Source organism: Trichosurus vulpecula, chromosome 4 (assembly GCF_011100635.1).
Source record: "Trichosurus vulpecula isolate mTriVul1 chromosome 4, mTriVul1.pri, whole genome shotgun sequence".
Lineage (NCBI taxonomy): Eukaryota > Metazoa > Chordata > Mammalia > Diprotodontia > Phalangeridae > Trichosurus > Trichosurus vulpecula.
Genome location: NC_050576.1, coordinates 299,517,399 through 299,587,539, shown reverse-complemented (window position 1 = coordinate 299,587,539; position 70,141 = coordinate 299,517,399). Strand labels below are relative to the sequence as shown.

At 37.3% G+C, this 70,141-nt stretch overlaps 3 protein-coding genes across 4 annotated transcripts in view; 2 read left to right on the top strand and 1 right to left on the bottom strand.

Annotated features, from left to right (window-relative positions):
- WDR12 (WD repeat domain 12) overlaps window positions 1–386 on the bottom strand; it is a 23,800-nt gene extending 23,414 nt beyond the window's left edge. For both annotated transcript variants that reach the window (XM_036753177.1, XM_036753178.1), the window contains exon 1: window positions 150–386. In XM_036753177.1, the coding sequence (XP_036609072.1) occupies window positions 150–190 (41 nt within the window). In that variant the 5' untranslated portion in view covers window positions 191–386. The remainder of the gene's footprint in view (window positions 1–149) is intronic.
- A 9,718-nt stretch (window positions 387–10,104) lies between these two features.
- Window positions 10,105–55,819, top strand: CARF (calcium responsive transcription factor). The gene is made up of 14 exons (XM_036758087.1): window positions 10,105–10,215; window positions 11,266–11,493; window positions 17,976–18,096; window positions 19,188–19,317; window positions 20,109–20,193; window positions 36,173–36,362; window positions 42,806–42,929; window positions 44,366–44,509; window positions 45,808–46,041; window positions 48,693–48,855; window positions 50,731–50,806; window positions 51,496–51,626; window positions 52,034–52,400; window positions 55,293–55,819. The coding sequence occupies exons 1-14, from the start codon at window positions 10,105–10,107 to the stop codon at window positions 55,409–55,411; spliced, it is 2,223 nt and encodes a 740-aa protein (XP_036613982.1). The 3' UTR covers window positions 55,412–55,819.
- Window positions 55,820–60,636: 4,817 nt separating this feature from the next.
- Window positions 60,637–61,148, top strand: LOC118849233 (60S ribosomal protein L12-like). The gene has a single exon (XM_036758315.1). The coding sequence runs from the start codon at window positions 60,637–60,639 to the stop codon at window positions 61,132–61,134; it is 498 nt and encodes a 165-aa protein (XP_036614210.1). The 3' UTR covers window positions 61,135–61,148.
- The last annotated feature ends 8,993 nt before the right edge of the window (window positions 61,149–70,141 follow it).

Below are 70,141 nucleotides of genomic sequence, written 5' to 3'. Positions count from 1 at the left end.
ACGCGTCACCCCCCCAACCCCAAATAAAAAGTTAAAGCAAGTTTAACAACCCAAAACAGGCACCCACTCCTCTAGCCGTCACTCCGGACTCCTCCAGAGTGGGGCGGGGGGCGCCGGCAGAGAAGAAAGTGGGGTAGCCCGATACTTACTTTTTGTTGTCGGTGAAGAAGCGCGTCTGGAGCTGCGCCATGGCTGGGATGTAGGGACCCGACCCGCGGTAATAAACGAGGAGGGATGGGCGCTGCTGCGTGGGGTGAGGGGTTGGGTCTGTGCGGGATCGACCCGAGCCCTCTCCTAAACTTCGCGAGCAAGCAGGGGAGGCCGGAAGAAAGTGGGTCTGCTCGCCACCTCCGACCTTGGTACCAGCAGAACGAGCAGCAGCAGCCAGGGGCGGGGACAGGCACCAAGCACGTGGCTGCAGCCGGGCGCTACCGGGGATGCTACGAGACCCAGACCAGAGAGTTCGACTGACGATCCCACGAGGCCACGATCTACTAGTTAGGTCTCTTCTTAAAAGGCGCCGCCGTCTTGTCCCCACGCTGTCAACATTTTTTGTTTTTATTAGCTGGTTTCTTCCATTAGCTCCAGGCAGAGATATTATATCCCTCAACTTATTTGTCTTTAAAAAATTTGTGTATATTTTTTAAATCACCGGGGGGTGGGGGAGGAGGGATCGTAGATACTACAACTCCCAGAAGGAAGCTCTTCCAATTTCTAACCATAGACTCGCCGCAGTGCACACTGGGAGTTGTAGTCCGTTTTAGCTTTACATAGAGCTGATCAGCAAACGGCATATTAGGTTATTAAGCTTCCCAATCACATTTCACTCACATTTCCAGCCTAGGAATTATTACAGAGGGGCAGGGAGAGGCGAGGGGAACGGGACATGACTTTTCTGCGCTACAGCTTCCTCTTCACAAACCCAAATTGAGAAAAGTCAAGATAGATGCCGAAGAGAATCTCATGACGGTGGCCAAGGAGGGCCACCCTACTCAGGAGCACCTTGGATCGGCGTGCCCGTGCAGGGCGGGGCGCGCCGCGCCGCGCCTGCGCAGTACGCTGGTCTCCATGGCGGTGCCGCGGAGCCAAGACGAGGTTGAGTAGACTCGTTTTGAATTTTCTCCCCCTCGGCTGCGGCGGTTCGCGGACTTCCCTGCTTGCCCTGCAGGGCTCCCGGCAGCCACAGGGCTGAGGGAGCCGGGGGGCGGCGGGGATGATCGCGCCCGGAAAGGCGGCCTCTGTCGCCTCCCCCGCCCCCCATCCTCCTGCCCTTTCCCCGTCACCCACCCCGGCCCCCCGCCGGGGCTCTGTGGAGGCTTCGGGATCCTCCTCCTCGTTCGGGGCGGCGTCCCCGGGCCCGCGGCTCGTCCGCTTCCCCTTTGATGCGGCGTCTCGGGGTACAGCATAATGGAACCCGCCGGTTCTCCAGACCCCTTCCCCGGGGAGGGACCCCCGACCCTGCGGGCACCGACTCAGGGAGGTTAGGTAGCCCGGCCGAAGGAAAAGCCTCCCCGGCGCGGCCGGGTGCAGAGTCCCAGAGGATGCCCCTCGGTCCCAGGCCTTGCTCTCCCGCGGCCCGAGCTCCCAGCTCCGCCCCACTCTCTCTTTGTCACGAGAAACGGAGACAGTTTGAGGAAAGTGCCAGGATCCCCGTCCCCTCTGCCCCCAAGCACGCGCCTCGAGGTGGCGTTTGCAAGAGCCAGGGACAGAAAAGCCACGCAACCCAAGGACCCAGGATTCTCTGGGTGTCTGTGGGGGCGATTCAGAGACCGCGGTCTTCCCTGCCCCTCTGTAGGGAGAGGCGATAGTTGGCAGAAACCACCTGTGTATGTCATTGGCCATGGGAGCGGTCGGGGTGGGGATTGTCCAGCCGGTGGTGTAGCTGAAGGGCCGCCCCGGCTAATTCTTGCAATGCCTGAGTTGTGGTCAGTGGATGCACAAAGGTGTTAGCTATAGAAAACTGGAAAGGGGTCAGCATTTCACAGACTTCCCCAGACCAGGCGAATGAGAGGAAGATAACGTTCACGGCACTTCTTTAAGACGAAGTGTGAAAAGATGTGTGTCAGAAGAAGGCACAAGTGTGTCTTCTTTTGATGTGAAAGTGATAGTCCCTCTATTGTGCTCTTTCTACCAAATTCCCTTTGTCCCAGGCATATATTTATTATACCCCCAGACTCTCAGGGCTAGCATTAATGGCTAGCTTTTGGAATTTTCAAATCCAGAGGTGTTCCATGGTCCAATTAGTTTGGAAAATACTGTTCTAGGCAGTTCTTAGAGAAGAGTTCTCTTTGCTAAGGAGTGCTGAGGAGAAGAGACTGCTGTAATAGTTAAGCGTTAACTTTCGAGTGGAAAAATAGGTAACAGGGTAGTAAAGAAAGAAAGATGTTGCCAGTGGCATATAGACTTAACCATGATTTTCATGCACAACTTTAGGTATTGTTTGGATTGGAAACAAATCAGTTGAGAGATACTGTATTGGATAAAGAGAGAAGAAACCTTGACGTTGATTAATGTTATCTAATATATACATTTAGTAGTCCTGCAAATCGTTTTAACCTTTTTAATTACCATGTTACTTGGATGTTTAAAGATCTTGAGGGAGAAGGCACATAGCTTGGTATCATATCATATCCCTAGCAAAGTAAAAAAGGAAACAATACCCCACTATTGGAAATAATTTAATAATTTAAGTCTTTTTCCGATTATTCGTTAAGTTTATGATGTTTTGTACAGTGCCCTTGTAACTTCTCCTGTTTTGGATTCCTTCAATTAATTGAATTATTGAATAATTGAATTATTTAAGTTACTTCAATAAGACCTGAAAACAACTGAATTCTGATTTTCAGTTAATTTTTTAAATAAGGGAAAATTAGGCATTTAATGAAGCATAATGAAGCTTTTACTTTGAAATGGATAGTTTTTTTTCCCCTAATAAATGGGTATTAGATAAATTAAGTCTTATTGTTAGTTTGCAGTTAGCTGGGGTGAAAAATGTCTAATATTTCAATTAATGTGAAGGTAGATTTTTAAGATTAAAACATGTTAAGTATGATCAGTAAATAAAATAAGATCAGGATGTATTCTTAGTTGTTAATTTTCCACATTGCTGTTTTTAAAGAAAACAAATTGTTCTGTGATACAAAAGTCTTGGATGAAGACAAGAATCAGAACCTAAAAGTACCACAAACAAGCTGGAATGGTGGTCCATGTCTAATGACATGAAATTTCATAAGAATGAATGTAAAATCTTGCAATCAAGTTCTTTGAAACAGTGTGTAAGTACAGGGTTCACGCATTCATGTGAAAACAGCCAGTGATTTTGGCAGTCTTGGCAGATTGCAAACTGATTATGAAGTGTGTGTCGAGTAGCTAATGAGGTAAGGTACATTTAATAAAAGGATAGCGTCTGGAATCTTGTGGGCATGATAATTTACAAATAGCATCAAGAAGCTAGAGTGGGTCTAGAGGAAGACAACCCAGGATATTGAAGGTCAAAATCATGCTAAATGAAGATGAGCTGAAGGAATAAAGGACATTTAGGATAGAGGAGAAAAGAGGATGTAAATGGTTGCCATCTAAGGATATTGAAGTGTTGTTGGGTTTGAGAGGTATTCAGCTTAAAAATTAGCTTGACCCAAAAGGACAGACAGAACTAGCGTCAATGCATGGAAGTTGCAGAGGGGAAGATCTCAACTAATTTTATAACAGAGTTGTTAAAAAATGAAGTATGCTGTTTAAGAAATAATATATGCTGCCTTTCCCTGGAGATTAAGGATGGAATAGTTGGATAAGTACTTCTCAGGGATATTGTGGAAGAGCTTCATATACTAGGGACTGAACTAGATTACCTCTGAATTTTGTTCTGCTTCTAGGATTCCATGAACTGAATCTGAATCTATGTAATACACATTTTTACCAATCAATAACAAAAATGCTTTTCCAGTTGCTATGTTTTGGGGACATTCCAGACCTTTAACTTCATTTGCATAGAAACTACTTCCACAAATGAAGACTGGCAATTTCTGTGTAATTTAATAGTCTGAGAGAGTTGCCTGGGGCACTGAAAGTTTTAAGTAGCTTGCTTGTGGTTATACAGTTACTGTGTGTTGAAGTTTGGTCTTTCTGATTCCATATCCATTACAGGAAACTGCTCCTTCATTGCTGGATTGACCTTTGTTTAGAGTTCAGCTGAGTCCCATCATTGCTGCTTAGAGAAGAAAATTAGTGTTGATATTGTTCAGTATCCATAAATATGAAATATGCAGCATATTCTGTCAAGTTGAGACAAACAGGCACAACTGGTTACCTCATATATTGTGTTCTTCCTTTTTAACCATTATCAAGCATGAAAAACCATGCATTTATTGTAGTGCTTGTGCCTTAAAGACATTGAACATCACATCCTTTTTTTTATTGGTTTTGTTTAAAATGGGAACTAACACAATGCATCAAAACCGTGATTGATTTCATATCCTCCTAACTTATAATAGTAGCACTCATTTAGGAAATTGCAGAGGGTCAGGTGGTTTAAAGTGATTAAAAGGATTATAAAACAGGTTTCATAGTTTATTATAAATCATTAGAGTTGGAAGGGACCTTAGAAGTTATCTGATCTGTTGTTTCTTGGTAATATGATAACCCATCCTTTCCCCTACATCTTCTGCACTGAAGGGATATGAGAGCATAGGACTATGTATATACGCATACTCAAAGGGAAGGGAGAGAATGGAAAATTAGGACTGCAGGGCAATGAAGGAGATGGGCAGGCCAACACTTCTGTGATCAAAATTTAGATATGATAAAGTTTTGAGGAAAACCATTTATTCTTACCTGGTTATTACTATTCAGATACAACTGTGTAATAGAAAGTTGTAATTCAGGAACCAATTTATAAATATTTTAATATTTATATGAATATTATGCTAATTGGCTTTTCTCAGTAATTTTTGATAAATTTTGTAGCTTTCCACAGCCCATGCTTTTAACAAGGGGAAAAAATAAACCTTTCCACTAAAATATGCCAAATCCATCAGCCTATTATCTGGACATAGGAGTCTTGGATATTTGTTTTTGGATATCACTGGTTCTTGAGGTAGTTCTGAACAAATCATTCAGGACTATAGTCTGCCTACTTCTGACTGTTACGTACTTTAACAGAGTTCTTGTACAGAGTTACTTAAAAAATACTTTTTAGAAATGTGCTAGAAAGATGCTATAATTACTAGGATCTGTTCCCATCCTTTCTCACTTCCTTCCAAAATGGAGACTAACAAAATAATTTCAAGTTATTTTCACCTTTTATATATTCCTGGTTTTGTTGTATCCCTAAAAGCTAAGCTTGTACCAAATTTTTAAAATGAGTAAAGTCATTGCCTTGGGAAGTTTCATCTGCTAGTGTTAGACTAGTCTTTTAAAACCTCATAGAAATATATTTTGTTGTTTTCTACCATTTGAGTACTAGAAGAAAAAGCATCTTAAATTGCTCATTTTGTTGTGCATAAATTTTTTCCAAAGGCATAAATATAACCGTGGCATAAATGTAGGTGTAGCACCTAGTGAGCTTTAGTAACCCAGGGCTATCGTACTTAAGCTTTCCCACAGTTCTTGACAAGTACATTTCTGGATGCTTAATGGTCTACAATTTAACTTATTCACTGCATGGAGATAATTTTTGTATTTACGTTTTGGAAATGTGGTAGCAGATAGTAATAGAGCCTGTGAATAATAATTTTTACCATTTCACATGCTTGGAAAGTCAAAACTATACCTTTTCTTAGAATATTGTTCTGTTTATGGCAACCAGTTGGGGAAGAAGATTTCATTTATGGATGGACATGATACCTAACATGCTGGTCCTTAAGTAACTATGCCTTGACATGGAACTGTTGTGTGTGGTAAGTAATATTTTATAATATTTAAATAACTTGGCATGATAAAATGAGGTGTTTAAGATTACCCAGAAGTCATACTATATAAATTAAAGTTAGTAGTGCAGTAACTTCCTCACCAGGAACTTCCTAGCCCGACGAAATCACAGATCCAGTAAAAAAAAAAATGCAGGTTGTATTTAAGAGGAGAAAGGAAAGTTTTTATTTTGCATGCAAAATTATCTAGCAGAATAGTGTTATCAAAGAATCTTTTCATGTCACTTAAAAACATTCAGTCAGTCCTCAACTTACATGGAATAAGAGAAAGAATGTTGAAACTGAGGTCAGTAAGACCTGGGTTTGAATGTCACTTTCAGGATGTACTAGCTTGTGACCTCTGTGAGAGATTATAATATAGTGAAAAGAAAATCACACTTGGAGTCAGAGAACTTAGGTTCAAGTTCTGTTTCTTCTGTTTGCTATTTGTGTGACCCAGGGTAAATAATTTCTAAGCCCACATTTGTTCATCTATAAAATGAGAAGGATAAACTCTTTGAGCTTGTATCCTCATCTGTAAAATGAGATAGTGGTGAGAATCTCGCAGGGATGTTGTGAGACTCAAATGAAATCATGTAAGAAATCCCTTTGCAAACTTAAAGCACTGTATAAGTGTCAGTTTTTATGAGTATTATGTAGAAGAATTGTAATATCTCACATTTCTATTGTTATTGTTCAGTTGTATTTGACTCTTTATGACCCCATTTTTGAGATTTTCTTGGCGAAGATATTGGGGTGGTTTACCATTTCCTTCTCTAGCTCATCTTAGAGATCAGGAAACTCAGGCAAACAGGGTGAAGTGACTTGCCCAGGGTTACACAACCATTAAGAGTCTGAGGTCATATTTGAACTCAGGTCTTCCTGACTCCAGGCCCAGTGCATTTATCCACTGCGCCCACCTAGCAGTCCTCACAATTCTGTATCCTTTTGCAGTTTACAAAGTGTTTTGTTTACAGCCACCCCAATAGGTAGGTGAAAGTTTTATCACTTTAAAGGTGAGAAAACTGAGACTGAGAGGTTAAGGTATTTCCTCAAGATTACAGAGCTAATTACATGACAGAGAATCACAGAATTTTAGAGTTGAAAGGAAACTCAGAAGACATAGATGCCTGACAAATGACTATCCAACCTTTATTGACAGATCTTCTATAAGGAGTAATATCCTATTTCCTTTGACCACCTATTCCACTTTTAGTAGTTATTGGGAAGTTTGGTTTTGCACCACTTCATTAATTTGCCTCTCCAAGTACTACCTGTTACTCTAGATTCTACCCTGTGGGGCCAAACAGAATGTCTAATTCAGGGCTGGGGAACCTGTGGCCTCAAGGCCACGTGTGGCCCTCTAGGTCCTCAAGTGTGGCCCTTTCACTGACTCCAAACTTCGCAGAACAAATCCCTTTAGTAAAAGGATTTATTCTGTAAAACTTGGATTCAGTCAAAAAGCCAGGCAAGTGACTCAAAAAGTGAGGCAAGGACTTTCACCTGAAAAGGACCCAGGAGCTCATCTAATCCAACTTGAAGAACAATATCTCAATTGATAGATGGTCTTCCAATCTTTGCTTGAAGACCCATTACTTCCTAACACTGCCCGAGGCTCCCAGGTGTAGTGTCTTTTCCTAAGACTGCTTTCAGTTTCTATTCCTACAATATTGCTAATACCAGCTAAATGTAGAAAGAAATATCAGTCTTATCAAAGTATGAATGATTGATGAATTTAACCTTACCAGAATTTCATTTCAAAAGTATATTTGTTGACATAAATCTATAAATGAATAGTAAAAAAGTTCTAGCTGGGTGATTTTGGGGTGTGGGGGGAAGCACACCTAGTAATCTAGATGTGCTCACCTTGAGAGTCTGCTCTGCTGGGATCAGCTGCTGTAAGCTGCAACTGCTTTTCAAAGAGGTTTTCCCTCTTGAACATACCAATTCTCCAAAATCTATGAAGAAATATTTTCACAATCACTGGATTAGCATCAGTGTGTTGAGAAAGGGGACCTATGCAATTTATAAAAACCATCTATCCTAAAACTTCAGTTTAAAAGAGTCCTAAGACTTAAAGAACCAGCAAGGCCTCTAGTTTACTTGCTTAAAGATGAATTTCCTTTTTTGCCCCAAACAATCTTTGTATTTCTGCCTATCTAAAGAAGACTACTTTGATTAAAGCCTTAATGTTTCTAGTGATCAATACTAACCTTTATTTCTAAATATTTCAGTTGAAAGAAAACTTTATAAAACTACTTGTTAGATAGCTAAAGAAGTTTAGTTTTAAGTAGTGAAGGAACGCTAATATTTGTAAAAATTCCTTTTCCTCTATCTTTTGAAACCTTTTTGGCTCGAGGTTTTTGAATTTTCTTTTCTAATTATGTTTAAGGAAAAGGAATTTCAAAATCATATTGTAATGAAAATATTTGGATAATATTGTTCAAATGAAATCCGATAGAATTGTGTCATGTAATAATAATAATTCATTTATTAGATTATTATGGTCTGTATAGGAATTTTCCCAAGAAAGATCATTCTATTCTTTTTTTGAGAAAGTTCCGGTTATTGTAGATGAAGGGGAAAAAGTAATATTCTCTTTGTGTAACAAACTCTTACAATTCATGTTGCTGCACCAATAAAATATAAAATCTTAGTTCATATTTCATAGTGCACACATTTTTGAAAAACAAAATAAAATGTTCTTAGTAATAGTTTCTTGTCTTGACCTCATGTATTTTTATATGAAAATTTCCAATTTATCTTTATTCTTCAGAATAAAATTTGTTTTAAAATTGCTGAATTTGTGATGATAATGGTTTCGTTTTAGCAAATGGCTTAACTAAAAGTTTTGCACTTAGTCTTTTTACAGTGAAACTTGATTATTCCAAATGCAGTTCTCCATATTGAAACGAATTTAAGCAAGCAGAATTAATGGTCCTCTTTCATCAAAGTTGATTTCCCTTTGGAAATTCATCATGTTGGAATCTCTTTCTTCCTCTTTCATCTTACTTCTGTTCTTTACTGAGCTCCAAGGAACACTTTAGTTCTATCAATTTTGCAAGACATAAAAAAAAATAAGGATCTGTATGGAGCTCTGTGTAAATAATTTTATAGGTTTATCTTAGAAATTTTTTTTAGTCCTTTGTCTGTGTAGTTTTTGTTTGTTCATGAAATATGTAGGAGTTAGGATATACCGACTATGTAAAGTTTAAGATCAAGGGAAATAGAAATAGGTACCATCATAAATTCTGCTTTATGTGGTATTTGATAGATTTTTATTAATTGAACAAAAATTATGCATCTACCGTGATGTGTAGTAAAACCTGGTGTGCTTTTCAGAGTAGATATTTATAGAAAAGACAAAGGTAAATCTGACGCATTTTACAAGGTACATAATTTCTAGTCCTAGGGTTTTAATTTTACCTGATAGAATTAAAAGTTTATATATAGATGCTGAAAACAGCATTGTCTTAATTTTCCACGTGACATCTTAGATATTTTTGTTTTGGGATACGTTTTCTTGGCAAAGGGCCGAAGAGTTGCTATTTGACTGCTACTTTTAAAGACTTCTTATCTGAGGAAACATTTCAGTAGTTGTTTTAAGAATGGACTTCTACCAGTTATTGTTTGATATAGTCTAAATTTAAAGACGTGAAATTTGTTCTTTAAGGTCTAGAATGCCAGATGTCATATTAGCACATAAGATCACTGAGTGACGAGTTGATTGTCCTGATAGCAATTATTTGTCTGTTATTTGGCTTCTTTGTGTATACTTTTATTCAATGGTATGCGTTTTCTGATAATGCTCTATTCTATATGGTAAACTATTCACAATTTGTATTAATGAGATGTTGAGGTCAGGCCTTGCCTAATTGCAGAGTAAAACCACCAAGAATCTGTAAAATGAGAAAGAGAAAAAAATGGTTTGAAAAAATAATATATTATACATTTCTTTCCTTAGCATCCTTGAAAGCCAGAGCAAATGTGACCTAAGGATGTGGGGATTACATAGCACTAACATTTGCCCTTGAGTTTTCAGTAGGTGTAGACTAATTATTCAATCAAATCTTAAATTTCCTATGAAATGGAAACAGTTTGCTAATATAATGTTGTGGGAGTTGGGAAGTTAAGCATTTTTTAAAAAAATCATTAAAGTGCTTTAATTGACTTTGATTTGGATTCTTTCAGCTATCTTTTAATGGAAGAAAATGGAACTGGCCATGATGCCAGGATGGAACAATCTCATGATTTATTAGTAGTCAACTGTAATAACACCGAAGAGACAGAAAGAGATGCTCAGGTGTTTCAGGTGGGAGTTAGACTGAAAAATCACTCTTTGTTGCTAATTTTCATTCTGAGGGAAAAATAGCCCGCTATGTAGTGACTCTACTTGCCTAAGAAATAAGTTATATTTCATTCATTCAACAATAACAGCATAAAAATGTTATATACCTTCACAAAGTATTTTCTGGGAAACTCATTGAATTTCATTATTAAAGTTAAAGAGATGATATTAAGGGAGGCAGTGAAAAGAATGTTTAATTTGGAGTCAGAGGGCCTGGGTTGGAATCCTGGGTCTGCTGCTTGGTTACTCTGTGATCTTGGGCAAATTAGCCTCTGTGGACCTCAGTTTATCACCTGTAAAAGTAAGAGGGCTGGACCAGATGAAACTTAAGGTATCCTTATAGTGCTGAATTATGATCAAAAGCAATAAAAATTCCATAAAATGATGCACTAAAATTTTTAAATTGCACGGAGAAATAGTGACAATCTTTTGATCAAATTATTTATAGACTGTGAACGTCAGCTAGCTAGGGTTATTTTTATGTTTCGTGCCGTACCTGACGTGTGTAAAGGAACAATAACAGTGATCGCTAACCACCGAGGGTGTGTAGGACAGAACAATCTGTAGCAGTACAACATGTGGCTTTCTGATCACTCACACTCTCTTTTAGCACTTCGGAGAAGGCGATACCTTTAAAAATGAGCCTGTTGTTCTAAACTGAATAGAAGAAGATATATAAAATTACTGAGGAGACAGGCGTTCACAAGTGTATTAAATGAGGTAGTTATGTTATCTGATGAATGGGGTATAAGATGGTAAACTCACGACTATACCCCCATCTCCTTTCTGGTAAACTAAGGAGCCTGTCTTTCACAGCACAACACAAGAAAATCATTTACTTCATGTCAGTGTACCTTCTGAGAAAGAGTTATTTATCTGGATAAAGTGACAACTGCGTAATAAAATACAATGTGTTTGAAATGGATTTTTTTGTTGTTGGGTTATGTGGGGATTTTTGTGAAACAGTATATTTCAGGAGGATTGAAGTGGTATTTTGTTTCTCCTATACAAAAGCATCTAACCTGCATGGATTCCAGGGATCCTTCCTTTGGACAAAATGATTCTTCTGCAGTTTTGCCCATCACAGTTGGTGTAGCAGATAATTCACCCCCATCACAGCATGTACCAGTCCAGCTGTCACAGCCACAGTCCCTTTCCACAGAGCAGTTCCATCTAGTAGATCAAAATGGGCATCCTCTTCAGTATGAGCTTCAGTCAGTAGGGGATTATAATACACAGATGGTGAGTATATCTGAAAACGATCCAGTGCTCATGATATTTCACAAAGTGTAATAAATTGTAAGGTAAACAGCCTTGCCTTTCAGATCTTACCTTTCCAACAAAGGATAATAGGGATGAGGTTAAATAGTAATCACCATAAATGACAACATGAAACTAATATTACATACATTTTTCCATTAAATTTCAATTTTTTAGGACCACAGGATTTAAAGCTCAGAGGGACATTGGAGATCATTTAGCCCCACACCCTTGTTTTACGGATGATGAAATGGACCTAGGGGAGGGAGTTACTTGCCCAGGGAGTTCTGTTACTAAATATTGCATTATGTCACACTTTTTATCACTTGATATTTGTTCAAAGCTAGGTTGTACCAGAACCTATTTCTGTTAGTAAGGCAAGCTTCATTAACTATAAAATAAAAATAATAGTGACAGACTGTCATTGAAAGGAGAATTCTTCATTAGTTTTCCATGGAATAAGTAGTTATCCCTCCCAGCTCAATAATTCTGATTAGAATTCCTATAGCAAATGGGTTTAGACATGAATTGTGTGTGGCAGCTAATAAGATGATGAGCTGATAAACATGGGGGAAAGACTTTATTGATTCCAAAAACATTTCTTAAGTGCCTTCTGTGTGCATTGCATTGTAGCAAGTGCTGAGAAAGCTAGAAAGTTGAAGAAAACAGTCCCTCTTTCATAGAGCTTATGATCCAGTGGCTTGAAGAATTGTTTCATGAGGAATATGGAAAAAGGCTGGAAATAAGTAGGAGAAAGAATAAAATGTTCAGAGTCAGAGGATCTGGGTTTGAATCCTGTTTTTCTTTACTCCCTGTACAGATCTGGGCAAGTAACTTAACCTCTCTAAGCCTCAGTTCCTCATTTATAAAATGCGGAGGTTGGACTAGACATCTGTCATCCCTTCGAGCTCTAAATCTATAATTCTAAAGAGGCAATGCTCATGGGAGGAAAAAAATGAAAAACTTTAAAAGGAATATAAAATTTGTATGTGTGTATGTGTGTATGTATGTATGTATATGCCTACAGGAAATTATTGGAGGATTTTGATATGGGTGAATAAATGATAGGAAAAGCTTTAGCTTGGGTCTATATTAACTAGACATAATAGTGCCATCATGGTGTGGAGGTAAGCCATGTGATGTGGAGCTGAGTTCACAAAGGCTACCCCAGCAGAATGCAGGCTTTGGGAGGTTCTGTCATGGTAGAAAGACTTAGAGTGTTAACCTGGCAACACACTTCATCAGTTTTCCAAGGCTTAGCTAAGTACAGAGAGGCTTGCTGTTAGTAGACTGGCCACTTGGTGATGGATTCCTTGACCACAGGAAACCAAGAAACAAAGAAAAATACCAAATGGTTCTCAGTTGTCTTGACTCCCTTTCCAATTCTGTAGTGGCAGAGTGGCGGAAAAGAAAGGAGATGGTAAGAATCATAATTTTTAGGCAATTTATAAACATTAATTTAGACGTTTGAACTCTAAATGTAAGATCCTTTTCTAATAACCAACAACTATGTATGTTACCGGAAGCATTAAATTATAATGGTCAACATTCTCACTTTAAACCAAACAAGAAGAAAGAAGGAAATTGTAGTTAAATAAAAAGACAGCTTATAGGTTCTTCTTAAAGAGGCATGTAAACAATTTGCTAAAGCTTTTATCTTGTGCCCAGAGGCATTAAGAAACATTTCATGGACTGTGTCATTTCAAATTGTAGGACTCATGATAAGTATTTTCAGAAAGACCACCATGAAAATTGCAGCTTTTGCACCAATATCTGTTGTAGAGAATGAGGAAGTAGAGAAGTTTTACAAAGAAATAAGCATGTGCTTACATCTGACTTTAGTACAAACATTGGAATAGATGATGTCATCAAAAATTGTTGGAAAATATGGTTTAGGAGGAAGGATGAGAAGCCAAAGACTTATAGATTACACAGAAGTATAATGCCTTTATATCATCAGTGCTCTCAAAAAGAATTGAGGACATGGCAAATGGTGACTTTTTAGCACCAAAAAAGGAAATGAAGAGGAGGGAAGACATCTATACTTATAATAATTTTATACAGAAATTTAACAAATGTAAACTAGCTACCAAACTAGCTACCAAAGCAAGGAGACAGCCTAAAAACTGCCTTAGTCAACAAACACTTGACCTACTGATCAATCAGAGTTAGCTAAGGCAAACACTTGTTTATAATATAAACTTATTTAGAAAAATCTACAAAGGATGGGTTGGAGATTATGAACAATATTGCCTCATTAGAAGAGAAGCAATAGAAAAAAAAACATTCTAAAGAAAGCCTGGCAAGGTACTCAACTAAACAAAGGTATTGTGAGGGCATTTAAGAATGAAATTAGAAGGAGAGTAACAAATGAAAGGATAAAAAGATAAGTAAAGATTTTTATAGCAACTCCTTTTGCTCTCAGATGGTAATTTAATTTGGCTATTTAACATCACAGTCCTAGATGAAGTTGAAATAACATTAAAGAAAGGGGATATGCAGAGGAGATCTATACTGAAGGAGACAGAATTTTGAAGGCATTACAGGATCGTTTCACAAGGCACTTGAAGATACAAAAAGCATAGGAAAAAATCCAACTTTATTGCCTCCCCACCCCAAAGGTACCTTGAGAACATTATTGACCCAGATGCTTCCCTATATCATTGAATGAAACATGTAGAAATACACAGTCCCAATATTGGGAAAGAAAATACATGGTCCCATTGTCCTTATGACTTCTTAAAATGGAGAGGCACAGTATGAACAGGGAATTAGGAAGAATTATATAAAGGATGTCACCAAAGAAATACGTTTTCAAAAAAGATGAACCAGTCATGTAATAAAAGTGAGGGATAATTAATAGTTCATTTTTGACTGAAAGGCAATATGAGGAAGGCCCCCAGCACATTAGTAGTCACCCTATGGCAAACCTATAAGAGGATTTGGGTAGAAGTCTGAGAGAGTGAGCACGCATGGATAGGTTAAGCTCTCCATAGCTAAAGGGAATACATATATCAATAAGGCCTTAGGTTGGAATAGGACAAGACCACTAAATTAAAGACTACAGATTAGCTCATGCTTTAGTTCCTTGGTTTGTCCCAAGTAGAATGATACATAGGATCATCGATTTAGAGCTGGAAGAGACATTAGACTCAGTCATCTAGTTCAGCGCCCTCACTTTATACTTTAGGAAACCAGCACAGAGAGAGTGAGCAACTTGCCCAGAATTACTGGGCCAAGGAGTTGACCAACTTGAACTTGTAACAGAAGTAATACTTTGCCTTCTGTGTAGATTTTCCAGGAAAAGAGGGGAGGTCTCAGAGGATAATGAAAAGCAGAAAGCCAAGACCAACCATCCCAAATGGCATGGGTTAGCCATTAAGCTTCCTCCAAAAACCCAAAACACAGGTAGTAAGTGGCATTGGCCTTTCCTCTGATTTGAAATCCAGTACTCATCTCAGTATCATTGTCTCTAAGTAACAAGGGCATGAATTGTATTGACTTTCATAGTAAAATAATTATGCTAGCCAGCTAAATTTGTAGAAATATATTGCCATAATCAAAAGTATTTCTTGAATGCCCACTGAGTTTATGGTATAGGTTTTGTTGTTTAGGGTCATAGGATTTAGAATGAAGTATCATAGTGTCCTAGATTTAGATCTGGAAGAAAACTTAGAAAACATCTAGGCAACCTTCTCATTTTACAGAGGAAGAAAAGAATGCTCAGAGAGATTACATTTCCAAGATTAGACAGGTAGTAAATAAAAGTAAAGGCAATAAATGCAAAGGAAACTCCTTTTTCTATTGGGGCAGTGCTTCCTAGCATGAGAAAGATCAGGCTCTTAAATCATTAGCTATAACCTCTCATATGATCTTTCATTATCAGATTTAAGAGAAGTCTCAGCAGTCTTATTGTCTAACACAGAAGAAGTCATGTTATTTTATATTTGCAAAATATCACTAAGAAGGAGTAAAAGAGTCATTAATGCTAGCTAACATTCAGGCAGTGTTTACAGGTTTGCAAAACCTGTTTAAGGATAGCCCATTTTGTCTTCACAACAGCCATGGAAGGGTAGGTACAGTTATTTCTCTCATTTTACAGAGGAGAAAACTGAAGCAGACAGTGATTTGCCTAGGGTTACACAGATAATAAGTATCTGAGATCAGGTTTCAACTCAGATTTTTCTGACTTCAGATGAAGATGGAAATGCCATTCTTTGTTCTTTGTCAGTGACTAGCAGTGTTTATTTTACCTAAGTGACAGCATCAAAATCGGCCATACTGGCTGTATTATAATAGTAAGGGTAATAGACTAGTAGTAGTAGTAGCAACACTCATAATAGCTCACATTGATATTTTGGATTGTCACCACAACCCTGACGTATAACATACAAATATTATCTTCATTTCGTATACGAGGAAATAGAGGTTCAGAGAAATTAAGACAACTTGCTTAAAATCACAGTGACAGAACTCAAACTTGAACCCAGGTCCACTAATTGCAAATAAAGGACTTTATCATTATCCCATGCTGTCCAGGTTTATCTAAGAAACTTATTAGGCTTAAGATGGAAAATACTGGCCAGATTCTGCCTGTGAAGTGTTTATAACTGCATTATTCCATTTCCTGGTATGGCTTTTTCCCCCAAGTCAGAAAAATCAGTATTAGAACTTTGCAAAGTATGACGTGTCTGCAATGTTCACGTGCCCTGCTGTGCAAAGGGAAGTCTAGGAGAACAAGTAGGAGGAATAACTATTTGCAATTTACATGGTATCTCCTGCCACCTAGAGGCAGAGATGCATAAAAGAGACCTAATATGATAGTAGCAACTCTTGGGTAATAGCAATTAAGCCATATTAGGAATGTCAGACAAGTAGCTACATAACCCTGCTTGTCAGATAGGGCAAAAGTGTGTCATAACTCAAGTAGCATTAAAAATTTTATTTCTGGCCAAATAATCTGTTTAGATTTTTTAAAATAATTAGGTTTCACGATTATGCAGATTAACCATCTACAATTTCATTGGTGTATATGTTCCCTTTTCCAATGCAGATTGCAACCCTACTATAACTTAGTAAATGGTCTTAGAGAATTTCTGTGGCTAAAAAATTTGCCATCCTGTGGCCAGTCTGTCGATGAGCCTCTCCAGAGTTTGCTAAACTCATCCTTAGACAACAGATATGCAGTTGAGCAGTAGACCTATACTCAGAGCCTTTCCTGCTTGGTAGGACCTGTCAAAACTTGAATTTTTCTGGTATAACCCTTAAAAAAATAGTTCACCTTCATACCATAATTAGGTGGTGGGTTAAGATTTTAGTGGAGGAAATTTCATCCATAATAAATACGTTAAAGAGAGTCAACTAAACTTAGCAAGTACCTTCGATGTACAAACTGTTGTGCTAGGTAGCCAAAGATGACAGTCTCTTTTCTCAAACATCTTATGCTCTAATATGAAGTATATGACTTAGACAAACAAGTGTGCCATAAGGTAGGATATGAATCTAGAGACAAAGTGCTGTAAAAATGGGAGGGTGAGTTAAATTGCATCAAAAAATCAGAGATGGAGGCAGCTAGGTGGCACAGTGAGTAGAGCATCATTCCTGAAGTCAGGAGGACCAGAGTTCAAATCCAACTTCAGACCCTTGACACACTTACTAGCTGGGTGACCTCGGGCAAGTCACTTAACCCCAATTGCCCTGCCTTCCCCCCTCCAAAAATTTTTTTTTAAAATCAGAGATGGTTTTATGGAGGTGTTACTGGGCCTTGAGGGAGGAATTTAAACAAGCAGACATGAAGTGGGAATGTGCTCTAGGAATAGAGTATGTGTACCAAGATGAAAGAGAGCAGGGGGAAACTGAGTAGCAGGTAGTAGTCCAGTTTGGCTGGGGCATCGAAGTGTAATAAAGTGAAGTAAATCTGGAAAGGTAGTAGAAGTGCCGTATCAGGCTGTGAAGTTTGTTTTGTTCTCTAGACTGAGAATTCTTAACCTGGATTATGCGAAATATTTTAATATTTTGACAACTTTTATATAATTGGTTTACTTTGTAATCCTATGTGTTTTATGCATTTAAAACCATTATTTTAAGAAGGGGTGCACAGATACCACAAGACTGCCCGAGGTCTGTGACACACCCAGGAAGGTTAAGAACCTTTGCTTTAAACAGTGGGGAGCCCTGGGAGGTTTTGAGCAGGGGAGGGGTATAATCAGATTTTGGCTTAGGAAGACTTCTAGCTGTATTTTGAAGGAAGGATTGGAGGAGGGGACCTTGGATGCTTTTATAATAGTGCACTTGAGATTAGAGTTATCGGCCCCCAGAACTAAGGTAGTAGGTAGTATGCATGATGAAAAGGGGGCACATGAAAGATACCGTATAGGTAGAATACAAGTGACTGACAAAAAGATGATTTTATTAAACAAGTATAGGACTATACATTGATTTTTTTTTCCTTTCATATTTTCAAGATGATTGTTACTAGTCCGTCAGAAAATGGACAGGTGCTTCATGTAATTCCATCCAGTCAGACAGGAATGGCACAAGTTATTATTCCTCAGGGGCAGCTCCTCGATGTGACCAGTCCTCAGGGTGAGTAATATGAATACTGTTTGGGGGAGTTGAGGGTGATGATCAAGAATTTCAGAAAATCATCTCAGTGAAGTCAATGTTAAAATTGATTTCTTCAGGTAGGATTGTGAATATTGATTAACTAGATAAAGATGCTTGGCCCAAATAAATTTCAAGTTCATTTTCCAACCCCTGTCTAGGTTAGCTGTCTATTTCAGTTTGGAATTCTGTGAAGCTGGTTGATTCCTGCTTCCTCCCCAAAGGACCAGTGAGCATAAAATAAGTTCTTTTTTATAATAACAGTAGTAATATTAATAATAATGCTGATAACAAGACATAGAGCTAACAGCTACTGGAGGAGTGTTGTATATGTTTCTGGGTGGATATTTGTATATGAGCGTGTTACTCATACCTTTTTTCCCCCACTGTTCTTGTTTTCTCTCTGTGCCTTGTACTTTCTACTCTCCTTTATCTTCTAGTTGCTGAAAGGGGCTTTATGCTTTTCCTCTTTTTATTCTGCATCTTCTCAGTTCTCCCTTATAGATCACTCTCATTGATCTTTCCTGTTTTCACTAATGTTTTTAATTAAACTTTTTTCAATTAATAAGCATTTTTTTCTTTCCCTCCCAACTTCATGTTTTTCCACTTCTTTATCTCCTTCTCTTGTAACATTGTAGCTCTACTTCTTTGCTACTTTAAGAATGTTTCATGGTAGCGTGGCATTATGATGACATTACTATTAATTTATCATCTAGGTTAGTTGTCGCAATACACTTTCTGAAGGGAACTTGTTTAAACTAAGACATTATGAACACGTGCAAAAAATGTGCACTTTATTATGATACTGTGAAATGATAGTTGTGACAACTATTTCTGTTTTTTCTTTGTTCATTTCTTAGCTTCTCAATTTAAACCCTAAAACATAAATATAAAATGATAGTATTATAAATTTTAAAACAAATTATTTTAAAATATTCTCAATGAAGTACTTTTAGTTTTGCCACCTTTATCTTACCTACAATTCTTGCTTTTCCAAAAGAGAGAAAAATTACAAGTTACCTACATTCTTTTGATGTTATTAAACAAGATTATTTTGTGTTGTTGTTATTAAGATATTTCAGAAGAGAATACCACTGATGGACACTTACAGACTGTAGCAGTGGCTGCTATAGCAGATAATACCAGTAGTTATATTCTTCATCCACAAGCATCCCTCTCCTTGCCTAAAAAGACAGCAACTAGGTAGGTCAGTAGGGAAAGAAGAACTTGTCTAGCGTCATGGACATGTTTTCCAAATTATTTGTGTTCTAACATGACCTAATATAGAAAAGTTTAGTAATTCATCTGTTATTAAATATATAAGTCTTGATTTATTTTAAAGGTATGTTGGAAACAATAAGATTGTTTCAGAAGGTGCAGATACCCAAAGCTTCATTTTTCATTATTGACATCTAGCTATTTTCTGTTGAGGAAATATAAAAAGAATTTATTACTAATAAACTTTTAGAAAGAAAATTGACCGATTTCTTACCTTGTGTTACTCTATCATACAACTTTTATAGTTTGTATCCTTTTGTTTTTGTCTTCTCAAACAGTTTTTTGGTTAAGAAAATCATACTTGTTTCTACCCCTATCACCAAAATATAATACTGATTTGAAGAATTAGATTGCATTCCCTCAATACTCATGAAATCAAATAAAAATATTTCATTAACTGATTTGCAATAAATAATAAGTGAAGGAACCAAATATGTAACATAGCTGATTTTGTAATGACTGTTGTTTGTATTAAAGAAGAATATTCTGCCAAACTCAATATTTAGGGAGACAAAGATATTAGCAATCTTAAAGTATGTAACTTTTCATCAGTTATGTATGATTACTCAAAAAAACCTTTCTACAAAGTATTTTTTACAATGATTTGTAAAACTTCATCTGTTGTCTTAGTGTTTGGGATTCTGACTCTAGCAAAGCAATGCCAGGTATTTTAAATAGTTTTCTCCTTGCCATTGATATGTTTGTTGTCTTTTCAGAATAGCTGATGACCCTTTTCCCGTCCCTCTGCAACCACTTCTTCCACACACTCCTACATGGGCTCATCGTCTACGGAACTGTCAGGTAGGTTAAAAGCCTTCCTAACCTAAATCCAGGGAGAATCCTGAGGACATCACTGTCAAAATGCACTTTTTCTCTATGCCTATAGATTCTGTGTGAAATATTTTGTTAATAAACAAAGTAAACTCGATCTTTTCTATCTTTTCTTCAAAAGGGATTTTAAGTTCCCTCAGGGCAAGTTCAGTTTAGGTTCCAAGTAACCTACTTCATTGTTGTAAATCACCTCTTCCTTTTTTAATGTCTTTCCTCTCGTGGTGTCTATGATTCTGTAATCTACTGATTTTCACAGAGTTTCAGAATTAAAAGAAACCATCAAGTCTAACCCATACCTGAAAAGGGACCTCCTTTTTCATTCATTTTACATTACACCTTACAAGTGGACATACAACCTTTGCTGGACAATCTCTATTGAAAGGGAACCTACAGCCTCCTGAAGCAAGTCATCCTACTTTTGAATGTCTTTAACGATTGGGCATTTTAGTCTTACATCAAATTTAAATTTCCTTCTTTGCAGCTTTTTACCATTAATCCTAGTTCTGTCTTCTGGGTCCAAATAGAACAAATTTGATCATTCTTCCATATGATTATCTTTTAGGTACTTGAAGAAAGCTGTCATATTCCCCACTATGCCTTCTCTTCTCCCATCTAAACATCCCAGTTACTTACCCGATCCTCATGTGACAGGGACTCAAAGCCCTTTACCATTCTCCTGTGAATGCCTTTCAGCCTATCAATGCCTCTCTTAAAATGTGGGGCTCAGAACACAATCTTCTGGATGTTGTCAAGCTAAAGCACAGTACCCATCTTCTTGTTTTTGGAAGCTTTGGCTCTCAGTGCAGAATGTTTTCATTTTTATGACTGCCATTTTCACTGCTGAGTCTGCTGAGCTTGAAGTTCACTCAGATTTCCTGATACTTTTCAGACAAATTGCTGGCTAATCACACCTCCCCTATCTTATACTTGTGAAATTGATTTCTGAAGCCCAGGGATAAAACGTTACATTTATCTTTATACAACTTTACCTCACTAGATGCAGCACAGTATTCTAGCCTGTTCAGATACTTTTTGATCCTGACCAGGTCATCCAGTACGTTGACTACCCATCCTGACTTTATATTGTCTGCAGGTTTGATAAAGATGCTGTCATTGATTAAAATGTTAAACAACTTAGAGCCAGTAGAGGTCTCTGGGGAACTTCACCAGAGATCTCTTTCCAAGTGAAATGGAAATATTAATGCCTGCGTTTTTGAGTCCATCCATTCAACCAATTCTGAACCCATCCTACTACTTGTAATATCATATAACCCTCACTTCTTCATCTTTTCCACAAGAATAACTTGAGATGCTTGACCAAGTAACTTCACTAAAATTTTGGTAAACTAAATCTATAGTATTCCCTTGAGCTACCAAGTTTGTAACCTGTCAAAAAGTAAATAAGATTAATGTTATATGACCTTTTCCTTAGGAATGCATGCTGGTTTTTATGAGTCCTTTTCTTCCTTTTCTGGATGTTCACTAATCCTATTAATATATGCAAGAATTTTCCCAGGGATGAAATCACTGCCCCATAATTCTCATCTCTTTTATGAAAATAAGAACACTATTTGCCTTTCTTTAACCCCGTGGTACCTTGCCTGTTTGCCATAATCTTTCAAATATCACTGAAAATTCAGTAATCACATCTACCAGTTCTTTCATTCTCTGAGGATATCATTCATCTGGGGAAAGATTACTAGAATTCATCAAAGGCAGCTATCTTTATTATCATGAGGATCATCTCCGTATTAGCTGTTTTTAACCTCTTTATTTCTCATCTAGGAGTTACCTTCTTACGAATAAAAAAATAGATGCGACATGAAAATTAAGTAGCTATGCCTGTTTTCAGTTGTCAGTTACACTTGTCCTGTCTACCCCAACAGCCACCAAACCCAGTTCCTTCTTGAATGCATTTTATTATTACAGCTAAAAAAAAAGCAAAACCAAAACCATTTGGTTGTCCTTAAGTTTCCTCACCAGTCTCAGCTTAGTCTGAGCTTTAGCTCTCATGATATGATTTTTATAAGATTATGCCATGCTTTAGTATTTATCATGGCTTCATCTTCCATGTATATCATTTTAAAATGTAAATTGAGAATGTCTCAAGAGGTGGAGTCAAAGCAATGGAGTAGAAGTACAGCCCATCTTCTCCACTATACCTTCTCTATAGCCATCTAGAAAATATACCAAACTGAATTCTGATCAGCAGATGCCAGAAGAAAATCAACGAGTCATTTTTCCAGCCCAGGTCAGTTTAGATAGAGAAGTCTGCAGATACCAGTGATGGACTCTGGTTAGTAACACACTGTGTAGAGGATCAGAGCACCCAGGGGACTCATCCAGAGAGCCAAGACTTGACCCTGCAGCAAGAAAAGATCCCAGGAATCTCTGAAGTAGCACAGGTTTCAGGAATTGGTGCCATCTGGCAGCTCTGTCACTTACTACCTAGTTCTGGGTCACAGATCCAGGGTGGAATAAGGGAGGGTCCTGTGCCTAGGAGTGGCAGAGAATAATGGTCACAGTCATGGGCCCTAGAGGAGTACCAAACAAAAAGCAAGTTTAGAAGTAAAGAGTAGCTGTGTGGCTTTAGTCAAGAAAAGCAGAGCAAGGCCTCGGTTCTATCTTCTAGCCAAGGCTAAAGCTTGCAGTAGAATAATGAGGGCAGGAATACTAGACCCAAGGGGAGGCTACAGTTCAGTTACAATCTGCAGAGCTATCCGGTGAGCTAATAGTGACTGAGTCTAGCAGCAGTCTACTGAAACTTCCAAACTTAGAACTTTAGGACAAGCCAACGGAAGTCTTGCTCAGACCCAAACCTGAGTTAGGAACTTGAAACACAGACCAGCAGGGCAATGAGCAGATTTTGCCCTAGAATGGATCATATCATATTTTGGGAGTCCTGAAAATTTGGAGGTCCCTTGCCTAAGCTATCCCTCAGGTCCTGGAATAATGCAGTAATCCATACTCCAAGAACACAACAGAAGGACTCAAGAGGACAGAAGATCAGCCCATATATTCTCTCCAGACATGCATAGAACCTAGCCCTAAGATAAAATAAACAAGTAGGCTGGACAAATGAACAAATTAAAAAAGAATCCTACCATAACAAGCTATTATGGCAATGAGTAAATGCAAGACAGAAGCCCAAAAAAAGAGAATAATGTGAAAACATGTATAATAAGCAAAGGCTCAAACAGAAATGAAGTTTGAGTACAAGTCCAACTGCAATTCCTGGAAGTGATAAAATGAGAGTTTTTTAAAAAGGGATAAATTATTTTAACAACAAAATGAGAGTGGTAGAGAAAAGAATGAGAAAAGCAGTGAGAACTCCAGAAGAAAGTTACAGAAAGAGAATCAATAACTTGGAATGAGATATAAAATAGGTCCTTGAATATTCAAGTGGACCAAATAGGAACTAAAGGTGCCACAAGACATGAAGAAATATTAAAATAAGGTCAAAAGACTGAAAAAAAAACAGAAAAAAATAAGGTATCTCATGGCAAAATAAATGAATAAACCAGAAAAGAGATTGAGGAGAGATAATTTAAGAATCAAATCACTGGACTTCCTGAAAGCCGTGACTGAAAAAACAGGGCCTAGACAGCACGTTTCATGAAATCAGAAAAGAAAACTGCCAGATCCCTTGGAACATGAGGGCAAAGTAAAAATTGAAAGAATTTACTAGTAATCTCTTGAAAGAAACCCCCAAATCCAGAACTTCTGGATCAGAGAAAATACTACAAGGAGCCAGAAGGAAAGATTTAAAGTACCAAGGTGCCATGCCACAATCAAGATCACAACAGTTTAGCATCCACCACTTTAAAAGAGTGGAGAGCTTAGAAAATGATATTCCAGAGGGAAGGAAGAAGCAAACATTTTTTAAAAATGTGAATAGTTTTTTATTTTTTTCCAGTTACATGTAAAGACAATTTTCAACATTCATTTTTTAAAAGATTTTGAGTTCCAAATTTTTTTTCCTCTCTTCTCCCCTTCCCAAGATGACAAGCAATCTGATATAGGTTATATATGTGCAGTCATAAACATATTTCCGTATTAATCATGCTGTAAAAGAAGAAAGAGAACAAATGTTTTTAAAAAGCACAATAAAAACAAAGTGACAATAGTATGCTTCGATCTGTATTCAGACTCCATCATTTCTTTCTCTAGAGGTGAATTGCATTTTCCATCATGAGACTTTTTTTATTGTCTTGGTCATTGTATTGCTGAGAGGAGCTAAGTCAGTCATAGTTGATTATCGCATAATGTTACTGTTACCATGTATAATGTTCTCCTGGTTCTGCTTACTTCACTAAGTATCAATTCATATAAGTCTTCCCAGGTTTTTTCTGAAATCCACCTGCCCATCATTTCTTATTGCACAATAGTATTCTATTACATTCATATGCCACAACTTGTTAAGCCATTGCCTAATTGATGGGCATACCCTCAATGTCCAGTTCTTGCCACCATAAAAAGAGCTACTATAAATATTTTTTTACGGATAAGTCAGTTTCCCTTTTTTTATGATTTCTTTGGTATTGCTGGATCAAAGGATATGTACAGTTTGATTACCCTTTGGGCATAGTTCCAAATCAAGCAAGCTTTTATAAAGTACCCTCTAGGTGCTAGGCACTGTGCTGAGTGCTTCACAGACATCTCAGTTGATCCTCACTACAACTCTGGAAGTAGGTGATATTATTGTCCTCATTTTATAGTTGAGGAAACTGAGGTAAACATATATTAAGGGACTTGCCCAGGGTCATACAGCTAGTAAAAATCTGAGGCCACATTTGAATTCAGGTCTTCCTGACCCAAGGCCCTGTACTTTATCCACTGTGCCAAAGATCTAATCTTATAACCAAGAATAATTTACCTAGAAAAAAATAAATATAATCCTATGGGGGCAGGGGGAATAGACCTTTAATGTAGAACTTTCCACAATTCCTGCTTTGAAAAGACCAGAACTGAATAGGAAATCTGACATACAAACAAGTCAAGAGAAGCCTAAAAAAGGTAAATAAGAATGAGCAATTGTAAAGGACAAAACAAGGTTAAACTGTTTACATTCTCACATAGAGAGATGATACATGTATCCCATCCAGAATCATTGGGGGTCATAAAGGGAGTCTAATTAGACACATGGCCTTAGAGTGATTCTGTTGTCTTGATCTTAAAAGAAGAATGGAAGGAAAGAGGAAGAAAATTATACTCAGACGGGGAGGGACAGAGAAGGGAAAGAAAAAATGGCAAAAATTATCTTATATAATTGGGGTAGATTAGTGAAAGTGTATTAAAAAATGGAGAGGGGTGTTGAGGGCAACAAGTAAGTTATGAACTTTACTGTCATCAGAACTCGTCAGGGTCAGAGGAGGGACGAACACAGATGACGCACACACACGTGCGCGCGCACACACACACACACACACACACACACACACACACACACAGCGCTGGGTACAGAAATACATTTTGCCAGCAGGGAAACAGCAAAGAAATAATTTAAGGAGAGGCAGGGGGCAGGGAATGAGAGGGTGGATGAATTAAGAAAGGGATTACTCAGAAGCGAATAGACTCTTGGAGAAGGAGTAAGAAACAAAGAGAGGGAAAACGGAACAGGATAGAAGGACATACAGAATTGGTGAACAGAACTGTGAGGGATAAACTTACCCATAAAATGGCAAAGGATAGCAGAAGAGATTAAAAGCTAAATTCTACAAGTATACTATTTAAAAGAAACAGACTTGAAACACTAAAATACTGAGTTAAAATAAAGAAATGGTGCAGAATCTAATACGATTCAACTGAAGTAAAAAAGGTAGGGTTAGCAATCATGACCTCAAACAAAGCAGCAGGAAAAATAGACCCAGTTAAAAGAGATAAAAAAGAAAAATAGACCTTGCTAAAAAGTACCAGAGACAATTAATTAATATCAGTACTAATCATATGTATGCCGAATGGCATAATATCCAAAGTTTAATACATTGGGGAGAACGAAAACTGCAGACTAAAATTCTTTTTTTTTCCATTTTATTTTAATTTTACTAGAACACAAATACAAAATAGAGAAAAGAAACAAAAACATATCATAAACTTAAATATTGAAACTTAAAAAGTAAGAAAGAAAAAACGGCGTGTCATGTGCATAGCAGAACATAGGAGAGGATTCAAAATATGTAACAAATTTTCATTTCAAAAAAGCCTGTATGATAAATAATACACCTTGCGTTGAGAATTGTCCATCTTTTCTTTGCTTTCTTGTATTTTCTTTTGTTCTCTGCTGTGTACTTTTTAGCTTTGTCTTTTTTTCCCCTCCCTGCATCCCCCCAGAAGGCTACAATATAATTTAGATATTTCTTGATATATACATACACGTACATATATACATGTATATATAGACATACTTTCCCAAACATAATCTGCTCCTGATCTTTGTTTTTTTTTATGTTTGTAGATATCTTTTGTTTCCTATCCTTCCTGCCTCCTCCACTTCTACACTCTACATCGCCTTTCTATTACTTGCCTATGCCTCTCCTCCACCAACCACCCTGCCCTCCTATTACTTGCCTTCCCCCTCTAAGGATCCCTCCCCTATCCCCCCATTCCCATTAATCTAAACTCCCTTTACCTATTCCCTCATTCTGCCCTCTAAAAATCCCTCCCTTGTCCTCTCCCCCCACACTAAACCCCTACCATTTTATTTCTTCTAAATTTAGAAGACTTTTATACTCTTCTAAATATATATGTATTGTTCCCTCTTTAAAACCCATTCCCGATGAAAGTAGGTTATCAAAACTACCAGCCCCCCGCCCCACCCCCACCTCACCCCTGTCTAAATCCTCTGTATCCTTTCTTCTTCTTGCACATCTCTTGTATAAAATAGTTACTCTTTTTAGCTGTTTCTAAATGGTTTTACTATTTAAATTCATATCACAGTCAGGTTTAGCCCCCTCTTTCTTATAAGCTCAACAATTATTAATAAGAATGTTAGACATACATTTTATGTTATATAAAAGGTAAGCGGTCTGTTCTTATAAATCCCTTATAGTCAGTCTTTGGTATGTACCTTATGTGTCACTTAGTTCTTGTATGTGGAATCTTCTATTAAGTTGAGGAATTTTTTAAACAAAGTCTTGAAAGTCTGGGGTTTGTCAAATGTCCATTTTTTTTTCATTCAATGTTAATAATACTGAAATTTGAAGGGTATGATGTTTTCAACCGGAGCCCCAAATCTTTTACTCTTTGATATATTGTGTTCCAAGACCTTCGGTTCTTTAATGTCTCTGCTGCTGGGTCTTGTATAATTCTAACTGTGGCACCATCATATTTAAATTGTTTTAATCTTGATGCTTTTAATATTTTATCCCTGATCTGGGGATTTTGGAATTTGATTGTGATATTCCTATGAGTTTTTCTCATAGGACCTCTTTTAAGTGGTGTTCAATGGATTTTTTTCTATTTCTACTTTCCTGCCTTGTTCTAATGCTTCAGGACAATTTTCTTTAATTATTTCTTGTATTATTGTATCAAGATTCTTTTTTTGATCATAACTTTCAGTTACTCTGATTATTTTTATATTTTCTCTTCTTGATTTATTCTCCAAATCTGTTGTTTTTCTTATATTTCACTTTCTCTTCTGTTTTTTCATTATTCATGTTTTGTTTAATTATTTCTTGATCTCTTATAATTTCAGTGGCTTCACTTTGCCCGATTCTAATTTTGAAAGTGTCATTTTCCTCCTTGAGATTCTGGATCTCCTTTTCTAATTGGTTGATGTTAAACCTGAAAATTTGGTTGAAGGAAACAACAGAGCTAGATGATAGGAAAATCCATGTTGTTTATTATTTTCCCTTAAAGAAAGCATAGCTAAGCTAGCTTACTTGTACGTACAAGGAGTCAGAGCATAGGCTCTGGCTGCCTGAACAAAGCAATGAGAAAACTTATATACGTTATTTTAACAGACCTAGCAAGCCTGTATTACCTCACGTTTATGACCCCCATGTATGTTTAACCATGATAAAAGAAGAGGATTTTCCTTAATGGAATAGAGTTTGTAAAGGATGTTGACAAAAGTCAGTTGAAACTACAGCCCAGCGTCTCTGTGTCTCATTACATTCCATAACATAGTATATATCTGTAGAATATTAAGCAAGGTAATCTCTCTTGGGGTTAGGATCTCATCCTTTAATGACTATCAGGGGTAAAAATGTCCTTAGGTCAGTCTAATCTGGCCTTGTTGACAGAGGTAAGGGTATTTCCTGAGCAAACTTTTAGAGAGAACAAAGAAGCCCAGGTCCTGGATCTTCTTCCAGTTACTCATTAATTCAGGCTCTGGGTCTAGTTGAAATTAAAAATGATATAAAATGGTATAAAACATTCCTCATTGACTTTCCTTTCATAACCTTCTTGTTTTTCTTGGATTGTTTTTATTTTTAGTTTTTTAGTTTTTCCTCCATCTCTGTCATTTGATTTTTAAAGTCTTTTTAAAGATTTTCTATAAATTCTTTTTGGGCAAGTGACCATTTAACGTTGCTCTTTGGGGATTTCTTTACTTCAATGTCCTCCTCTGAAAATGAGCCCCGGTCATCTCTATTCCCATAATAGGTTTCTATGGTTGGATTCTTTCTCCTTTGCCTGTGCATTTTTTTGTGGTAATTACTTGATTTTTTATAATCACCTCTAGCCCTGGGGTATGGGAAATGGTCCCTCTTGTCCCAGATCTTCAGTTCCTCCTAGCCTGGAACCAAAGCCAAACCACCAGCCTCCTGTAAGTGCCCATAGCCAGGGGCTTTCTGCCCTACTGCTTCTGCACTCACTAGGCGTGTGTTGATTCCTTCTCACCCCCACTGCTCTTCACAGCACCGCTGGGTCTGGTGTTCCTCTTCAGGAGAGGTTCCTGCAATCGTCCTGGGCTCAAATGCACAACTCCCTTCCCTCACTATCCTGGGGTAAAAAGTTCCAGTGGCTGGGACTGAAGCAGCTTCTCAAACCAACTAACCCCAGGGCTTGCTGCTTGTTGTTAAAATAGAACCTAGCCTGGAGGTGTTTACTCCTGGCTGGGACCAAACCCAGTCCTGGGGTTCTTCTTCAGACCTTCTCAGACTGTCCCTGGAGGATCCTGGTTGTGCCCCTATTCTTCTTTGTCTCCATCTCACTTTGTTTGCCCTAAGGTGCTATTTTAACTCTTCTGTGGGGGAAAATCTTGAGAGCTTGGTATTTTCTGACCTACTCCGCCATCTTCCCAGAATCCTCTCCCAGACCAAAATTCTTAATGAATATTCATTTCAGATTTTAAAATAAGACGTTAGTAAGAAGACAATGGCAACATACTACAGAGATTATACTCTATGGCCTCACTGTATTTAAATCACCAATGCAGAGCTGGTTCTGTATTAGGAAAACTAAAACAATGAAAATCATATAATTATGTCAATACATGCAGAAAATCTTTTGACAAAATACAGTACCCATTCCTGTCAGAAGACACAAGCATAGGAATAAACAGAGCTTTCCTTAATGTGATACATATAATCTAAGAAACCAATCTGAAACTAAGAGCCAGCATTATCTGTAATAGCTATAAGCTAAAGATCTTTCCAGTAATATCATGGGCAAAATAAGGATGTCCAGTATCCTCATTACTATTCAGATAGTGCTAGAAATTCTGTTTATAGCAAGAAAACAAGAAAAAGAAATTGAAGGACTAAGCATAGGCAGAGGAGGAAAAAGGTCACTTTTTGCATGTGATGGTTTACTTAGAGAATTCTACAGTGTTGACTAAAAATCTGAAAGAATTAACTTCAACAAAGGTGTGGGATATAAAAAATCTCACACAAATTATTAGTATTTTTTTTACATTAACAACCAAATCCAATGAGAAGTGATAGAAATTCTATTTAGAATAAATACAGATACAGCACTTTGTCCATCAAACTACTAAAGGATTATTTTATAGAGCTAGAAAAATATAATAAAATTTATCTGGAAGAACAAAAGACCTAGAATCTCAACAAGAAACTAATGAAAACATGTAGAAGGAAGGAGGTCTAGCAGTACCATATCTGAAACTATACTACAAAGCCATAATCATTGAAACAATTTGGCACCAGGTATGAATAGGCTGATCAGTAGAACAGATTAGGTTCACAATATAGAGGCAAGTGAGTACAGTAGCTTAATGTTTGATAAACCCCCAAATCTCACTTATTGAAGCAAAAACTCACTATTTAATAAAAACTGTTGGGAAAGCTGGAAAGTGGTCTGGCAGAAACTGTCATACCATATATCAGGGCAGGTTCCAAAAGGAGACATATTTTAGACATAAAGGGGGACATCACAAATGGAGAAAAATCAAAGACATTACATGTTAGACCTGGAATAGAAGAATTCATGACCAAATAAGAGATAGGGAGTTTCAAAGAAGGTAAAACGAACAACTTTGGTTATATAAAATTTAAAGTTTTTGCACAAAGAGAACCAGGCTTGGGGAGGAAAATCTTTGCATCAAGTTTCTCCCATAAAGGTCTCATTTTTAAGATACATAGGCAACTGAGCCAATCTTATAAGAATCATCCTTCAATTGTTAAATGGTCAAAGGATGTGAGTAGGTAGTTGTCAGAGGAAGAAATCCAAACTATTAATAGCCACATAAAAATACTTTAAATCACGAATAAACAGAGAAATATGTATATTAAAACAACTGAAACACCACAGCACATCCATTGAGTTGGTAAAGTTCACCAATAAAGGAAAATGACAAATGCCGGGAGACTGTGGGAAAACCATTCTATTGTTGGTAAAGCTGTGAACTGGTCTAGCCAATCTGGAAAGCAATTTGGAGCTATGCCCAGAAAACTATTAAACTGTGCATACCGTTTGAGCCAGTAATAATACTACTGGGTCTGTTCCCCAAAGAGATCAAAGAAACAGGGGAAAACCTATTTATACAAAAATATTAATAGCAGCTCTTTTGTGGAAAAGAATTTGAAAATGGGAGGAGGGGAAGGCCTTCCATTGGAAATGGCTGAACAAATCATGCTATATGAATGAAATGGAACATTTCTATATTGTAAGAAATGATGAAGGGCATGGTTTCAAAGAAATCTGGGAAGACTTGTATGAACTGATGCAAAGTGAACAGAGCCAGGAGAACAATCTTTACAATAACAGTAATTTAAAGGCACACAACTTTGAAGCAAGGAATTCTGATCAACATAATGACCAACCCCAGTTCCAGAGGACTCATGATGAAACATGCTGCCCAACTCTAGATAAAGGTGATGGACTCAGAATAGAGATTGAGGCATTTTTAAAAAAACATAGCTAAGGCAAGAATTTGTTTTCCTTGACTGTACATTTTTGTAACAGTTTTTTGTTTTTCTTGCTTTTTCATGTGGGGAGGAGATGTGAGATCAAGAAAATTTGAGCTGAAAATGAAATTTAAAAAAAAGAAAAATACAAAAAAATTTAGAATTTAAATGTGTTAGTTTGTAGTACATCCAAATCATTTTCTTCCAACCATTTCTATTTTTCTTCCTTAGCAGAATGTTGTGCACTTGTGTCTTGAGAATTTAATTTTTGAGTTTTCTATGCATCTTTAGCTGATTTTCCCTCTAGCATTTTATTCCATGCCAATTCTCCCTATATTTACTCTGAACCCTTTGAAATCTGCCTTCCCCAAATTTAGAGTATGTGTTGGATTATGCCTGGTTTTCCTTTCCATCTCTATCACAGACTCAAAGAAGGAGTGGTCAGTCACTCCCAAAGGTTCTCCTTTCTACCAATTTGTGGGTGAGAATCACATCTATAATAGAATTCCCCCTTTTTGGTCCCTATGCCTTTTGAAGTACAGAAATATCAAAATCAAAACTCATTTTCTTCCAGATCCATCCTTCCCTCTAACTTATCTCTATTAAAGGTACTACCAGTTGAAAACTAGGAAATGAACTGAAATCCATTTTTTTCTTAAATTTATTTATTTTCAGTTTTCAGCATTCACTTCCATAAGTTTTAAATTCCTCCCTTTCCTCTCCCTCTCTAAGATGGCATGCAATCTGATGTGGGCTCCACACATACATTCCTATTAAACACACTTTCACATTAGTCATGTTGCATAGAAGAATTATAACGAATGGGAGAAATCATAAGAAAGAAAACAAAAGAAAATAGTCTGCTTCACTCTGCATTCCAAATCCATAGTTCTTTCTATGGATGTGGATGGCATTTTCCATTATGAGTCCTTTGGAAATGTTTTAGGTCCTTGCGTTGCTGAGAAGGCCTAAGTCTATCAAAATCAATCCTCGCACACTGTGGCTGTTACTATGTACAGTGTTCTCCTGGGACTGCTGGCCTCACTCAGCATTAGTTCATGTAAGTCTTTCCAGGTTTTTCTGAAGTGCACCTGTTTATCATTTCTTATAGCACAATGGTATTCCATTACATTCATATATCACAATTTGTTCAGCCATTCCCCAATTGATGGGCATCCCCTCAATTTCCATTTCTTGGCCACCACAAAAATAGCTGCCATAAATATTTTTGTACATGTGGGTCCTTTTCCCATTTTCATGATCTCTTTGGGATACAGCCCTAGAAGCAGTATTGTTACGTCAAAGGGTATGTACATTTTTATAGCCCTTTGGGCATAGTTCCAAATTGCTCTCCAGAATGGTTGGATCAGGTCACAGCTCCACCAATAATGAATTAGTGTTGTAACTTTCCCATATCCTCTCCAACATTTATCATTTTCCTGTTTTGTCATGTTAGCCCATCTGATAGGTGTGATGTGGTACCTCAGAATTGTTTTGATTTGCATCTTTCTAATCAATAGTGCTTTAGGGCATTTTTTCATATGATTATAGATAGCTTTAATTTTTTCCTCTGAAAACTGCCTGTTCATATCCTTTGACCATTTATCAATTGGGGAATGACTTGTATTCTTGAAATTTGACTCAGTTCTTTATATATTTTAGAAATGAGGCCTTTATCAGAGATACTGGTTGTAAAAATTCTTTCCCAGTTTTCTGCTTCCCTGCTAATCTTGGTTGCATTGACTTTGTGGAAAAACTTTGTTCTCCATCTCATGTCTGGTCACATAAGACTTATAGATAAACTATTCCTTGCTCCCCTAATTTGTTTATAGTATCAGCCTTTATACTTCGATCATATATCTATTTGGACTTTATTCTGGTATACAGTGTCTGATGTTGGTTTATGCCCAGTTTCTGCCATACTATTTTCCGGCTTTCCCAGCAGTTTTTGTCAAACAGTGAATTCTTATCCCAGAAGCTGGGGTCTTTGGGTTTATCACATAGTAGATTGCTATAATCATTGACTACTGTATCTTGTATACCTAACCTATTCCACTGATCTACCCCTATATTTCTTAGCCAGTATCAAGTAGTTTGGATGATAGCTGCTTTATAATATAATTTAAGATCTAGTATTTGCTAGGCTATCTTGCCTAGCATTTCTTTTCATTAATTCCCTTGATATTCTGGACCTTTTGTTCTTCCAGATGAATTTTGTTATTATTTTTTTCTAGTGATATAAAACAATTTTTGGTAGTTTGATTGGTATGGCATTAAATAAGTAAATTAATTTAGGTAGGATTGCCATTTTTATTAGCTCGGCCTACCTAAGAGCAACTGATATTTTTCCAATTATTTAGATCTGATTTTATTTGTGTGAAAAGTGTTTTGTAATTGTGTTCACAAATCTATTTTTTCTGAATGCATGAAGTGCTCATTCACTGTTTTGATTTATACTATCTTCCATAATTGAGTGAACTGTTACTTTGAATTATATTTTTTTCTTACCTGCTTTCTATCAAGAGATCATGCCTTCTCTTATTCAATGACTAACTAAGCAGTCTTGATATTGTGCAATGTCTACATGGGATGTATGGGGTGGTCACAGAGGAATAGTACCTCTGGTGTGAGGTCTTGGCAAGCTCTTTTAAAGGCTGCTCATCTACCTTTCACCCAACTCTCACCTGTGGCTCCAAGAAGCCGTAGAATGGGCAGTGGCCAAACCCCACTAGAAAACCATCTGAGCAGATGGGCTAAACCAGGTTGAGGGTAACTGACAGGCCTCAACACTACCAATACATTAGGAGGATGTCTACCCCGAGCATGTGAAGACTTCCCTTGGTGAAATGTGGATGAGAACAATTTGTTCCAGTGGCCATGAAGGCAGTAGGAGCATTGTGGAGTGCTTAGAGCTTGGTCAGACATTGAAGATGCCAAGGTCATCCACTGCATCCCCGGCCATCACCAGTTGTCCTGACTTTTGTCTTGACACTGGACTTCAGTGACTCTGGAAAAGAGAGTGAGACTGATGACTTTTTGCAATTCCACCTCACTTAAATCCAAATCACCTGCAAGTCAAGACCTCACCCCATGATGTCTCTTCACTATTACCTCCTTTATATCTCCAGGTTCAATTATAAAGTCCTCTGTTTGGCATTTTAAGCCCTTCACAGCTTTCTTTTCCAGTCTTATACATTATTCTTCTCCAAACATTCTAGGCCCAACAGTCTAGGCCTACTTTCTGTTCCTTGCCCACAACACTCTTTCTTCCAGCTCTGTCTTTAGACTGTCCTCCCTACCTAAAATGCTCTCTTTTTACCTCTGCTGTGTTTAGGATCTTTTTGTGTTGCTGTAATGTGTATCTGGTAAAATTGTTATAGCTTGCATAGTTCGAATTAGACATTGGTTATACTATCAGTTTATAAAACTTCATCTCTTCACATAGTCTTGATTATGTTACCTAATTCTGAATTTATCATTTAATTCTAATTAAATATCTAGTGCTCTCAGCTATTGTATATACATATGAATTCATGCAGACACAATTAGATTTTCATCTTCCTGTTCTATGAATAATTTTACACATACATTATTTACATATATATACATACATACATACATACATATATATATATATATATATATACATACATATTTGGGTCTAATGGTAACCATCTCTAGGGCGCGGCAGGGGGGAAGGGGAGAAAAAAAGGAAAAAAAATTTGCATGATAACTTTATTATATATTTAAGAGGAATATGTACATAATAGATTTACAGTTTCATGTGCAATCATCTTTTTATTACACTGTGTTATGGAAATGCTTGTTTTATTTCATAAATTAAAAATAAATTTTAAAAATGGAATCAGTTACTCTTTTTAGTAAACGGATATTTTTGCTGTTGGTTAAAAGTGTAGCCATAGCAAGACATATACCAGTGCCCATATATTTGTTAAATATATTCCCCCAAATTAAAATACCAGTTTGACAATAGAGGAGCTAGTCCTTTAATCCCACATTAGTCTATAGTCTTACAGCTCCATATACCTCACTAAAGAGCAGCCCTTACTTCTTTCTAGAAGAATAGTTATCTGAATTAATTTTTTGGTAGGGCTTTTCATAGAGTCTTGGTATAGACAAATGTTCCGTGACTAAATTTGGGATTCATTGTCCCAGGAAAGAAATAATCAAGTTGTTTTTAAGTTGTATCTTGTCAGTGACATGATTTTATATTACTGTGAGACAAGGTATCACAATGTCTACTTGTTTCTCTTTACTTTAATAAAATGCAATTCAGTTTAGCTAGTATATTAGCAGCTAGGTGCTTAGGCATATACACTTGCAGCTTTAAAAAGTTTCTATTCCCTAGCCTACTGTGTGCGTGTTCCACATCCACTGTATTTTCTTATTCAGTCTTTAGCAAAGTGCTGTTTTTTTCTCCTTAAGCAATACACATTTATTGTCTACTATGTGCCAGGCAATAGGCTAAATACTTTATAATGCAGAGTAATATTCTGATTATACCACAGTCTAAAAGGTTATTTACCTGTTAAAATTTCAAAATATCTCAAGTTTTCTTTTGCAATGAAGCAAGTTTTCTTTTGTTGATACTTTTCTTATTTAACCTCTAATCCATGCAGAAAATTGGAGATTCATACCGTGGTTATTGTGTGAGTGAGACAGAATTAGAAAATGTACTAACACTTCACAAGCAGCAGACGAAGACTATATGGGGGACACGCCAATCTCCAAGCCCAGCAAAACCTGCTACACGCTTAATGTGGAAATCCCAGTATGTTCCATATGATGGAATCCCTTTTGTCAATGCAGGTAAATTTGAAAAGTATTTGTAATACTTTGTTTTCCAGAGGCAATTAGGTTTTCCTGAGATTACGCATTTTCACTTTGACAGTTCATAATTAAGTGAAAGTTTTTTTTAACCTCCTTAGTCCTATGATTTCATTAATAATAAGGAACTGATGGTGAGGAAACCCTGACTACCAATGTAGACAGGCAACTCTTCAGTAATTTGTAGTCTGAGGGTGCTTCATGGGGCATTGAGAGTTAAGTGACTTGCCCAGGGGTACACTGCCAAGATGTGTGAGAGTTGCAACTTGAACCTGATTCTAGAGCTAGCTTTCACTGTTTACTAACCCTAACCCTCATCATTGGTAGATTTTTTTCTTTTTTTTCATATTTTATTATTTAATATTTTTAGTTTTCAACATTGATTTCCGCAAGATTTTTAGTTACAAATTTTCTCCCCATTTCTACCCTCTCTTGCCCTCCAAGATGGCATATATTCTGATTGCCCCATTCCCCAGTCAGCCCTCCTTTCTATCACCCCACTCCCCCCCATCCCCTTTTCCCTTACTTTATTGTATGTAGTACAAGATAGATTTCTGTATCCCATTGCCTGTCTATCTTGTTTCCCAGCTGCATGCAAAAACAACTTTTTTTTGAGCATCAGCTTTTAGAACTTTGGTTCCAAATTCTCTACCCCTTCCCTCCCCACCCTCCCTAAGAAGGCAAGCAATTCAGCAACACATGTATCAATATGCAAAACACTTTCACAATAATCATGTTGTGAAAGACTAATTATATTTCCCTCCATCCTGTCCTGTCCCCCTTTATTCAGTTTTCTCCCTTGACCCTGTCCCTTTTCAAAAGTGTTTGCTTTTGATTACCTCCTCCCCCATTTGCCCTCCCTTCTGTCATCCCCCCTTTCTCATCCCCTTCCCCCTACTTTCCTGTGGGGTAAGATGCCCAGTTGAGTGTGTATGTTATTCCCTCCTCAAGTCAGATCTGATGTAAGCAAGATTCACTCATTCCCCCTCACCTGCCCCCTCTTCCCTTCCAAAAGAACTGCTTTTTCTTGCCACTTTTATTTGAGATAATTTATTCCATCCTATCTCTCCCTTTCTCCCTTTCTCAATATATTCCTCTCTCACCCCTTAATTTTATTTTATTTTTTAGATATCATCCCTTCATATTCAACTCACCCTATGCCCTCTATCTATATATATGCATTCCCTTCAACTACCCTAACACTGAGAAAGGTCTCATGAATTACAAACATCATCTTTCCATGGAGGAATGTAAACAAAACAGTTCAACTTTAGTAAGTCCCTTATGATTTCTCTTTCTTGTTTACCTTTTCATATTTCTCTTGATTCTTGTGTTTGAAAGTCAAGTTTTCTATTCAGTTCTGGTCCTTTCATCAAGAAAGCTCAAAAGTCCATATTTTGCCTTGGAGCATTATACTCAGTTTTGCTGGGTAGGTGATTCTTGGTTTTAATCCTACCTCCTTTGACCTCAGGAATATCATATTCCAAGCACTTGGATCCCTTAATGTAGAAGCTGCTAGATCTTGTATTATTCTGATTATGTTTCCACAATACTCAAATTGTTTCTTTCTGGCTGCTTACAGTATTTTCTCCTTGATCTGGGAGCTCTGGAATTTGGCAACAATATTCCTAGGAGTTTTCTTTTTGGGGTCTGTTTCAAGAGGCAATCAGTGGATTCTTTCCATTTCTATTTTACCCTCTGGCTCTAGAATATCAGGGCAGTTCTCCTTGATAATTTCTTGAAAGATGATATCTAGGCTCTTTTTTTGATCATGGCTTTCAGGTAGTCCAATAATTTTAAAATTATCTCTCCTGGATCTATTCTCCAGGTCATTGGTTTTTTCAATGAGATATTTCACATTGTCTTCCAATTTTTCATTCCTTTGGTTCTGCTTTATAATTTCTTGATTTCTCGTAAAGTCACTAGCTTCCACTTGCTCCAGTCTAATTTTTAAGGTGGTTATTTTCTTCAATGGTCTTTTGGACCTCCTTTTCCATTTGGCTAATTCTGTCTTTCAAGGCATTCTTCTCCTCATTGGCTTTTTGGAGCTCTTTTGCCATTTGAGTTAGTCTATTTTTTAAGGTGTTATTTTCTTCAGTATCTTTTTTGAGTCTCCTTTAGCAAGTCATTGACTTGTTTTTCATGATTTTCTTGCATCACTCTCATTTCTCTTCCCAATTTTTCCGCTACTTCTCTTAACTTGCTTTTCCAAATCCTTTTTGAGCTCTTCCATGGCCTGAGACCAATTCATATATTTATTGGAGGTTTTTGATGTAGGCTCTTTGACTTTGCTGACTTCTTCTGGCTGTATGTTTTGATCTTTTTTGTCACCAAAAAAAAATTCTATAGTCTGAGTCCATTTTCACTGCCTGTTCATGTTCCCAGCCAGCTACATGACCCTTGAGCTTTTTGTCAGGGTATGACTGCATGCAGAGTAGGGAGTACTTTGTCCCAAGCTTGAGGGGCTGTGCTGCTGTTTTCAGAGCTACTTCTACTCCACCCTCACCACAAGCTCTGCCACACCAGAGGTCCTATGCCCCCAAGAACCCCCCAACCAGGACCGTGACCCAGATCCAAGCAGGGCAAAGCAAGAGAACCCAGCCTTTGTGCCAGCAAAGGGCTCCCTGCTCTCCTGCTCTAATCCACTGCTTAATTCCTCCCACAGGGTGGTCCTGGGGCTAGAAGCAACCACAGCTGGAGCTCTGGAAGCAGCGGCAGGAGCTTCCTGCTGCTGCTGTTGCCCCTGTGCCACCTCCATTGCCCCTGGGGCTGGGGCCAGATTGTTCTCATCCCAGTCCAGCAGTTTTTGCACTAACCTGCCGTGTTGTCTCTGGTGTTTGTGGGTTGAGAAGTCTGATAACTGCTACAGCTCAGTGATTCAGGGTCCTAGGGCCTGTTCCGCCAGACTCCTGGTCTGGTCAGCCCTGGTGCCACCCATGCTGGGCTGCACTCCGCTCCCAGCATGGTGTGATAGACCCTTCCCAGTGACCATCCAGGCTGTCCTGGGCTGGAGATCATCCCTCTGTTATTTCGTGGGTTCCACAGTTCTAGAATTTGTTCAGAGCCATTTTTATAGGTGTTTGGAGGGATTTGGGGGAGAGCTTAAGTGAGTCCCTGCTTTCCAGCCACTATCTTGGCTCCACCCCCCATAACCACAGCATTGGTAGATTTAATAAAATTTAAGCGAAAAAGAAAATTGTCAGTAAATGAATCAACCTTTTTATTTAGAAATAACCTATTTCTTAACATAAATCCACAATGCTGTCTATAGATAGAAAAGCAGAAAAGAAAGATAATTTTCTTGACATTAATATAAATTAATATTTCAAAAGAACTATCATTTCATCAGTGTAGTTATTTCTTTTCCTGATATAGGTCAAAACTCCTGTAATGAAGCTGGTCCTTTATATAATCCTTTTCTTGGCTTCTCTTTTTCCCGGTTTGGTGGGATTTTTGGACCTTGTATTTCACTGATGTTTTATTTACATACCTAGTGCTACCTCCATGTTGCAGTGAAGCATCAGAATAGGCCCTTAGTGGAAAAAATTAAGTAACAGAGGAGTATTACTACTTAAAACAAATAATAATCATTTCCTCTGAGTTCCCTTTCTTACACTAACATCACTGTTCTTAACCTTGTATTTGCTAGAAGTTTTGGGGGGACAAGAGAAATGGTTATCATAAAATAGTTGAATTGCTATCATGGGGGCCTACTCTAAAAGTGATATAATATTCTAGCATTTTACATTGCATAAATATTGAAAGTATTATTGATGCTATTGAATCTTGGAATTTCTCTTGCTCACATTTCTGAAACCATATATCAGCAACACATTTTCTAAGAATGTGGTTTGATATTATCCCAAAAGATTCACTTTAGGACAAGGCAGGGCTTAAAATGGGTAGTATTATGAGTAATGGTATATTGTGGAAGTCTCACACCAAATTTAGGGAATCTCAGATGCAATAATGAGAGGATTAGATTCACTTGAAGTAGAGGTGGTGGAAGAGAGAAAAGGTACAAAACTCACTTGCTCAGTTTCCTCTCTATGAGAACATATTTAATCTCAGAGTTCTTTTCCCGGGTGGCTATGGACATGCTAGCCTAGGATAATGAATGGGCTTATAATTCAAGTAATATAAATTGATGTTCTTATCAAAGACCCTGCCTGACAGGCTGTTCATTACTCCCTGGATGCTGTTATTTTGTAGGCTTATCAGTATAATCAATTGAAATACCATATTTCACATTCAGTTACTAATTAACATAATGCCAAATAACATTTAATAAAAGAAAATGATGTGTGATCTTTTAGCTTGTTTAAATGTGTTTTGATGTGGTTCTCCTAAGGACAGCCCCTGCTTCTGAGCTAATTTGCTATAGTTTGGGAGTACTGCCTCAATTTCTGTAGCTAGTATTGTATGCAGCCTGTTGCCAGAACTTGATACCCCTTGAAGAATGAGTTATGTGAGTCTGTTACTTAAAGGATGGCAGAGACTTTAATACTTTTGGAAACACATGCTACCCAAATATGGCTTTACACACAATAGGCAGCTCCTTTAATTTCCAGTAGGGGACCAAGTTCTCAGGGGTGAGGGCAGGGGGGAGAGGATGCTTCAAGCACTTGGCAGGTTGGTTCCCTAAAGGGTTTAGCATTCCTGCAATAATTCTTCGAGGTCTGAGTTTCCCTATTGCATTTTTTCAAGTTATTTTACTCTCAGATGATACTGGTACTTTAAAAAATGAAATCTTATTTTAAAAGAATATTTTTAATTGATGCATTTGGTTTTGACATGACAGACACAACCCAGTAATTCTTCCCCAATGTACATTTCCTGGAGATATTTAAGCAAAGCCACCCAAAAGAAGGATTACAACTTTAAATATAAGTAACTTTCCACTTTTATGGCTTACTGATTGTTAATAGTAAGGAAGGATATACATTTTAAATTGATTTATTTGGTGCCAACCTTGACTGTTGTCTTTTTTCACATTGTTTTCGTCATCGTACATATTGTTTCTTGGGCTTTACTTTCACTCTTCTGCATTACTTTTTACCAGTGTCTTCGTGTTTCTTTGATTTTATTTGTTAGTTCTTACAAGTCAGTAATATTCCATTGCATTCACAGGCCAAAATTTATACAGCCATTGATTAGTCATTGGGCATATATTTTGCTTCCAGCTTTTTATAATTATAAATGATACTTCTAGCAATATATTTTATACATATAGGCCTTTTGCTGCCATTAACCTCTGTGAGGTATAAACCTGGTAGTATAGGGTCTCTGGGTCAAAAAGTATGAACAATTTAGTAACTTTTCTTACATAATGCATAAATACTTTTTTATTATCTCCTCTCCGTTCCCTCAAAAAGTCTCCTTCCCAAGAAAAAATTACCTGTATATACCAGGTTCCTACTGAACCTGGAATGGGGCTTTTGGGTAATATTTTTAAAAACTGAAGCCTCTTACATCTCACCACCACACAAATACACACTTTCCTATTCCTAAGGATATAAAGGAATCATGATTTTAAAGCTGGAAGGGGACCCTGGGGGTTATATGATGTAAACCTGTCATTTCATGGGGGAAACTAAGAATTTGATGTTACGAAAAATCTAGTTTTGATTCCTTCCTCTGACATGTGTTAGCTTTGAAACCTTGGGCAAGGCCCTTATCCTATCTGGGCCTCCATTTCCTTTCTTCAGAAGTGGTTGGGAGGATCAAATGAAATAAGGGATTTAAGGTTCTTGGTAAAGCTACAAGTCCTATATAAATATCAGGGTTTTCTTCTTTTCTTTTCTTTTCTTTTGCAGGGGGGAAGGCAGGGCAACTGGGGCTAAGTGACTTGCCGAAGGTCACACAGCTAGTAAGTGTGTCAAGTGTCTGAGGACGGATTTGAACTCAGGTCCTCCTGACTCCAGGGCAGGTGCTCTACTCACTGTGCCACATAGCTGCCCCAAGTATCAGTTATTTTTATTATGTGTAATTTTCATAACTAAAAAGATCTCTTAAGATGAAATAGGATATTCAGTGAAATAGAATATTCAGCCAAAAAGCTTAGATTTTATAAGAAATGTTCGCAGTTGTTTAGCAGGTTAGCTGTTGCTAAAGGTATTACAATTATATAACACAATGAACAAAAAGATTCATCAGTTTTAAAGATGTGTTATTAGTTTACATGTAAGACATCTGGCATGCTTTATGATACATTTTAGCTAAAGAAATTGGGGACAAATATGTAACCTGAACAAGATAGAGTTTGCATTCCCAACTAAGTTTATTTGGCACCCACTGCTATCCTTTCTCCCTAAAGTGATAATTATGAAAAAGACTCATTACCATTGACAATTTATTTTTCAATTTAGTGTCTAGAACAGATGGATACTTGAATTAATGACGTAATAGTTGGTATCTGTCCATAGGGAGCAGAGCCATAGTGATGGAATGTCAGTTTGGGCCAAGGAGGAAAGGTTTCCAGGCCAAAAAAAATGGAGAGCAGGAAAGCACCTCCTCCTGTCAGCTCTACAAAGCCACTTGTCCAGCACGGTAAGCTTCAGCTAGACTAGGACCCCATGTAGCAAGGAGGATACCACTATTTTTAGAAGTATAAAAAGACTGAGAATCAGAAGAATTTAACAAGTTTTTAAAATGTTGCTTTGTTATTTTTGTTCGGGAATTGGAAGTGTTCCTCAAAGCCCCATAAAAAGGAAAGGCAAAAATGGAAGAAACTAATTGGAATTTTGTGGGACTTTGTAATATTTTGTTTAGCATCAGATCTCGCATCACAAAATATTCTAAAGATACAATTAACTCAGTATATAGGAATTTTCATATTTAAGCTGATAACATTAATTTTAGGCAATATATATATATTTAAATCTCAAAGGAAATTTTAAAAAATTGGACATGCAAAGGGTATAAAAATTTAAGCTTCTATATATTTTTCAGTGAATTGGCTTCAAGTCTGACGTGGGGAAACACCTCTATAGGTGAGGAAATAATTTTTTCTCCATAAATCAACAAATATTTACTGAGTACCTACTATTTCCTTAACAAATTGCTAGGTAGCTGTGAAAGTATAAGATGATATCCATGTCTATGAGGAACTCACAGTCTTGTTCAAGAAACAAAGTACACATACAAAACAATTTGAAAACAAAACAAGTAGATTTTGATATGCATAAGAGAATATGGTGTAACCTGAAGTTATCAAGGAACACTTTGTAGATATTTTATATAGGTCTTGAAGGATGGGATTTAGAGAAGAACCAAGGGGGTGTGTGTGTGTGTGTGTGTGTGTGTGTGTGTGTGTGTGTGTGTGTGTTGGGGGCTACGGGTGTTCTAACAGCCTAAAAAAGGAATGAGCATGCTATGTTGGGGTACTGTACAATGATTGGTTTGAAGAAGAAGCCAGAAGTAGAAATAAGGCTGGCTAGGTTACGTGGGATCAGGTTATGGAGGACCTTGAACACCTAACTGTGAAAGGCTCAGATTGAATCAAAAGAAAGTAAAAAAGCATTGTAGGAAGGGTGTGTGATATAATGAAGCAAATATCAATCTGGCTTTGTTGTACAGGGTGAGTAGGGCTTGACTGGAAATAAAAACAGGTAGTAGATTGTTAAAGTAATAACAAGATTATGAGAGGTTGTAGTAGTAGTAGTAGTAGTAGTAGTAGTAGTAGTAGTAGTAGTAGTAGTAGTAGTAGTAGTAGAAGTAGTAAAGAAGAAGGCTAGGTCTCTGATATATTAGCAAAAGCTGCTCAGCTTCTTGGCTAAGTTGGCTGAAGTAGCCAGCAGAAATGATTATTAGACATTCATGAAGTTTTATGTCATGTGTAATGTTCTACACTGAAAAATAACCTTTTGTGCTTAATTTATTTTTTAAAAAATCTATAATCATTGTTAAGGTGGTATTATTGATAATTTAGAATTCCTTGTGAATATATTGTATAATAAACTATCACCATCCTTTCATTTTTATAGGATTTACATTAAAAAGGTACAAAAATTTCCTGAGTATAGAGTTTCTACTGACCCCAAAATTGATAAGAGAATCATCAGAATGGAGCAGGAGAAAGCCTTTAACATGCTGAAGAAGAATCTGATAGATGCTGGAGGAGTTATCAGGTATGAGTTTCATACTCTCCTTTGACATTTTTAGTTCGCCAGCTAAATTGCCAGAATCCATCTGCAAGTAAATGTCCAAGGAGGGCAGTTTATCAGTTTTTCCTAGCTTTTTTTTTTAAAAGAAATATTCTCACTAGTAGTTTGCTAAGGATAAAGGTGATTTTTCTTTATGCTTTTCTTGGAATTTATAAATGGTATCATAAAATGCATGAATAAATCTCAACTTTTTTTTCAAAATAATCTAGTTATAGTTCTTATAACAGACTAAAAATCCCAACTTTGGTTTTACTGATGACAACCAAAAACAGAAAAAAAGGAAAAAGATGATTAAGTTTAAATGTTATTCTGTTTCCTTAACAGAAATTTTACCTGACAGCAATTTGCTACAATGTGATTGAAGCTAGCTGCATTAAGATAAGAGCTTAACATGACACATTGCCCTCACCCTTTGTGTTTTAGATATTAAATAAGAAAGTAGTGTTAGCCTCATCTCTCAATTTCTCACTTTTGTTAGCTTAGGCCAGATTTGATTGTTGTTATGTAACCACGGAATATCCCATTTTCATGTGGCCTTTAAAGATTTAGTTACATGGGAAATGAGCAGAATGGAACCTTCTTTTGATCCAATGTATGTGATACTGTAAGTAATTTTCATTTCATCAAGTTACCATTGCAAACATCTAGTATAAAAGCATCAATTAAAATACTATCCTTCGAAACTAGTTCATTTGCCTAGCGGCTGCTTTCTGCATTGCCATACAAGAGACCTGTGTTTGATTTCCAGTTGATTCTCTTGCTCATTGGGCCAACAGGAGCTGGGAGTGCTGTGGAGCAAGTGTTGTTGTGCCCCTGTGAGCGAAGAGTATCCCATATAGCTCAACAGGCTCTGAATCACATCCACTCTTTGGATGAAAGGATGGTAGGTGCAATGCAGAAGCTTAATTGGGGTAAAATGGAGGGTAAATGGGGTGATACCCATTTCAGGATATGATGGTTGACATTATCTTTTTATTGTGAGGTAAAATTCCAATGACATAGAACTTAATATAAAATTACTTGTATGTAGTACTTTGACCCCCACTACCTCTTCAATTTTAGGTCTATCACAAGGTCTATAAAGGTTTTTGTTTGATTGGAATACAATCTGACAGAAGTTGGACAGAACATATAATGTGTTCGAAAACTGTGTTACCATGAAGTTTTGTCTTACTAGACTTCCTTTTTTGATAGTTTGAGTAGAAATGACTTTTTCTTATTTCTCTTTTATACCTTAATTTAAAATTTTTCCTCTTTATTAGGTGGTATGTACAGTTGCCCACTCGAAAGGCTCATCAGTATCATGAACTGCAGAAACCTTGTCTCATTCCTTCTCCTTCCCCTCTCCTTGTGTCTTCACTTGAGAATGAGGAAGATACAGTTCAGGATGAGAACTGTACATTGTCCTCACGTCTACATCCACAAGTAGCAGATAAGATCAGAGAACTGGTATCTCAGGGAATAGAACAAGTCTATGCAGTGAGGAAACAACTAAGGTATAGTGGAAACAAGATATTGGTTTAAAGTTAAGTGTTCAACATCTATTCTTCCTCTCCATCCATATAGCTACCACTCTAGTTCATGCCCTCATTACCTTGTGCCTGGACTACAATTGTAGATTCCTCATTGGTCTCTCATCCGTCTTCATACAGGTGCCCAAATAATCTTACTAATACCAAATAATCTTACTAGGGCCATTTAATCTTTAAGACCAATGGGCCCTCATTGCTTGTAGGGTAATATGCAAACTTCTTAGTTTCGCATTTAAGGCTGTTTACAATTAATTTGGTTCCTACTGCCTCTCTAACTTTATTTCACATTACTCCCCTTTACAAATTTCTGTTACAGCCTAAATAGACTTTCAGTCATTCCCAGAACTCAGTATTCCATCTTTTGCCTCCATATGTTCTTTTTATTTCTCATTCCAGGAATGCTCTCCCTCTTCATCTCTGCCTCTTAGGCACCTTCTCTTCCTTTGTGGCTCAACTCTGGTGTCATCTCCTTATTAAAGCTTTCTCCCTCTTAAATTTTCCTTTTATCCTACTTACCTGTGCACATTTTATATCTTTCTAGTTACAAGGGCCGAGAACCTGCGGCTCACTAGGCCCTCAAGTACCGCCCTTTGACCGAATCCAAACTTCACAGAACAAATCCCCTTAATAAAAGAATTTATTCTGTGAAACTTGAACTCAGACAGAAGGCCTCACCCAAGGACTTAGAAGGCCCATGTGGCCTCTCAGCCGCCGCTGCTCTAGTACCATGTGAGTTCTGTGAGGGTAGGGACTGTTTTGTTATTGCCTTTGTATCCTTGGTACCTAACTGACCATGGGTACTTAATAAATAATAATAATAACTAGCATTTATATAGTATTTAAAGTTGCAAAGCACTTTGCACACGGTCCTGTGAATGATAGGCACTATTATTATCCTCATTGTACAGATGAGGACTTGCCTGGGTTGCACAGTATTTGAGGCAGGATTCCCTTTCAGGCCTTCAAGGACTCTAAATCCAGTTCTCTATCCAGGTTGCCATGTAGCTTCTCACCAGTAGACAAGCAAGATGTCATTTTATAACTGTTCCTGAACCAACAATTTCCCAGCAGAGTCTTGGCAAGTCACAATATTGTGTTGTCTGATGTTTCCAACTCTGTATACAGTATTCAAATCTAGCAAGTTTAACTATCTCTAAACTAACTTAAAATAGTGTATACGTCAAATCACATTAAAATAAAAATAAGCACAGAAAAATCTCTGTGCACTCAACACTAAGACTTACCCAGTGGCCCAAATATTTCAACTATTTCACATAATATTTAATGAGGCACCATTTATGGTCGTCCTTTTATAATGGATGAATTTGGATGGTTCCTTTTTAATGGAAATTGACCTGTAGATTTCTGTTCAGAATTCTTTGATATGCAGCAAATAATTAAACTTTTTCACTTAAAATTAGGTCATTTGAAAACCAGAAGGCTTGTTCATCATGTTAATAATAACAGTGATGGCTGGCATGTATATTGCACTTTAAAGTTTACCATACATTTTATATACATTATTTCATTTGCTTTTTTTATCACCTTTGGGAGGTAGGTACTTAAACATATTATTACAATTTCCATTTTGTAGATGAGCAACCTGAGGTTCAGAGAGTTTTTTCATGCTGAAATGTAGCAACGTGTCCATGATCACATGGCTAGTAAATGTCAGACATGTAGGGTTCAGAATGAATCCTTCCAGTCCAGGCTGATGCTTGTTATCCTCTTATGTACTGTTTTGGGGAAATGCCAATAACATTTCTGCATGAGTATTTGTAGATTCTTCTGATCAGCAGTCATTTTAGCATTTTTTTTACTCACTTCATATTTAATATATACTAAAGTAGGAATTCTTAACCTTTTTTATGTCATGGACCCTTTTGGCAGGCTCTTAGAATAATATTTTTAAATGCAAAAAATACATAGTATTACAAAAGAAATTGAAATACAGTTACCAAAATGTTTTTTAATACAAGTAATGGATTCCAAGTTAAGAATCCCTGCATGAATATAACATGTTAAAATCCAGAATTTAGTAAACCTCAAACCCTGTCCCAAAAGTATCAGAAGGGCTTTGTTATAATAGGCTCTCACCTAGAAAAGATTGTAGAAGTGTGGACCCTAAGGAGAATGTTATAGCATGACATGAATATGTATTAACTAATATGTTACCTAACTAATATCATGGTTTATCTAATAATGGCTCCAGTTTTCTATGTGTATGCTCCTTTTTGTCATGTACTTCATATTTAATTGGTATAATTACCATTTTCTAGCCATATCTCTTTCTGTATGTTATGTTTCATATACTATTCCATTCTATCCAACTGTTTCATTGATCCTCCCTTGGTCTTCCTGGGGCAGAAAAGGTTTATTCTTTTCAGTTATCCCCATAAAATGCCAAAATAGTTTACATATAGCCATTTGGAGAAAGAAAGCATTCGTTTTCTTATCCATGTGGGTAATAGAACACTCTATCATAGAAAAATTAAAAGTGGGAAAATATAAAAAGGTTATGGAGTTAATATGCCATACATTATATGGAAAGCAATCTTTCTGGTTTTGGTTTCATATATGTTTTACATTATTTTTCACTTTTCATATATCCACAGAAAATTTGTAGAGAGGGAATTGTTCAAGCCTGATGAGATACCTGAAAGACATAATTTATCTTTTTTCCCAACTGTGAATGACATAAAAAATCACATTCATGAGGTACAGAAGTCCTTGAGAAATGGGGAGATGGTGTATAATTCAGAAACTCCTCCAGCTACGGTATGATTGGAAGCACATTTGATTTCTTTTGTGGTTCTTACTTAGCTTTCTTTTGCTATTGTGTCTATAACAGGTTCTATTCATGATGTTAGCCAGCATCTAGTTTACTTCTTAGAATTTATTTATGACAAAAATAAATAGGTTGTGGGAAAAAAAAGTCACTCTGAAAATGTATGTTATTTCTCTTAAGCTTATAGCATTGTTTTCTTGACCAAGTAGGACTAATAGTTTTTTCATTTAAAAGACTAGGCCTGAATGTTTTCTTTATGAAGGAAATTATAAATATAAATGAGTGTTAACAGGAGGTAACGGAGTGTTTGTTATCTAAACAAATCCCTGAGGATAGATGGATTACCAGATTTCTCCTTAATAACAGCACTACTTCAGAGACTTGTAGAATCACAGAGTTGCAAGATTTAGTCCAGTCCCATTATTTTAGACTGAGGAAACTGAGGTCCTTAGGGATTAAGTGACTCATCCCAGTACAGACAAGTGGTACTTAATTATTTCCACTTTCCAAACAACTTACTGATGTAAATTTATTCTAATTATCCTAACTGTGACTAAAAAAGTTTTCCCCAAATTTTACTGTTGGTATAGTTAGAACAGTGAAATTATCAGGTGGATTTACATGCACTTGCTACTATAAAGTAATGAGACTGATTTTCACATGTGGCTCATACAAAAAAGGAATGAACTCCATCATACTCTCTTTATTCTCAGACCCATACCACACCGCTCTGGTATGTCTGGATTTTCCCAGATCTTCTGGCCTGGGAAGAATGAAAACTCATTTTCATATTAAGTCAGATGAAATGTGTAGAGTTGCGAGGTGATTCAGAGGCATTTTAACTGAAAAAAACAAAGCTTGAGAGATAAGGTTTTAGGGTTTAGATTTAGAGCTGCAAGGGACCTCGCACTCATCAGCAAGCTTTTATTAAGTGCCTGGATACAAAGAAAGGCAAAAACCAATCCTTGCTCTCGAGCTCACAGTATAATGGGGGAGAGAACATGAAAACAACTGTGTTCAAACATGATATAGATGGGGGCCATTGAGTCAAAACCCCGTTTTATAGATAAGGAAACTGAGGTCTAGTGTGGTTAAATGCCTTGTCAGCCCCAGGTGTCAAAGCATAGGGCTAAGCCTTCATTTACCCTATAATCCTAATGAGGATAGGTTGAGGGTACCAGCTCTAATCCTTTCTTTAACTCATTTCTCTACTCTTCCATTAATCTTCTGATAAGGGAAGAGAGATAAGAGGAGTCACTGGAATAGTGGGGCTTTAGGTGCTAATGATTTCTTCTTGGTACCTTTCTTTTGGGGGGGGCAGGGCAATTGGGGTTAAGTGACTTGCCCAAGATCACACAGCTAGTACATGTGTCAAGTGTCTGAGCCTGAATTTGAACTCAGGTCCTCCTGACTCCAGGGCCAGTGCTCTACTCACTGTGCCACCTAGCTACCCCATTCTTGACACCTTTCAAATGGGGTACCTTGCATGTCGAAGGTGATTGCAGATTTCTAGGTACATTTGAGGAAGAATATATATATATCACAGTGGATTATGATTTTCTTGCAGTTTTTGGAGTCATTATCATTACTTTTTACCTTGTAAAACTTTTGTTACTTCTGCAGTAACATTGAAATCTTGAAAGCCATGTAGAAATTATCAGTATTTTTGCTTTGTAATAGGTTGGCAGTGTCATAGCATAATCTAAGTAACTTAAGTACTCAGACATGAAGACAGCATATACATACTAAAAGATAACTGCAGTTGGGAAAAATATAAAGGATAACAATTATTGCTAATTTTCAATATCATTCCTTTTATATGTATATTTTCACATGTTTACTGAATAGTTTATTTGTCATTTCAGTTCCAGTGGACCACAGACAGTGGGAACATTCTCACAGAGACTGTAACAGTTACATTTGCATCGCCATCCACTGAGGGTAGGCTCATGCTGAATATAATTTAGAAATATTTTTAAATGTATCTGAACAATTCCAAATTTCCCTGAAGACCAATTTGCATGTTTTCTTATAAATAAAAAAGATAATCAGTGGCTAAGAGAGTTCCACCAGCAACCACCTTGAGGTAGTTTGAACCAAAAAGGTCCCTTTGACCCAAAAGTTAAGGCCTCTTGATTTTTTTTTTTGCTTTCCTCTTTCTTTTTGCAGCATATTGTTATTTTTTTCTTCCAACCCTTATTTTCCAAGAGTCTTTTCAGACATTGGTTATCATGACATAAAAAAGCTTTGTGCCTGTACACCACAGTGCTGGTTAATATACACGATAGGCATATTGTTACTGATTAGTCACTGATGATTATGCACATTACGTTGCATAGAAGGAGGTGGCAGCAAGAGAGTTAAAGTTTTAAATCCTGGAATTAATTATGAAGGGAGGTTACAAAATCTCTTAAGTCTTAAAAAAAAATAGGGTTCTTATATATCTGAAGAATTTTAGGTGTAGCTCTGCCTAAAAACATGAAAAATGAACTGACATGATGATCTTGTAAAGTTCTATAATCCAGTTTTTCAAACCAACTCAAGTGATGAGGGACTGGAATAAATTGCCCTGGAATTCAATAGAAATAGTTCTTGTTTTAACAGTTTATTGGTGATGTGATATACTTTAGGAAGCTCACCAGGAGAATCGATTATCACTAAAGTGGAAGCAAATCAGACAGGGGAGTCTTTGTCTCCAGAGACAGCCCACTTGCTCTCTTCACTCTCTTCACTTCAGCCCAAAATATTTGCACAGTTGCAGGTAGGTGTTCAACAAAGCAGCCGAGTTTAATTATTTCCATTCAGATTTTCGAAGAATTTATGTTTTCTTTTTTATTTCTTGATAGAAAGGTCACGATAATTTTCACAGAGAATTTATCCCTCATAAATTCCCATTTTAGAAATAGCCTAGTACCTTTTACATCGATTGAAGACATACTGAATATGAATTGAATTGAATATGAATACAGGGAAAGTTCTCACCTTTTTAGCACATTTGTCTTTCCATTAGTATATGATGACAGAATCAAAGGATTTTAGAGGAAGGAACCTTAACCAGTATTATTTTTTTTTTGTCCCAATCAAATGTCTGAATGATGAACAGTATCCTGTAAGAAAAAAAATGTGCCTCAGTTAAACATTTTGCTAATTGATTTTTATGTTTTACAGGGTTTACAGTTACAACCAGCATTCACCTCTGCTGATGGAGCAGCTGCTTTGATATCAGTAAATAGCCACTCTCATTCTACTTGTGCAAATCTTCTGGATTCAGTAGGAAGTGCTGTCATGAACCATTCTCTTGTGTTCACTCAAGGACATAACCTTCAAGCAGGAGCCTGCCTGACACAGAATCATCCTGCTTCCTCTACACTCAGTAGCCTTCCAGGGCCAGATCAGAACCTTGTTACAATGGGCCAACTGGTAGCAGTTGGAGGTGTTGAGGATACAGGAAGCCTGGAAGGAAGTGTTCATCAGATTTTTTTGGGAGATGTACAAACCATTCCGATCAGGATTGTGAACAGCCACCCAACTCTTAGTAAGTCAAACTAACCTACATTATTACTACTTTTAATATTTGTGAAATTAGCAGAATACCAAAACATGCAAGAAAAAATTTATAGTCTGCTCGGTGGAGTTACAGTCTCACTAGAGGAAGTTAAATAAGACTGCAAAAGAAAGAGGAAAAAAATCTCTGTACTTAGAATTAAACGTTTATTTTATTTTTCTCTGTTTCTTCCTTCTATTGCCCTTCCCAATTTCTTAGTTCAAAAATTAAAATCACTAAATCCAAGCAAAACTAAAATCAACAAAGGTTCAAAAACTAAATCAATAAAGGTGCAAAACCAATAAGCGTTTTCATGGGTGGTTTTGAAGGTGTAAAGAGTAATCTACTTCATGAATAAAATGAAGAAACTTCTAATGGGAGGATAAAGGATGGAAACACGTATATAGTAAAATGAGTAATAAATACAAAGTGAAGGGATTGAGGTACTTCAGGGAAAAAGGGAAGAAAAAGTAGAATTGACATCAGTCAAATTGTAGAGGAAGAAAAAGAAATAAGAATTTTAGCCAGGAACCACTAAGTTTGAGTTTTGTGGCTCCAGTAGATCTGGAAAGGATGAATGAACCCATTTTCCCCAGTTACTGGAAGCTGTAATGGGCTTTATCCATTTCAAGTACACTGTCAGCTGTGACTGAGAGGAGTAGATTCTTCCTTTCTTTTCTTATTGGCAGCAATTTATTTGTCTGAAATCTGACAGCTAGAGGAGACAAACCACCACTGAAGGTAGTAGAGAGGGAAAGAAGGGACTCAGAAGTGAAAAAGTCCAAGTCTTCAATAATTGCCAGCATCTATGTGGCTATTACTATGTGGCACGTTAGGGTTTGCGAAAAGTATTTTATAAATACTGCCTCAATTTATCCTCCAACAACCTGGGAGATAGGTGCTGTCATTATCCCCATCTTACAGATGAGAAAACTGAGGCAGGTTACATGACTTGCCCTGAGTCACACAGCTAGTAATTGTCTCAGGTGACATTTGAACTCTGGCCTTCTTGACTCTGGGTCCAGTGCTCTATCCACTGAGCAGCCTACCCGCTATCTTCCAGAGGCTTCCATTCTAATGGGAGAGTAAGGTAGTAGCTCCATAGAAATAACTGAAAGTATAACTGCATTTCTCAGAGACTTAAAGTGATAATCATTTTTTTAAATCACTTGTTTCTGGTAATGAGTTTTTATTTTCAGAATTGGAAATGTGCTTTCCTTCCTGGATAGACACAAGTGGCAATGTTGATTGTCATCGGGGCATGAACTCTCAATTGTTTTTTCAGTAATGGTAGTGAATTTGTATGATGCCTTCACATTTTGGTCCACTCTCCCCTATAGTCAGTGGCACACATTTGAGAGATTAGTGGGAAGGCAGGACCAGAAGTGTCATCCTATCTGACAACCTCAGCCTCATTACCATCATGCTCTAACCAAGTTAGCCAGCCACAGACAGCATAAGATAGGGTTTTTTTTAAACTGATAATTACTATTAGCTGACCTCACTGGATCACTTCTTTTTACTCAAATTATTGAACTAGATGTTTTTAAGAAGAATTTTTATAATTTTATTGAGAAAAACAAAAATATACACTGCAGAAATTGTTCTCAAACTACATTCTCATCCCCATTCCTATTCATTTCTTTTTTTTTCTATTCACTTCTTAATTGGAAGAACTGTGATAATTTCCTTCAGAAAACATTCATTTTTTAAAAACACTGACTGAAATAGTTCTAAATACTGTCTAGTTGACTAAAAGCACCTTACTTATGTGTCACTGAAGAATGCTGAGGGCCCAAAACCTTGTGCCAGAGGGCTCCTGAGAGGTCTCTTCAGCAGTAGACCTGACAAGACAGCCTTTTTGGACTAGAACTCCCAGGAATTCTTGAACTGGATTAGAATTGGAGGGGCCACTTGAACTTGGTAAGAACTCCTAGAGCTACTCAAACCGGATAACTGGTGCTTCTCTCTTGTGGGGCTAAAGGCTGACATGTGCTTCACAGACAACCTTCCCTTTCAAGGACTGTGTGGTTGCTTTGACCTCTGTTCTTTTCATCAGTTGAAAAAAAATGACAACCCAGAGAGAGATGAAGATTTTCTGTTTTCAGTAGTGCTGCTGTTATGTCCTAAACTTAGATTTATTTAGGTTCAGCTGCTTTGAAATCAGTTTAAAGTTGGAAATTATACATACTGGAAGCTAATTTTTTCTGGTAGAACAAATGAACAGTGCAGATAGTTGCCAAATTAAAACATTCTTTAAAGATGCAACTTTTTTTTTTTTCAAAATTAAGACAAACTAGAGTTTCTTGAGCAACAAAAAATTTTCATTAACATGTAACTACACAAGCATGGAAACCTTTATAATTAAAGGTTGTTGAAATGGTGCCATGTATAAGTATTTGCTGCATATGTTCCTAACTGTACAAACATCTGAAATTTGCCTTCAAAGAAAGGGAATTTTGTTGCCTTTTATTCACAGAACTAGTCAGTGGCATCCTGTCTTCAAAAACTAATTAGGCTGACAAACATGTGTTTGAAAAATCTAGTTACTAGGGTTTATTTTTTTCTTATTTAATGAACTAGTTATTCTTAGAAGAGACTTAGAGGAAAATAGCTTTACAGTTTTGTCTACATTCCCCTCTCCTTTTTTGTTATTAGTTATGTTCAAGAAATGTAATTCTTTCATCTTTTTACACAAAAAATGAGTGACATGAATGTTATAAAATCACAAAATTGTTGCATTCTTAAGTATATAACCTAGAGTTTAAATTACTGTTATATTTTAAACTATTGTCATGTTTGGCTTCTGAAAATATGTAATTCTAAAGAGCTTACTGTTCTTAAAAGTGCTGGCCTTAATATCTGTCTCTTGTTTGTTTTTAGTAGAAGAAAATCTACAAGGTACTATTTCTGTGAGTCAAGTTAAAGAAGAGCCCAGGGAACCGACATTATCTGAGCAAGTAAATAATATCCTGGACAGAAATACCTCATCCATGGTTTAGGTTTCTCAAGACTTTTAAAGACTTAAAATTTTGAAAAATTCAACTCTCTTAGAAATGAAAGTAGGTGGTGTCAAAATGGCGCCATTCTTCACAGTGGCATTGTAAAGAGTATGTTATAGAATAGTTCTAATGAATACTGATAATGATTTGTGCCAATTCAGAGTCATTATGTTACCTCATAAAAGAGTTTCTCTTCTCAGTCTTGGATAGATCTGCTCTTTCTAAATTCTTATTTAATCAGTATTTTAAAAAGTAGGCTAAAATGAATGACTTGCAAAGGTTTGGTGCCAATGTAAATATTTCTCCTACTCATCTCATAGAAAGTCTCATCTGATTTTGGTGCTTTGTGGCTGACAAAAACATGCTCTTACATACATCAGTGATATAACAGGCTTTTTTTCTTTTTCTTATTTTTTTTTAAGAAACAAAATACTAGGGCTTAAACTGCTAAGGGGGGGAAATGGATTTTATAGCAGAGCCCATCTGGTACTGGTGGGGAAAGTACTTAAAAAATGGAGAGCTTGACTGTAAGGAAGAAAGTTATACTGCAAGGCTAAAGAAAGTATGGGTGACAAATGAAAGCATATTACAAATATAAAATATAATGGGTCTCATTTGTTAAAATCATTTTTAACATTATAAATTATTTTCTCTTGGGTTGCAGTCTGTTTCACCTGGAAAGAAACACAGTGGTTTTTATATTATGACTACTAATGACCCAGTCACTTCTGGTGAAATGTGGCTGTACTTCAGCTACTTCTCTTTAACTTTTTGCACTTCCATTTACAAAGAGCTTGTTCATTAATAGTTTTCAGAAGGATACTTGGAATATTCTAAGGACAGAGAATCCTATATCCTTAAGTAACTTGAATTACACAGAAAAGCAATAGAAGAACATGTAGCATATATAAATACTGTCTTTATAGCTAAAACACTACCATCAATGGAATTAGAGAACTTTTCAGAACATGGAAAGGTTCCCAGAGTTTGCAGGCAATTTAAAAAGCTTTTTAAACTAATCTCAGAGGATTTTTTAAAATATTATATTGAAAAAAATGGGCATATATTTACATTTTTTCCATGCCAAACAAAATTCTTCGTGGATTGACTGGCATTTGGAATTAAGATATTTACATTAAAAATACTTATGCACAAAATTTATCATTATTTATAGTAGTAAAATGTATTGATCTATTGCATTTGCTAATTAAATTATTAATATTTGCTTCAAATGCCAAGCATCATAGTAACAATTTCAGTATAAGACCCTGATTTCAGGTATATTCCTAGGCCAGAAAAGTCAAATATAGTTGTCAGGAATTCAGCTTAATTACATTTTTTAATGTAAAAATTATAAAGAAGGATTTATCAGTGTTAGATATTAAAGATCCAGAATTTTCATATAGACAATGCAAAACGATGTTTGGTGTTAATATTTTGACTACTCTGAATCACTTTTTGTTTTTCTAAAGTGATTAAAAGTCACAAAAGATTCTCATCCTTAATCCATTTCAATTATTTTAGTGTCTGTCTACATTTGGAGAGTTCTTTCATTCCAGGTGGATGACGAATTGAATCTGTATCTTAATTATAAACACTTTTGAGGGCAGCTAGGTGGCGCAGTGAGTAGAGCACCGGCCCTGGAGTCAGGAGAACCTGAGTTCAAATGCGGCCTCAGATACTTGACACACTTACTAGCTGTGTGACCTTGGGCAAATCACTTAACCCCAATTGCCCTCCATTCCCCCTTCCAAAAAAACCAAACAGACAATAAACATTTTTGCTTTTTTATATTTAATTTTATACTCTTGGTATTATTTAATATAAAGTTTAATGTTTGGTTAAATCTAAAGCTTTTTAGTATGAAATATTTTCTTTCCTGAGGAATGAAAATATTTAATGTGGGCATTCATAATAACTCCAACTCTGCTAGATCTAATTCTGTTGAGTCTGTTATAATTGATAAATTTTTGTGCTAAGTCCACTGATAATTCACCTTAAACTTAAATTTCTACTAAAGTTTGTGGTATCTTGCCTAAAACCACTGAGTGAATTTGTTGAGTTGACCATATTAATTTCAAAATTAAGAATATGGAGACTTAAAAAAAATTACTTTTACTTTCCATTGCCACCTCTCAAACTACTGTTTTACTACTCTTTCAAATAGTAAATCTCAGTCTTACTGATATTAATGATAGAAATTATTGATTTGACATTTTCACTGTTTCTTTTGGAGATTTTTCTTTTCCCTTTGATTATTGAATTGCTTAGTGAAATGTCAATTAATAAGCATATCTTGTTCTATTACTTAATGCTAAAGAGATGTTAGAGAATATAAATCTTAACTCTTAATCAGAAGAGATGTTTATATAAATATTCCTCTCATCTCACTTTGCTGAATCTCTGCTTTTTATTATTAGAACAGAAAGTAACAGTGTAAACTGAAAACAAATGTAAAAGAATGCTTAAATCCTTGATTTTACATTCTTTTAGTTTCATAGGTAGACACTGGAAATTGCAGTATTTTCATCTGGGTCTTTCATTGAGTAGTTCTACCAAAAGTTACTACCAGACAAGTTCTAGAAACTTAATATTCTTCGTCCTCTAAGTGCATGCTCAGGTTACATCAGTGTTGTCTTTGAAGGTGCCTAGGCTTTTGTTATTTAAAAAAAGTGTTTACATATATTGTCTTAGCTTTGTTTTAAAGCATGTATTGAATTTGTCATAACGTATAACATTTTCTATAACCACACAGTTGGCATTCTCCTCCTAACTGCTATGTAGCAAAATTTTACATATTCTCTTATGTGTAATATTTGATAAGGTAGATCCAGGTAGTGCATTTAAAATAAGTAGGTAAGGATTCAGAATTGACATTTGGGCAAATTTCTGAACTATTGACTAATTTATCACTATTCTGTTCATATTCCAAGCCACCAAATATATTTCAAGCCCCACTGCAAGTCACTTGTAGTTAAACAACAATGTCAGTTTCCCATAAAGGCAGTTAGTATCTTTAAAACAAAAGGCTTATGCATGTAAAAACTGTTGACTAAAATGCAGGAAAGTGATAGAACACATGGGTCCCTTGTTCTGGTCGTGACTGGAGTTTTTAACATTAAACCAAACAAATCCAAGTTTTCTCTTTCTTTATATGCTATAGAGACATGCTTAATCATGTGGATATGAAAAATGTTGTTTAACTTGTACAAAATTTAAAAAGAGATAAAGTGTATATTTGCTGTAATTTAATGTATAGTGTTCTTGTTATAATGTATTTTTTTTTAAACTTAAACCAAAAAAGCCTTTTTTTAAAACTTGTTATAAAAATTTTTATATTTCGATTGAAGTGCTTTTTGTTTATTTTGATGCTATAAAATAAACATCTTCTTACCTGACTATTTTGATAGTGAAACTTATGTTCTAGGAATCTGAAAGTGCTTAATTAAGCATAACTAGTAGAAGATGAGGAGGTAGCTTAAAGCCCTGTTACCATAACAACCATTGACATTTAAAGAAATTCCTTTAAAGATGTGGAAAGGATCATTTGTATGTGGGTCTGCTAGTTTTGCTTATTTCTTCTCTCACTCTCTTTCCTTTTCTTTATTTTTTCACTCTTACTTCACTGTCATTGTCAGTGGAGGCAGAAAATTTTTTCTACCATCAGGCGTGCCAAATTAACTTATGGTCCAAAAGCCTTGGATGATAGACCGTAATGTTTGTGATTATTAACAACTTTGATTATGGTAGCCAAGCCTTAGTGCCAGAAGGGTCCATACATTTTTCACTTGAGTAGAAAATTATAGACTTTCAGAACTGGACCTAGTCCCACCTGGACCTGGTCAGGAATTTGCCTCTACCACATCCCTCAAAAAAAGTCATCCAGTTACCACTTGAAAATTGATGATGATACGGAATGCACTCACTACCAAATTAGTGGATTCTACTTTTGTACAGCTTTTGTTGTTAGAGTATTTCTTTCATTGAGTTCAAGTCTTCCTCAGTGCAACTTTTAATCATTGCTCCTAATTCTGACCCTCTGGGGCCAAGCAGAACAATTCTGATACTCTGTCTTGATGACAGCCCTTCATAAGTGGCTGTCTAGTCCCCTAACAACCTACTCATATTCAAGTCTTTTTCTCTCAAGCTAAGCATCCCCAGGTAAACCAGCTAGTCATCATATAACATGGTAGCTAGTTCTCTCACCAGCCTGGTAATGTAGTTAAGGCCCTTGGATCATAAGTAAAGAAGATTCTTTTCCAACTATTTTTATTATTCATTGCCCATTAGGTGGTGACAGTTTTACTTTGCAGAAGAATTTACCTTGGTTGTCTGATGGCAACAGTTGTGTCCACTCATCAAACCAGTGATAGGGAAAATGAAAGAAAAAAATGTCCCTTTTTTTCTAGGTAATTTTTGCTTTACACACAGAAATGATCATAAATTGGATCTAATTTTGTAGTGCGGGAAGTTAAAAAAGTTTCAACTGTTATGTTTTTCCTCTTTTCCAGGATAAAAAAAAATGTCTCATTAAGACAAAGCTTTCTTAAACTAGTCTCCCATGGAACTCAATGGATTCAGTTTAATTCAGCAAATAATTTGAAAGCCTTTAATATGCAGATGTTGTGGATACAAGCATAAAAGTGAAAATAGTGGGGCAGCTAGGTGGCGCAGTGAGTAGAGCACTGGCCCTGGAGTCAGGAGGACCTGAGTTCAAATCCAACCTCAGATACTTGGGACATGTACTAGCTGTGTGACCTTGGGCAAGTCACTTAACCCAAATTGCCCTGCCCCCCCAAAAAAACCCAAAAATATAAAAGTGAAAATAGTCCCTGACTCCAAAGAATATTCATTGTGTGGATCCAGAGAGATTCCTGAAGTCTTAGATAATATTGTTGACTTCTGTAATTAAGTATTATTACTAATTGTTTTCTGATACTGATAAATGCTAACTTACTTGTGCATCCTTCTAGGTTCTGTGGTGATTCTAACAAATGAAATATCCAGAAAGCTGGAGTAAAGGTAATTGGTATCTTACTTGAAATATGACATAGCATAAATGATTTTAGAATCTTTTGTTGTCATAGGAATAGCATATTCCTCTTTTGGCTCTCAGCTTATGGTGGTGAAGGTGCAACTTCTGTCAGTCATCCCAAATCTGGGTTCATCTGACACCGGCAGCCACTCTGCAGCTTCCGGGCCAAGCCTCCACCTTCATCGCCGCTATGCCGCCTATGTTTGACCCTAATGAAATTAAAGTCATGTTTTTAAGGTGCACTGGTGCTAAAGTTGATGCCACATTGGCTGTGGCCCCAAAAATTGGTCCCTTGGTTTTGTCTCCCAAAAAGGTTGGTAATGACATTGCCAAGGCAACTGGTAACAGGAAAGGGCTAAGGATCACAGTGAAACTTACCATTCAGAACAGACAGACCCAGATTGAGGTTGTGCCTTCTGCCTCAGCCTTGATCATCAAAGCCCTAAAGGAACCTCCTTGGGACAGAAAGAAGCAGAAAAATATTAAACACAATGGAAACATCAGTCTCGATGAGATTGTCAACATTGCTCAACAGATGAGGCACCGATCTTTGGCAAGAGATCTCTCTGGAACCATTAAAGAGATACTTGGGACAGCCCAGTCTGTGGGCTGCAACACTGATGGCAGACACCCTCATGATGTCATTGATGACATCAATAGTCGTGGTGTTGAATGCCCAGCAAGTTAAAAGCTACAAAGGAGACTATTGCAATAAATTTAACATTTGACAACAACAACAAAAAGAAAAAAAGGAATAGCATATTCCAAAATATATGTGAGTAGGGGCATTTGAGTCAATAAGTCACTTAGCCCACCTTCCTTGTGAGGAGATTCTATGCGCTGACACTTGACCAGGTAAGAGCATGTCTCACTCAGTCAGAAACTTCAGGTACTAAAAGTTGTTGAAAGCTATTAGAATGGTGTCTACAGAAAGTCTTTTTAGATTGGTTACAGAAATCTGATCACACCCTGTAGGTTCTCGGTAAAATATCAGACCCATTCTGGAACTGAGAAACTTGGTTGAGCAGCTAACTAGGAGAGAGTATTCCAGCCAAACTGAAAAGTATTTGCTTTGGGTTGGAGGAGAATGTTTCTGCCTTGGCTGCCCCTCTTGCTATGGTCAGAAGAAAATCTTAGGAGTTTTGAAGGAGCCAAAGGATTTTGGTCTCCCTGTCTTTCCATCAGTGTCTTAGCTGCATCCCCAGAAGACTTAATAGCGTTGTTTGCATCAAGAGCCAAGGTCGAAGGGGGCAGAGCCAAGATGGCGGCTGGAAAGCGGGACTTGCCTGAGCTCCCCAACCAGGTCCCTCCAAAAACCTATAAAAAATGGCTCTGAACAAATTCTAGAACTGCAGAACCCACAAAATAGCAGAGGGAAGCAGGTCTCCAGCCCAGGTCAACTTGGATGGTCGCTGGGTAAGGTCTATCCCACGAAACTGGGAACGGAGTGGAGCAGAGCCCAGTATGAGCCCCACCTGGAACAACCAGACCACCAGCTGGGCAGAACAGGCCCTAGCACCCTGAATCAGTGAGCTGTGGCAGTTACCAGATTTCTCAACCCACAAACACCAAAGACAACAGAGAAGGTTAGTGGGAAAAGCTGCTGGGGGACAGAGTGAAAGGAGTTCACAGTTTGCCTACTGCCCCAGGCCCACCTGGTGGGAGGAATTAAGTGGCGGATCTGAGCAGAGTGCAGAGCAAGCTTAGATCTTAGTCCAGTCCAGGTTGGTGGTTCTTGGGGGAGTACTAGCGCTGGTGTGGCAGAGCTTGTTGTGTATCTCTGAAAACAACAGCACAACCCCTCAAGCTTGGGACAAAGTACTCTATACAAGCAGTCATACCCCGACGAAAAACTCAAGGATCAAGTAACTGGGCTGGGAACATGAACAGGCAGTGAAAACGTACTCAGATTCAGAATCAGACTTTGGAATCTCTCTTTGGTGACAAAGAAGACCAAAACATACAGCCAGAAGAAGTCAACAGTCAAAGAGCCTACATCAAAAGCCTCCAAGAAGAACACAAACTGGTCTCAGGCCATGGAAGAGCTCAAAAAGGATTTGGAAAAGCAAGTTAGAAAGTAGAGGAAAAATTGGAAAGAGAAATGAGAATGATTTGAGGAAAACCAAGAAAAACAAGTCAATGACTGGCTAAAGGAGACCCAAAAAAATACTGAAGAAAACAACACCTTAAAAAATAGACTCAAATGGCCAAAGAGCTCCAAAAAGCCAATGGGGAGAAGAATGCCTTGAAAGGTAGAATTAGCCAAATGGAAAAGGAGGTCCAAAAGACCACTGAAGAAAATATTACCTTAAAAATTAGATTGGAGCAAGTGGAAGCTAGTGACTTTATGAGAAATCAAAATATTATAAAACAGAACCAAAGGAATGAAAAAGTGGAAGATAATGTGAACTATCTCATTGGAAAAACCACTGACCTGGAGAATAGATCCAGGAGAGAGAATTTTAAAATTATTGGACTACCTGAAAGCCACAATCCAAAAAAGAATGCAGATATCATCTTTCAAGAAATTATCAAGGAGAACTGCCCTGATATTCTAGAGCCAGAGGGTAAAATAGAAATTGAAGGAATTCAAAAAAACAAAAAACAAAAAAAAAAGAAATTGAAGGAATCCACCGATTGCCTCCTGAAAAAGATCCCAAAAAGAAAACTCCTAGGAATATTGTCACCAAATTCGGGAGCTCCCAGATCAAAGAGAAAATACTGCAAGGAGCCAGAAAGAAACGATTGAGTATTGTGGAAGCACAATCAGAATAACACAAGATCTAGCAGCTTCTACGTTAAGGGATCTAAGGGCTTGGAATACGATATTCCGGAGGTCAATGGAACTAGGATTAAAACCAAGAATCACCTACCCAGCAAAACTGAGTATCATGCTCCAAGACAAAATATGGATTTTCAAGAAAATAGAGGACTTTTAAGGTTTCTCAGTGAAAAGACCAGAGCTGAATAGAAAATTGGACTTTCAAACACAAGAATCAAGAGAAGCATGAAAAGGTAAACCAGAAAGAGAAATCATAAGGGACTTACTAAAGTTGAACTGTTTTGTTTACATTCCTACATGGAAAGATGATTTGTATGATTCATGAGACCTCAGTATTAGAGTAGCTGAAGGGGATATACACATATGTGTGTGTGTGTGTGTGTGTGTGTGTATAGACAGAGGGCACAGGGTGAGTTGAATATGAAGGGATGATATCTAAAAAAATAAAATCAAATTAAGGGATGAGAGAGGAATATATTGAGAGAGGGAGAAAGGGAGAGATAGAATGGGGTAAATTATCTCGCATAAAAGTGGCAAGAAAAAGCAGTTCTGTAGGAAGGGAAGAGGGGGCAGGTGAGGGGGAATGAGTGAATCTTGCTCCCATCGGATTTGACCTGAGGAGGGAATACCATACACACTCAATTGGGTATCTTACCCCACAGGGAAAAAGGGGGAAGGAGATAAAAAAAGGGGGGACCATAGAAGGGAGGGCAGATGGGGAGGAGGTAATCAAAAGCAAACACTTTTGAAAAGGGACAGGGTCAAGGGAGAAAATTCAGTAAAGGGGGATAGGTTAGGAAGGAGCAAAATATAGTTAGTCTTTCACAACAGGAGTAGTGTGGAAGGGTTTTACATAATAATACACATGTGGCCTATGTTGAATTGCTTGACTTGTTAGGGGGAGGGTGGGTGGGAAGGGAAGAGGGGAGAGAATTTGGAACTCAAAGTTTTAAAAACAGATGTTCAAAAACAAAAAAAAAAAGTTTATGCATGCAACTAGGAAATAAGATACACAGGCAAGGGGGCATAGAAATTTATCTTGCCCTACAAGAAAGGAAGGGAAAAGGGGATGGGAGGGGCGTGGGGTGACAGAAGGGAGGGCTGACTGGGGAACGGGGCAACCAGAGTATATGCCATCTTGGAGTGGGTGGGAGGGTAGAAATGAGGAGAAAATTCGTAATTCAAACTCTTGTGAAAATCAATGCTGAAAACTAAATGTATTAAATAAATTAAAAATTAAAAAAAGAGCCAGGGTCAAAGTGGATGGGATGAGATAAGACAAATGAAAGGCTCTAAAAAGAACCCAGCAGAAAAGCAACACCATACCTAAAGGGAACTTCTTGAAAGCTTTAGTCAAAAGGCTTCAGAGCCATGAGTTAGCCCTAACACATGAGACTTCTAAACATGATCCCATTTTCCCCTAGATGCTGCATGTAGGTACTGCTGGGAAAGTATGGGAAAGACTTTGGTGGGGATTGTTTTATATCAACAGTTCCTAGAAGTCCACCTTAGTAAATATCCAGCTTTAAAAGCTAATTAAGTTAGCTGACTGATATCAACAGATAATCTTAAGAAGCACATTGGTAGAGATTCATGAGCTATAGTTGTTTGTATTTTGTTCTTGAAGGAGGACCATGACATTAGGGAGATGATGCCATGACTTGCAAGTGAATCAGCTTTCAATGAGTCAAGGCTATGCAAATCACTAGCCGCACTTTCCCCTGCAGAGCTATCTGGATCTAGTGGCAAGATATAGATCAGGACAATTGGAGATGAAGTTCAATTGTTCTAATTATAGATCAATTTCTTGGTAATTGAACAGAGAGTTTGCTACACTAAGTTAATGTTGACAGATGATTTCAGAAGGTGTGTATTATTAGTATCCTCTACTCCCTTTTCTACCTTTCCACCACTATCTCTCTGATAGCAAAAAAGACATTCGACTAAGTGCCATTTTGCTCTGTTTTATGAGTTACCATGGTTACTAAATAGTTTTAAAAGAAGTAAAGGAAGAATAAATAATTAAGGAGAAAGATGATGTGATTTGTTGGTTGAGCCAGTAATATAAAAATGTCTATATGTAACATAAGAAAAGGAGGTTTGGGGAAATTAATTTACAGATTAAATGTAATGCCAATCAAAATTCAAATGGGGGTACTTCAAAGAATTAGCATAATAATACTTGTGGGAAAGAAAAAATGCATTAAAATTTCAAAGGTAATTATGCGGAAAGGAAGAAGAGAAGCAGGGTTTTGCTGGAGTCAACTGAATTGGCTTGGGAGAACCTACTGTTAAATCTTCACTGTGAACATTTACACTTAAGAAATCAGCAAGCACTACAAATCAGGATTTGGCTTATTGCTATCTTGACGGTTTAGTCTTAAGAAAGTGATGGAGAAAATGTGAATTAAATTAAATTGATTAAATTTAATTAAATTTAAAAGTATACAGTTTTGCTTTTGTTTTCACAGAGCTAGATATTAAACATTTATCAGCAACTCTCTGATAAGAGAAGGAACAGCAACTTGTACAGCCATATCATGCTATGATTATTAAAACTAGTACTAAATAGAAAAAAATAATAGATAATCTAGAACTAAAACAAGTCTTAGAACAAAGTGGTCTTTGATAAATACAAAATAAATATAAGATAAATTATGGAAATAATTTCAAATACAAGGGAAGTGAAGCATAATTCAATAAAGACCTCTGGGAAAATTAATTAGTAGGCAAGTGAAATTGGATTAAATATAAATCCTATGTGACATCATATAACAAATCAGAGCTGTCCAAAATGTGGCCTGCAGTGTGATTTATGCGGCCTGCCTACAAGCATAGAAATTTACATAAATGCTAGCTCTCACTAGAATGGCAAATCAAAATATATTGTCTATTGTTTCAATAAAACCTAAGGTTGGACAGCCCTGTTCTAGGGGATCAGATCATTACTGCCTTGTTCCCTGACGTAGAAGACCAAATGTCCATGGATCCATGAGAACTCTAGCTCACAACCAGAGTAGCAAATTGTATTTTCCTTTTTGATTATATGATGTGTATAAATAAGATTTCCAAAGATGAGTTGTTATAGGTATAATACATGATGGTTGGAATGAATATTACAAATAAGCTGCTACCTAGCATTGCAGACAGAATAACCCAAGAAGCTAATCAGAATGGGGACAATGCTCTTTCATTTTGTAGAAGGTGGATTTACAGCAGAAGATGATAATTTAATTTTTATACTAACAGACTGCTGTCAAATTGGTACTACTGTATGTGTAGCACATCCTTTTCACACATGGGGTACCATTGTTGTTATTGTTCTTCCTTCAGGGGCTGAAAGCTGAGGGTCCAATAGCATCAGGAAGGAGATATTCTGACTTGGAAGTGAATTGGATTTAAGTGAGGGAGTGCTGTGCAAAGTCACCAACCTCACTCCTCCTTGGCTTGAAAAGGCCAAGGTCTCCCACTGTATCCAGGGCCATCTCTAGTCGTCCTGATCTATATGACTCTTAGTTCAAAAAAAAAAAAAAAAACAAGTCAGTCTGGGAGGAGAAGACCCTTATGCTTTCTGGCCAAAACAGAAACAACTGCTATTTACATTCACTCTGAGCCATCAGGGCCCAAACAGTGACCAAGTGAGGCTTGGGCTGGGAACTCTTGTTGACCAATCAATGAGAGCCAGAGTGATTTGGGTTTAAGGCATGGTCCTTAAGAAAGAAATCTAGCCTGTAAACCCCAAGATATCTTGAGAGATTTCAGCATTCAAAATGTATATTCTTTTGGGCAGAGCACCCACAGGTAAGGGTATGATACCCTATGTGGGCAGAGGGAGAGGAGGGAGGGGAGGAAGGAAGGATCTGCATTACCCAACTGGTCTGTGGGTCGTCATCAACTGAAAACGATAAGTGTAGAGGCTCCATCTGAAGTATCTTTTTTGTTTGTTAAGCTGAGGACAGTTTAAAACTGGTGAGAGCTCAACATATCTAACCAGCCCTAGCCACCCAACCATACTCTACTGTCATTTTCCTGCCATACCTCCCTCCTACTGATGAGGGCACAGTCTCTGGGAACCCCTTGAACCCTTGAACTCTCCTTGAATCTTGCCACTCGACCTGGCCTTGGCCTGAGGCTATAACCATTAAGCCCAAATGCCTGCCTTGCCCAGTCCTCTATTGTCCAGCTGTTTCCCACCCTTAATCCTGTTTCCCATCCTTAATCCTGATAAAATATCTATACCCTAGCTCTGTTACCCTAGCCCTTCATGGTCTGTCATTTCCATATAGCCTTCAGCTATTTCCCCCACCCTGGAGTCTGACCTCGTCCTTAAGTCCCTCCCTAGACCCCTCTTCTGGTCACCCCAGACCACCCCTCAATCCCTCCCACAACCTTTGTGTATATAATCTCCATCTTGCCTCCATGAGGTTGGTCAGAACCAATCTAGCTCAGATGGGTCTGGCCCTTTTTCCTTACAGGCGTCGCAAGGGGTGGGATCTCTCGGGGCAGGCTTATTTGGCTAACTCTTAATAAACTTTATCCCTTCCCTTGGCTGAGAAGGCTTGAGTCGAATTCTTTCGGCAGGACCCGGCGTGTCGGTACTTTGGGGTGTCGAGCACCTCTCACCCCAAACCCTCATCACTACCACCACTGCTACACTTTCTTAATTAGACCTCTAACTCCCAGCCTGAGGCTGTCCTGACTGGTGAAAGCTAACTGTGTCTAGCTAGCCTCAATCACCTTACCATGCTTTACTTACAACTTCCTGCTTTGCCCCTCAGCTGCTAAGCATGTGCCTTCCCACTACCACTTTCTACCCCTTTCTCTGGGGAAAGTGATCAAAATCAAGATTACCGTTAAGTCTGGAAAGAGCACGTCAATCAATTGCCCTCTTACCCATCAACTGTCACTCACCATCTCTGACTTCCGTAGCAAAACAGATTTCACTCCCCTATACCTATTGTCTCTCCCATTACAATGTAATCTCTCTGAATTGGAAAGGATTGTCTCTCTATTTGTATCCTCGCTGCTTAGCTCACTCTTGGCCCATAGTAAATGCTTAATAAATGCTTTATCATTCACCCGTTCAAAACAAGCGCATTTAATGAAATAGAACTGTAAAAAAATTTCAATAAAACATTCTTCCATAAATATAGGGCACACTTTCCCATAAAAATATACACTATCTGTTGGGAAAATGAGTGTGCATAGGGATTATGCATGATGGAGCAAGAAGGCGTACAGACAGGGAATTATATAGAAGAGTGGTTCATACTTCTTCATGGGGATAGGATCTGAACCCCTAAAAGGAAAAGACCATGTCTTGGGCACACACAAAAGATATGGTCTTTTCCTTTTAGGGGTTCAGATCCCATCCCCATCAGTCTTTGATGAGTGTGCTACCTCTGATGGGTTGATTGCTCCTCTGGGCTTGCTAGGCCTGCCCCTCATTGGACATGATGATGTCTCTGCTATGCCTGCCCCTAGTGGAGCATAGTAACAATAATAGTGATAGCTAATTTTTATATAGTACCTACTATGTGCCTAGCACAAATATCCTACTTGATCCTTACAACAACCCTAGGAGTTGTTATCCCCATTTTTATTAACCCCATTTTTACAGATAAGGTAAGTGAGGCAAACAGAGGTTAAGCAACTTGCCCAGGGTCACAGAGCTAGTAAGTGTCTGAGACTGTACTTGAACTAAGGAAGATGAATCCTCCTGACTCCTGGCCCAGCACACTATCCACTGTAAGACCTGGCTGTAAGGATTTTACCTTTCTGGGCTTTCAGTCAGCCAGGGGATAGTGACCAGAACTTGTCCTGATAGAGGTAGGCAGACATCTATTTAGTCACAGCTACTACTGGCAGCTAACAAAAGTTGGGTGGAGTGCTTCAGACTAAAATTATATCTGTCCTTTTGACCTTTACATCTGGAATATAGATTAAAGCCGTCTGCATGTAAACTCTAAAGAAATGCCCTCCCCTCTAGATCCTATCAGACTTACTGTAAATGAATTTGAGCTAGGACCAAAGGTCAGCCAGGGGAAAGTCTGTGTACTCCACCCACCTAGCCCACATTCCTGGCTTTATTATGCACATTTGTCAACAATAAAGCCTAATTGCTTTGGTTCAGTATTGTATTTTGGCCAGCAAAAAAGTCTCTTTGCACTATTTTATATTTAAGAAATGGACTGTCAGTTTTTCTTCCTTTTATTGAAAGTGTACTGATGCTCTTGTAGAACAAACAATATTTTCTGTCCACCCAAACCTTCCTTTGGTAGGTAGAAGCAGGGCTTTTCAGATTGCTATTTCTATAGTTCTCCATTTTGCTGATTTCCATATTGCTGTTCTGAATTCTGCTACTGTGAAATATAAATCTATAAAATCTGAGGTGAAAAAGGGAAGCCTCTTTGAAGAGCCAGCAAAGTTCCTTTACTGTGAAGTCTATAAGCATGCTTCTATTAAGCCTTTTAAAAAATTCTCCACCTACACATAGACAACTTCCCCAACCAGTCTTTCAGTCTTTTTGCTTTTCCTTGAGCCTAGCACCTTCCTCTAAAATATCCTTTCTCAAGCTATCTCTTTTAAACTCTGCCCTCTATTGTAAGGTCAGAAAGGTGGTATGACCATTTTTAGCCATTTTGTTATCTTAACTGAGACTCTGAGATGTTGCACTAAAATGCAACTGAACTCAGATTAATTACAATGAACAATCACAATGAAGCCCACATTTCTATTATCAGTGGAGATGGAGCGCTAGAGGTATAGAATGTTGCATACCCTGCCAGATATGGTTACTTCGTTGGTTGGTTTTAAATAACTCTTCTTTGTTGCAAAGGTGAATTATTCCTCTCTGGACTCTACTTCTGACTTTCCTGACTTTTCTCTATAATGTCACGGCAGCCTTTTTACC

Excerpts from the sequence above, each read along its gene's own strand:
- CARF (XM_036758087.1), top strand. The coding sequence starts at position 10,105 with ATGGAAGAAAATGGAACTGGCCATGATGCCAGGATGGAACAATCTCAT. Across the intron at positions 42,930-44,365 it reads AAAGCCACTTGTCCAGCACG|GATTTACATTAAAAAGGTAC; the intron begins GTAAGCTTCAGC and ends TCATTTTTATAG. Across the intron at positions 48,856-50,730 it reads CAGAAACTCCTCCAGCTACG|TTCCAGTGGACCACAGACAG; the intron begins GTATGATTGGAA and ends TTGTCATTTCAG.
- LOC118849233 (XM_036758315.1), top strand. The coding sequence starts at position 60,637 with ATGCCGCCTATGTTTGACCCTAATGAAATTAAAGTCATGTTTTTAAGG.